Here is a 72089-nt window from a genome sequence, read left to right as displayed (position 1 = left end):
CTCCACTATTTGTAAGTCTATTTACTGACTATGGGTTAGCGTTTGGGATTTCTATAGTTCTTTCTACATTCTGGATGCTAATCTCCCATCTGATGTGTAGCTGACAAAGGCCTTCCCCCACTCTGTAGGATCTTCTTCACTCTGGTGCTTCTTTCCTCTGCCACGCAGAAATGCTTAATGTTCAGATAATCCCATCTGTCACATACTCCTTTAGTAAAGCTTTTGCATTAATTTACATATTTATGTTTGTTAGTGTGTGTGTTTATGTGTGCATGAGTGTGCAGGTGTGTGCATGAGTGTGCATGTGTGTGCATGTGCGTGCGTGCGTGTGTGTGTGTGTGTGCGTGTGTGTGTGTGTGTGTGTGTGCGTGTGTGTGCATTCAGACACACAGACCACACTGTTCGTAGGAGTCAGTTTTCCCTCTATGGTGTGCATTCCAGGGATGAAACTCAGACTCTCAGCCTTAGTGGCGGGCACCTTCACCCAGTGACCAATGTCACCAGCCCTCATTTGTCAGTTCTTGGGACGATTTCCCAGTAGTTTCAATTCTCCGTGGTAAGTAGGACAGTCAGTGAGTGGAGGAGCAGGGATAATTGGATGTGTTGTACTCTTTGATACAGAGACAATGAGATACTGTGGCTAATGTGTCAGCTCTGGAATTTGAATGTCAGCTCTCCAGCTTCCAGACCTTCAGACTTCAGGCAGATGGCCGCTTATTCTCTAGGATCCTTGTTTCCTCCGTCTAATGTGGTACTGAAGCAGAAACTCGGGCAACTTTGGCTTTACCTGTGCTAGAAGGCAGAATGGAAGAGTCTGACCAAGAGGAAGCATGAGAGTTAGGTCCTGCCAGAAGCTGCCCTGCCCTGGATGTTTAGTCAGGATATCTCTGTGCTTGTGTCCAGCCTTCCTCCCCTCTTCCTCTGATGACCTCATCCCGCTTCCTTGAGTTCAAACCCTCTGCCCTCTACGTATTCTCATTTGATCCTCAGAATCCCCCTCGCTTCGAAAATCAATCACTTTGCATTTGGACTTACCACTTCTAAGTTTAGTTCAAATCATTTCCTCACAGAAACACAAATTCTCTCTTGTCACTCAGTTATGGCCTAGCCTTGGATTGATTTGTCTTGCATCTTGTATTAATTTAGGCTTTCAAGATAAAATACAGAGCTAGTTAAATCTGGGTTTCAAGTAAACAAGGAAAATGTTTTTCGTCTAAGTATGAAAACAGAACTCGATTAATAAGAACACAAGCTCGTGCCTTGGCTGGGCAGCTCTACCACTGGAAGATCCCCAGCTGGAAGATCCCTTAGAACTTATGGTTGCTCCAGGCCACAGGCTTCAGCTCCATCTCTCTTCTCCCTCCTCTTCCTCCATCTCTCTCTCTCTATCATCTGACTCTCTCCCCTAAACTCTTCAGCTCCACTGTCCCTTCCCCTGCCGGATCACCAGCTCTCGACTTTATTTTACAAGTTAGAATGGGGAGCAGTTTACAATGAATTCACCTGAGTAGTGAGTGATTCACTCCTAGGCAGCCCCTTTTGGGGAAACATAATAAACATAAAAATACAAACAGCATCAGGGCAACCCACAGTGTGTAGTGTACAATATTTGTGTTATCTGTTAAGTTTGGCGGGTTTAGTTAACTAAGTGTGAGCTAAGAGGCATATCTTGACTTTGCCATCTCCCCAGCCCTCAAGGAAGATCATCTTCACTAAATTGTACATGTCTTGTAACTAGATTCTTTTTTTTAATCTTTATTAACTTGAGTATTTCTTATTTACATTTTGATTGTTATTCCCCTTCCCCTAACCCCTCCCCCTCCCCTTCTAGATGGGCTTCCCCTCCCTATCCTCCCCCCATTACCATCCTCCCCACAACAATCACGTTCACTGGGGGTTCAGTCTTGACAGGACCAAGGGCTTCCCCTTCCACTGGTGCTCTTACTAGGATATTCATTGCTACCTATGAGGTCAGAGTCCAGGGTCAGTCCATGTATAGTCTTTAGGTAGTGGCTTAGTCCCTGGAAGCTCTGGTTGCTTGGCATTGTTGTTCATGTGGGGTCTCAAGCCCCTTCAAGCTCTTTCAGTCCTTTCTAAGATTCCTTCAATGGGGGTCCAGTTCTCAGTTCAGTGATTTAATGATGGCATTCGCCTATGTATTTGCTGTATTCTGGCTGTGTCTCTCAGGAGAAATCTACATCCAGTTCCTGTCAGCCTGCACTTCTTTGCTTCATCCATCTTATCTAGTTTGGTGGCTGTATTTGTATGGACCACATGTAGGGCAGGCTCTGAATGGGTGTTCCTTCTGCCTCTGTTCTAAACTTTGCCTCCCCATTCCCTGCCAAGGGTATTCTTGTTCCCCTTTTAAAGAAGGAGTGAAGCATTCGCATTTTGGTCATCCTTCTTGAGTTTCATGTGTTCTGTGCATCTAGGGTAATTCAAGCATTTGGGCTTATAGCCTCTTATCAATGAGTGCATACCATGTGTTTTTTCTTTGTAACTAGATTCTTATAATGCAAAAAAAAATCACAATTTACTGAGTGTTCTCCTTTGCTTTTTAAAGGATTTCCTCCCTCCCTGTGTCATGGCTTTGGTTATATGCACATCTCACTGAAGGAGAGACACCAGGAGAAGCAAAATGTTGAGAAGGTTTGAAGGACACATGTTTCTGCTTCATGGCTCTCAGGACAGTGAGAGTTGTGTGCTGAGTCAGACACAGGTCCCGCCGGCTGAATTTCCAGGGTTCATTTCTCTTCTTCCCCCTTGTACTAGAACTGACATGCCAGGCTGCTGGTCACTGGGGTGGGGCCTGGGCACTGAGAAGTGGTTACAGCCGGAATCAGGGGCTTGTGGACTTGAGCATTAGAATTTAGGGGTCCTCTGGACCTGGGTGGGAACATTTGTTTCTTTGTATCCGTAGGTTCTTTCAAGAATGGCTGCAGACAGGGACAACAATCATTTTCAGATCTGTGGCCACCCAGAGAAACCAAAGATTCTCTGGCCACCAAAGTTCTGTGGCCGCCAAAGATTCAAGAATACAACTCATCAAGGTTACAATAAATAACCAAAATTCAGTCACTCATTGCTCCTACAAAAGCCACAGGACTTTGGTGGGTGTAGTAGTAGGCTCCCATTCGATCCCAGGGAGGCAGAGACATGTAGATCTCTGAGGAGTTCAAAACCAGTCTGGTCTACACAGTGAGAACCTGTTCAAAAAAACAAAACAACAACAACAACAAAAAAAACCCAAAACAAACAAACAAAAAAAAAAGCGAAATAAAGCAAAAATCATAGGAATTGCTGCACTCATCCAAAGATTCTGTTACTTAAATCAATAATAAGTTGTGGTAGCAGTAAGTAGCAAATATAATTTTTCTCTTTTTTTTTTTTGGAGCTGAGGACTGAACCCAGGGCCTTGCGCTTGCTAGGCAAGCGCTCTACCACTGAGCTAAATCCCCAACCCAGCAAATATAATTTTAAAAATAGTTTGCTAGCTTTATTTCAGTAGGACTGGTTTCTTTGAAATCCTAGCCATGTTATTTCTGCACAGGATACTATTCTGAAGACTAAGTGTGTGGCTCAGTGGTGGAACATGGGTATTAAATGTGTATAATATCCTGGTCTCAAGAACCAGGACCAGTGCTAGTACACATACTAATCTACTAATCTACTAATAATAAAATCTACTACTAATAAAGTGTACAGTGTTCATATTATGAGAGGATTCCAATGTTTGTATACCTACGTGTCTATGTGACTATGTGTGCATAGTGTGTGTGCACATTCACGCATACACAAAAAAAACTTGGACCAAAGAAGAGCTGATCTTGTGAACATTTAATTTACTTTCCAGAACAATTTCCAAACGAAATGGACATAAACTGGCTTCATTTTCTCTTCTAAATTAATTAAAAAAAAAAAACTACATGCTTTCCCGATTGTAAGTTGACCTTTACAAGTTAACCTAAATCTTACTTGCTTAGATTCTTCTTTTTCCAAAAGAAGAATTCTAGAGAAGTCTGAAACCTTTGGGAAGCCCCGTTGAAGTAAACATGGTTGGGTTGCAGAGAGGGCGGGGGTAGGGTAAGGCGTTACACCAAAACTCAAGGTAACTTTTCATTGTTCTGCTGTTTTTGAATCGTCGGCAGTCAGTACCATTATGAAATCCGACAGCACAAAAGCTGTGCAAAAGAAAATATTATTGATGTAAATTCGGGTAGCATAGCCAACCTATGCATTGGATGCAGTTTATGGGCTCAGAAAAAGATGGTCTCAGCACAGGGGTAACTGATGGAGGGGGAATTTTACTCCCCATGCCCCTTTGTCATGTGTGAGCTTCCAAGGGCTTTAGGAAGGAGAGGGAGGCAAGGGGCCTAGAGATGGGATTGAGTACTGGAAAATGGGTTGCTTGCTGGGTGGGAAGTGAAGGGGTGCCTGGTCTTGGCTTGGGAGGGTGAGTGGGGGGAGCTGAATGAATGCCTGGGGGTTGGACCTGGGGAATAAAGCCACGAAAGGACTGGTCTCATTAAAGAATCCATTTCCCATTTTCAGCAGTTTGCTACATTAACAGGCTGAGCTGTGAAAGGATTAGATCCGCTAAGTGAGCTCCTGTTCTGTGCACCATTGCAAAACACATTTCAGAAAGCCGCGGATTCGCCTTAAATGAGTATCTGCTGGAGGAGCAAAGCCCTAGGAAAACAAAGGGGCACGCAGGGGTAAGCTAATAATTCCCGCTGTGCTTTGAGGGCAATGAAATGACTGCAGCCCTGAGAACTTTTTCTCCCTCCCCTGCAGTTGGTATAAACACAAGGGCCATTTTGATGATCGTATGGACACCTTAGCAACAAGTGCTTCCCAGGTGCCAACAAAATGTCACTTTCCTAAGGGTTATCGGAGCCACAAGACCTCCTCCTCAAATATTACTTCTCTGCGCACATTTGGTATGCACGCCCATTAATCGAAACAATGCATGAAGATTCATATCCTGCCTACAAATACTCAAATGGTGTAAGAGCAAATCTACCGCCGGCAGCTTCATCCCACTCTGCTTTGACTGGGAGGGGAAAGCCAAGTTTGGAGCGGGGTCTGACTCAGGCCTTAACTTGCAGTCCTGCTATTCTAACCCCTTTTCTTGATCTGCTTTTCAGCACGTCTAGAAGCACACAGCTCAGAGCAGCAGGGAAGTTGCTTAGCAAAGGGCCACCCACTTGCCTATTATTTCCTTCCTCGCCTGCGACATGACACAAGAACAAAGTAGACATTAACCGCTACATTAAACCCAGAAAGAAAGTAATCAGTAACCTGTTATTCCCTTAATAAAGGGAAACGCATGCAGTGTGAAATCCAGAAGACTAATCAATAACCGAGGACAATGCAATGTGCCAAACAAATTGCAAATCAATTAGAATCCTTGTTTTCTTTCAAATGGTTCACTATATCTAAAGCAATTACTCCTTCATTAGACCTAATTTAACAGCATGACTGCCTTGGCTACAACTGGCAGCGTCTGGCTATCAAACGGAAGATTGGCAGCTTATTTCTGTCTGTCTGTGAGTCTAGCACGAATCAAAAAAAAATTGAATTCCTTTATAGGAGAGAAACTTTTAATGAATGGATGGATATTTGTTTTAATCAAAATAGCAATACCAGACTGATGGCTGTCTGCTCCCCTGCCTCAGAAATGGAAAGAATTGTTGAATGAAATTAATTTTAAATGTTTTTCTTCTTTGTCTGCCACCCTCAAATAGACAAAAAAAAATGGCATTTTAGTTTGTACAGTCCTTTCAGTTCTTCAGATCTTAATATATGTCACTTGACATAGTTCAGGATTTTTTTTATTTGAGGAAATAAAGTTTTTTTAAAAGTATTTTGGGGTATTCTAGATAATCATCAGCAACAAAAACTCCTAAGTTTTAGTTCGTTTTATTATAAATGTTATTTAAAATCATTTTACTAAGACAGGCTCATTAAAGCATGGACATTTCAGCCAAGAAGGGTGAGTTGTGAGGCTTGACAGACATGTAACCACATAGTTCTACCACCTAACACGTCCCTGGCCCCTTGAAACCCCCTCCCTCCCTTTGGCCCCAAGGGATCTGCTTTCTATCGGCCCTAATTCACTTTTGAAAACGCTTTCCCATTCTGTGGAGATATGGGACTGGGAACGTAATCGAAATAAAGCTTAAAAAAAGAAAAAGCTTAGATTGAGGAAAATCCTCCAATGGTTTTGTCCCGGTTGAAGGCATCAAGTAAAGGACTGAATTTAAAGATGATGAACTTCCGAAATCAGCTGTGCTTGAAGAGATTAAACCATTTCCAAAACTGGATACAACATTCCTAAGCTGACTGAGAACAATCCTGTTTGCCACAACTTGTTTCACATATAAATCTCATAGCTGGATACTCTTTGAGAAATAGTCACAGGGTCAAGAATTTCTTCCATTTAATTTTCCTATTTCTCTCTAACCGGAAAGGCAATGCAAGAGTTTGATTATATGAAATAACAGTATCACAAGATTATTTTAAGAAATAGTAAATTTTATGTGTCCACTCCCCCCGTCCCCCCAGTAATTCTCAAAGGTACTCAAAGCTGTCACCAACCCAAGGATGTTCTTTACAGCATTGTGGTCACAGCAAAGCCCTGGGAACCCTAGGCATTCCAGCCTTAAATTAAATCACACATGAGCTGGACTCCTTTCCTTCCTTTGCTTTCCCTTTAGCAGCTTTTCTCCCTCCCCTCCCCTCCCCCTAATCCTTCCTCTTCGCCTCACATCAAATGGCTTTTTATTCTCTGTATCCTTTCCCTTTCTTCCTTTTTTCTTTAGAGCTCGGTGCAGAAAAATTCTTGCATTGAGGGTACCCATATCTTTTGCAGGCCAATCAACCCGTTTCCCATCTCCTTCTCCTCACAAGATACTGTTTTTCCAAAGCCCCCACATTCTTCACATCAATCTAGGCTACCCCCGGCACCCTATTTTGCCCTCCTTAACCTCTCCCTGTTAACACTGTCACTCAGTCAAATTATATCTTGTTCCTATTGTTTCTGCTAACAGTCACGATTTAACGTAGTCTGCAAATCAATTAATCAATGAGCATTCTCGGAAGGCCTTCTCCCCGCCCCACCCCCCTCATTGGCTGGTTCCAAGTGTAGATTTGTAATGAAAAGCATTTGGATAATGGGAGGGGGGTTAGTGAGAGGAAGTTAGGATATTTAATTACTTTCTGAAGGTGGTTTAGTTTGGAGGTTGGATAAAGCAGAACCTGAGATGAGGGGGAAGGAGACAGGGCATCTCTCCTTCTCACTGCCTCTGTGTTGAGGGGGTGGGGGAAGAAAAGAAAACAACTTTGTCCCAGCACCCATGATGCTCCAGTTCCAGGGCTTAGTCAAAATAGGGCATGATCTTAGGGAGATACTGTGGCTATCTCAGGAGGTTTTGTTTTCTTTCTAAATCTTTCACTATTTGTGTTCTACTGACCTGTGTCTATAGAGAATGTTTGTACAAAGACACAGAGGTCTGGGCTATCTAGGTGTGCCCCCATGGGTGTTTGCCACATCTGCAAGACAATTCTGAGTGTGTTGGTAAGTGCACACTCAGGCTGGTCGCCAGGAACTCAGCCATCCTAGCTAAGAAGATAAGCATTGATCTCCTGCTGATATCATGGAGACCACTGCACAATACAATACTGCTAAATTCTCCTGAGCCCTTCTTCTGAGGATAGAGATGGCAAGCTCCAAACTATGAGGCCAAGAAGAAAATCTTTTTGTTTTCAGGCAGTTTCTTTCCTAAGGTTCCGGAGGATGAGAAATAAATCGGATTTTTAAAAGCTCCTATTTTTGCAGGTCAATCAATCCCTTTCCCATCTTCTCCACCTCACAAGATGCTGGTTGCTCATAATCTCATAAAGAAAAAAACTCTGTGCTCATAATTTTAGACCCTGCAATATACATTACTAGTTGAGCCAATGCTGACAGTTCAAATGCCTTTGCAAAGCTACGCCCTGTCCAGCCAAGATCTATCAGATGGCTACAGCTCCTATGTTTCATGTCACTATTGCACATGGTGTGGAGACCTGATTCTTGTTAATGCACAGATAAAAGCCATACCAGAATGGCCACAGTACAAATGGAGCCTGCCCTTCAAAGTAAGAGCTGCCCCTTTGTTGTTCTACTATAGAAAAAGTGAATGGCTGGGACTCTTGGAAACTTTCAGGGTACCAACTTTTCCTCCCCTACCCCCACTCCTGGGAATAATCATTTTGATTGTTGGCTATTTTTCCTTTCATCTCTTACTGACTAGTAATGTAAGTATTTTTATCTGCCATGACTGAATGCTTAACTAATACAGTTCTTCATACAAATGCAAACCTCCTGTTTACCAGACTCTAGTGACTGTGCGTCTCACATCAGAGTGGTATCATTCAGCTTCAGTTGCTATAGCATTTTCAAGAACCTCTCTGTTCTTGTCATAAATTATCTTTAAGTGAAAAAAGCTCAAAGGAGGTCCGCAGCAAACTGTATCAAATAATGAATTTGTAAGCAGTGGAGGAAAACACTTGTCTTACTTACACTCTTCTCCTATCGATTGTTCCGAGACCCTTCTTTGGGATACAGATGAGCATAACCCTGAAAAATGTTTGTGTTGTCTTTCTTTAACTGGCAGCCTGCAGGCTGCATGATCTAATAAATATTGGCAGGGCCAAATGAAATAATATAGAAGAGCTTCTCTTCTTTAAAGTCCACAGACCAAGAGACTCTTGTCACTTGTTAATATCTCCATCAAACACTGAAGTGTTAACATATGTGATACGACCACGCAATCAAGGAAGGACCGATTTGTTGACTAATTAAACCAACACAACAAGCTCTTTAGCACCTACAAGTGACAAGTTTAGAGCAGGCAAGTGGAAACTCTCAATTGAGCCCCCTTTTATGAGACTATCATGCCAAATTCAATTCTGACTGAGTAGTATTTGAACGCACTTGACTTCCACCATGTGCTGACATGCTTACAATAATTCATCATGGTTGACAATAGCCCAATATTACAGATTTATGATATGTACAAAACAGTTACAAATAAAATGTAGCCCTTGCGTGGGTCTGCTTCCCTCACCCACTGCCTATTGATATTATAATTAATGGTCAATTACTCATGGAAACGAAAACAGAAAATAGTCATTACTAGTTTGAGTCATCATTGGGATTTAAAAAAAATAACAATCTGGAAGTAAATAAAATAAAACCATTTTCACAGTGTTTAACTTTTTTTTCTCAACATAAAAAGACCAGCAAAGCAGCCTAGTATTCATAATTCATTTTAGTAATGAGCATAAGTTAGTAATGTCTTTAGAGAAACTGGGTATCAATTAAGTTTCCTCACAGTCTGAATGCATGTTTTATACTCTGTTTTCTTATTTAGAAAACAAAGCTACTCACTAGTCTATTTCAAACAATCTCCAAATCCTTGTCTTTTTAAGGCTCTTCATTTAACTCCAATTAAAGGGGAGTCGAACCCTTTCTAGATTGTTTTGGGCATGCAACTGGTCCCTTTCCTTTTCCTTTCTCTATACATTTACTTCTTTGTCTTCTATGCATGTACATATCCAAAATTTCAATTCAGCTCTCAACATCCTACTGACTTCCTTGAGAGCTGGACAATCCTCCTTGTGGTTCACCAAGGGTTGATCACACCCACGTGAGCATCACAGTCTCGTCTGTACGTATGCGGACCACATGTTTCCGTCCACACATGCCTAGCATCAAAGAAGACTCATCAGTGGGAGCAGTAAGTTATAGGAAAGTTACAGGTCTTGGCCACTTAACTAAACAGGGACCAGTGCTAAGAGCATATATATAATGTGTGTGTGTGTGTGTGTGTGTGTGTGTGAGTGTGTGTGAGTGTGTGTGTGAGTGTGTGTGTCTGTGTGTGTGTGAGTGTGTGTGTGTCTGTGTGTGTGTGAGTGTGTGTGTGTGAGTGTGTATGTCTGTGTGTGTGTGAGTGTGTGTGTGAGTGTGTGTGTCTGTGTGTGTATGAGTGTGTGTGTGAGTGTGTGTGTGTGTGTGTGTGTGTGTGTGTGTGTGAATTCCGGAGCTGTAGGTTGTTTTTAGCTTGTACCCTGGAGCTGATGTCTTCTGTAAGCCACTATACAGCCCATGGCCCAAATACCTGGCTAGATGTAAGGATCAGACTCTGTTAAGACACCAAATCAATTCACAGCCATTAGGTTCTAAGTGGGCAAGACCTGATCATCAAAATATCTCGCTGGCAGTTGCTTCACTATGTAATTAAAATACTCGCCTGCATTGTTGCACATTATTCTACCTCTTGTACCCAGTGGAGGTCACACATACACATGCACATCACACACACACACACACACACACATACACACACACATCACATCACACATATATACACACACATCACTCATAAGCATACAGGCATGCGCATGCGTGTACACACAGACACACACAGACTCACATGCACTCATGTCATCAGTAGCCTCAGAGAAATGCTTCCCTTAGTTTTCCTGTACTGCTTGGCAGAGTCTTTTAAAGACAGTTTCTTACTATATGTCTCAATCCCCGTAATCCTCCCCAGTACTGAAACAACAAATACAAGTCAGCATGCCTGGCTTTCGGAAGAATAATGCAGCCATGTGACTGGAAAACAAAAAGAGGTACAAAATGCATTAATTAAGAAGACTTTTAGTGCCGTGCATTAGGTGTATAACGTTTTCCCATAGGTCACTGTAATGTAACTTAATGACACTCACCTGGTTCACAGCTCATGGCTTTATCACGGTCTACTCTTTCCATCTCTCCTTTAAAAAGCATCCCTTTTATATTAACTTACTTACGAGTGGGAGCAGGATGAGTCCATGCCACAGTGTGCTGGTGTAGAGGTCAGAGGACAACCCGTGGCAATCGGTTCCCTTTTCTACCGTGTAGATTCTGAAGGTGAACTTCAAAGTGTTGTCAGACTTGGTGGCAGCACCTTTTCCTGATGAGCTACCTCACAGATTCCCACTTGCCCCCCGCCCTGCTGCTTCCTTATTTATTTGTGTGTGTGTGTGTGTGTGTGTGTGTGTGTGTGTGTGTGTGTATTCATGTTGTGTATGTATTTTGGTGTTTCAAGACAGAGTTTCTCTGAGTAGCCTTGGTCTTCTTGGAACTTACTTTATAGACCAGACTGGTCTTGAATTCAGAGATCCGCCTGCCTCTGCCTCCTGAATTCTGGATGCAGTACCACTTCCTGGAAGCCTATCTCCCTTTTTGACAAATACATTATTTCTTTTCTTCTGTTTTTTTCTTTCCTCTCTTACTTTATTCTAAAATTTTTCTTTATTCTTGAGACTTTAATAGATTTATTCTTAAATAGATTTTAGACACTCCCCCTCTTTCCTCCCCAACAGCCCCCAATCAAGCACATCCCCTTTCTAACTTCCCACTTATAACCCACTAAGTCCAGTTAATGGAGCCCATACGTGCATATATATGGTCACCCGCTAGAACATGGGAATCCCTTAGTTGGGGATTTGGCTCAGTGGTAGAGCACTTGCCTAGCAAGCGCAAGGCCCTGGGTTCAGTCCCCAGCTCCAGAAAAAAAAAAAAAAAAAAAAAAAGAACATGGGAATCCCATCAGTAGCTGCATCATTAAAAATGAATGATTTCCTCACCCTCATAGAAACTATTAACTGCCAATAGCTTCTCAGAGAGGACAGGACCTGGAGATCATCTACCCCACCTATGGTAGAACTTGGGTTGGCCTGGCATAGGCAACCACAGATGCTTTAAGTTCTGGAGTGTGATAGCCATGTCCAGAAAACAGCATTTCACAAGATCCCTCCATATCCTCCAGGTATTGTTGTTCGTCTTCCTTGGTCCTTGAGCTTGGGTGGGGTAGGAGGGACATTGATATAGAATTCTTGTTCAGAGCTGACACCCAGTCTCTTCCTCCCAGCACCTTGTCCAGTTATCTATCTTCCCATCCACTGCTGACACTGCTGAAGAAACTTACCTGGCCAAGGTTGAAATTGGCCCAGGTCTATGGCTATAACATAAATATTCAGACAGCATTTGACAGCATGACCACTTAACAAAATAACAACTGCGGGGTCCACCCTAAGACCCATGATTTCCCCAGCGACATATATTTGGCCAGGATTACACTGCCAAGCAGGAAATACTCCTCCCTGGAGCAGCTCTCAAATCCAATGAGAAAATAGTTACCCTGTATGTGTCATGCTGCGATTGCACTCATGGGTCCATCTTTGCTGTCAGGTTGGTATCCAGCACTGGGTGAAAGCATTTGTGTCTTTTATCTCCCAGGGCCTGCATAGCCTTTCCAGCTTTATAAAGGCAAGCTCTCAGGGAGGAAGCTTCCTTGTTGGTTTGAGACTGGTTCCTTTATGTCCTGCAGTTAAAGTGTGTAGGGTCTTAACATGGAGTTAGGGTGGGTAACCAAGGGCACTGGTAAGTCCATGATGTTTTGGAGAGTTCTGGGGGCCTCTCTGACCAATCATTTGTAGGGAGGTATCCCATACCTTGTACTGTGACTTTAATTTAATTACTTATATGATCTGGGAGTGACATTTGCCAACCATGCAGGTAATTCTTTTAAGAGAAAGAAACACTTTCTCTTAAAAAAAAGTTACATTTTGAAATTAGCTTTCTAACTAGTGGGTTTCCATAGGCCTTTCAAGACCCTGAGTTTTGGTTAGCATACTTCTCTTATCTCTTTGCAGAGACCTGAGATTGCAGGCATGGACTATCATGTGTATGTTTCCAAATGTCCTTTAAGCAAGTGTAAACATGTATGTATGTGTATACATGCATGCATGAATATATGTATGTGGTATTTTTGTTTTTCCCTCAATTCCTTAATCAAAATTAACGTGCTGCTTGCTATGGTCCTCAGTCTTCTTCCTTAACAGTGCACACAGAGGGACGAATCTGTACAGTACAGCACAGTGACAAATTTGTGTTCAAAGATAAGATGTTAACTCCTTATCAGGCTTCTTCCAGGAACCCTTTCCACCCCCAACTCCCATTTAAGGGAACATCATTTGGAATTTCAAGAGCAGGTGAATACATGAAGAAGAATATTAGTATCATAGTATCAAAAGGAGAAGTACTACCGATGTTTCTGTACATAGCAAGTAGCTTGTATGAGTAGGAATTGTATAAAACATACTGACATATGAAGGATGAGGCAACCCAGCGTGAGATAAATGTTTGTATGGAAACTTGATATGACATGTTTGTTTGATGTCTGTGGGAGGCCTGCCCTTTTCTGAATAGAAAATAGAAACAGTGAGAGTGGATGGGGGCACAAAAGAGAGGTTGGGGGGAGGAACTTGGTGGAGAGGGAAGAGGGAAAACTGTGGTCAGGATGTTAATAGTAATAATAATAAATTATATGTACTGTAGTATGTATTATAATTATAGCATATGAGTTATTATATAGCATACTGACAATTAGTGTCTATTTATCTATTTTAAGTTCACATAATATGCTCTAAGTAATTAGGACTATCATGGTTTACAGTAGCTTCTGGCTTAAAGACAAGTAAGAGGATGAGTTCAGAAAGTTCCTGGTTCTTCCATGGCCTTCCTGGTTTTACTTACTGCCTTGTGAATGATTTTTCAAATCCTGTAGCTTGCTTATAAAGGCATTGTTATCAAATTCCACATCGTATAAGCACAACTTTCAAACAATCTCACAGAGTTGAGACTGATTATGGTCAAATTGCTTATTTTTTTCACTATGCAATGCTATCATTATCCTTCTAAATCAATCTTTTCACAGATCTCTGATTACTTCCTAGAACAGAGTCTCAGAGGTGAAGCTGTTAGACCAGAAACCATGAGCTGCCCACGCCAGCCCCTTTTAGCCTTTGATGCATCCTCAAGTTGGTTGGCTCTACTTGGAAAGATACACACGATGGAGAAATCTGGAAAACTCACCAACTTCAGGCTTTTTCCCTCCTTTTTTTTTCTTTTCTCACAGTGTCTTCGGTAGTCCAGGCCGGCATTGGATTGCCCGTGCAGCTGAGGATGTCTCTACCTTCAAAGTGCAATGATTGCAGGCAGGCACCACAATGCCTAGTTTTATGAATTGCTGGGGATCCGACCTAGGACTTGGCGAATGACAGGCAAGCACTAACAGCTGAGCTACATGGGCAGCCAGCCTTACAATTCAAGGTTGTTGGAGTTCGGTTTGTGTTTGTTTTGTTACTGTTTTACTAATTTACCTTTATTTTAGGTCCAAAGCTACTCTAAGAAAACAGGCCACTCATCCAAGTGGTTGGGAAATCCCTAATCTCAACAGTGGGAAGCTGTAGGAGGAGAGAGCCTGGTGGTATACAGATCCCGTTAGGGGGCTGCTAGGGACTGTGATCTTAATACCAATATCTCAGAGTGTGGGTTTTTACTGTAAAATCTGCAGACACAGGACAACTCTTCATATAACAGTGGAAGGAGTGGGATGAGCTTAAGCTAGGAGACTCACATGGCCCTTAGAAAAAGGCAAGAGCATATAGAAATACCATGGTAATACCACCATTTCCCAAAGAGCTCTGTGTCACTTGATTTGAGATTATATACATGAAAATATTTATATCAGTGCTTATAACATTATCATATTTTGAACCAGAAATAAGACATCACAATACTTTAGGGTGCATAATTCAACAAAAATAACTTAGAATTTTTTTTTTTACAGAAATTCATACCATTCAAAGTGAAAACCTGAAACACGGGTATAGCAAAACCGTGGTATACAGCATGTCTGGGAAGTGATACTACAAGTAAATACAGGAATTTTGAAAAAGTACAAAAAGTTTCAAGTTTTAACTTGAATTATTTTTTTTAAAGAAGGTACCTAATTTAAAAAAAAACATTGACAATTCTTTTTTGGAATTGTAACCATCACCATAATGTAATTATTCTTTGTAGCAAACAAGTTTCATAGATTGGCTTCAGGTCTTTCGTGGAAAGGATATATGTTTCACAGGTTAGAGTGTAGTGACCTGAAGAGCTGTCTATGAGTTTCTGTACATTATAAGCGTATACACTATAACTCCTTTATTTTTTTAAAGTATGCTCTTCACTTTAAATAAAAACACATGTAGGAAGAGAACCCTCAGTATATAGGCTGGTGAATTGTCTCAAAGATAATTTCAGTGCATTGGAAAATACAGTCATTTCCTTTATAAACAGAGAAATAAAAAAGTTTAGTCCAAGAGGGAAGCATCAGGATTTTGTATGTACAGACACGCACATTTTCAGTTTTGTTTTTAGATGCAAATTACTGAGAAAAGGGATGTCTTCAATCTTGAAAAATTGAGAGCTTAGTTTTTTTTTTTTTTTAAAAAGCCATTAATTTTAGTTTCCTTCGAGGTCCAGAAGATTTTTCTTTCAGACTGCTGTTGAGATCAGATGGTCTCTAAAGAAATCAATCTAATTTCAATAGAAGAGCTATGCTGTGCTGGGATTTTTCATATAATCCAGTTGCTAAATGACACCAGGGCTACTTTGATTTAAAAGAAGGAACACAGACGCCATTGTTCTTCAACCTTTCCGTTCGCACCAGATCAGCTGACCCAAAAAAATCTTTCCCCAAAGAGAAAGGCTGCATTTTCCATGATCAAAGAAAATCAACATTAATAAAATAATACGGCACCGACCTCGAATGTTATTTATTTGATGGCATAAACATAGAGCTAATGCCCTAAGTGAAAGCCACGGGAGAAGGGACGAGGTGTGGGAAGCTCACTCAGTTGCTCACGCCACAGGTGCTTTTGGACACTTGGCTCAGAGGGGCCTATGAGTGCAGATTTGGCAAAGAAGGTCATGAATCAAGAGGTCCATCGTTAAGTCTAAATTTGAAAATAATCTTTCCACAGCAAAAGGCGAGAAACCTCCATTCTTATTATTACAACGCGTCCCCCCTCCCCCAGTAAAAGTTTTCAGCAGTTCTATCTAGCAGATGCAACAAAATCTCTCTTATTAACACATGGCTGCACATGCTTGTACGAGACAAGAACAAAATGGAAACGAGATCCTATTTCTCGGGTTGTTGGGTTACAATTCCCAGTTAGAAGTCCTATGCTTGGGGTTGGGGATTTAGCTCAGTGGTAGAGCGCTTGCCTAGGAAGCGCAAGGCCCTGGGTTCGGTCCCCAGCTCCGAAAAAAAAAGAACAAAAAAAAAAAAGAAAAGTAAAGGGCTGGAGAGATGGCTCAGTGGTTAAGAGCACTGACTGCTCTTCCAGAGGGCCTGAGTTCAAATCCCAGCAACCACATGGTGGCTCATAACCATCTATAATAAAGTCTTTAAAAAAAAAAATGTTTAGAAGTCCTATGCTTCCTTCACCTCTGTTACTTCTGGCCTTTCCTACAGTGGTGACTTTAATCAGGCACATGAGAAGGCGCTTTACAGGAGTCGCTTGATGGCTATAACTTGTAACTTTGAAATGTCTTCATCGGGCTTTACAAATTGTATTTTTTTGAACCCCAGTTACTAATGTTAAGATGTGCTCACTGAAAAAGGTTCAATGCCAGCCCCAAGATAGCCACAAGGCACACCCCAGTACCAGTTGGGCACAGTAGTTAGAGAATCCATCTGAGAGAATATCAGGCTGTCTTTTGCTAAAACCTGTGCTGTCTGAAGTTCAGTCATGATCCTGTTAATGCGGAAAAAAATCAAAGGAAATAAGAGAGAATTTATTCTGGAGCCAAATATGAGTGACCAAGGATTGAACATGGAGTTAGGCTGCCCCAGGTTTTATTCTCCAACGAGGAAGCAGTTTCATAGAAGCAGAACGAAGAGGATGGAAATCTAGGCATTGAAAAGATCCATCCAGAAAAACAGCAGAGGGGCAGTAACTGCAAGATGGGGGAATCTCTCCCTAGAGTCTCCGATGGGATCTGAGGACAGCCCTAGCTTTTGGGTTGGCAGATGCTGGTTGTCTGATAAGTTATTGAAATTCCAAAAGTTTTTTTAACCTTTGAGTCACAGGATGCTAAAACTGACAGAGGTGGGCAAGAAATGGCTATTGGGAGCTAAAGTTAGCCCCAGAGAAAGTGTAATTAAACTCTGAGCTTGGGACTTCTGCCTCTGCACATCATTGCTCTTCTGACATATCAGTCTTTGCAGACACAGCTCTCTCCAGGAATTCCTGTCACAGAGGAGTAACTGTACTGTGTTACAACAGGTTCATATTGAACAAAATAGAGACACTTTTAAGAAGAGAGCCACTGCATTTCATCACCTTGAAATAACCACTATTAAAGTGTTTATGTTCTGCTTTTTTTCTGAGCACGTGTGTGCATACTCATGCACATCACTAAGATATAGTCCCACGATGTCTCTGCATATGCATACTGAAATCAATGTTTAATAAACAGATAGCATACTACCTGTACTCTATTACATAGCCATATTGCCATCCTGTGTGGACATATATTTATGCATGGGAGAGTTTCAGTGGCTTGAAAACAGAATAAGGCAAGTGACTCAAGAAGGAGTGGATGGCAAAGCTCAATATTCTTTGTCGGCTTGATTTTCACTCTCCTGCAGTGTTTTCTAAACCAGATGAATTACAGTGCTGAGTTCCTCCATCGATACGTGTCCCTCCGAGTCACCAGCGAGCACTACTGTATCCATGTTGTGATCCACGAGCTTCTTCATCTGGAACGACTTTCCGATTCGAGAATATAGTACTTTGCGTAAGTTTGAGGAGGGAGAAACCCTCAGTAGATGAAACTGCTCTCAAATCTCTTTATTCCTGTTAGATTAACTGGCTCAGAATCTCTCCCTAAGAAGAAAGAACGTACTTCCTGTGATCAAAGAAAGCAACATTAGCAAAATAACATTAGTGCTGTGAAGTATGTTATTTATTTGATATTGCAAGTGTCGTGTAATTTGACATAAAGATTAGTACCTAGTCAGAGATGTTCTGGGAGTGTTTTTAATAATAATTAATATTATGTGCTAATGCCTGGAATTGAGTACTTCACAAATTATTTTGGAAAACAACTAGTTTGTCATATCCCTAACTGATGTAATGTACAGCACAATCTTGATACTTTTCTTTCCTATTGTATCATAATCAGGCATCCTTCCCCAGTGTTCCCTATGCTTGCTTCTATTATGACTGCAGTAATTTCATACCATATCACCACTGAATGTGACCTCTTCAGACGAAGAACTCTGGTTTACTTATATCTCTCTAGTGCTTATCAAGACTTCAACACTGAAAAGGCATCTCCAAACTACGGTCATATTGCTAAAAATCCCCACCACATGCCTTAATTTCTTTCATACGATGCTTTGCTTAGCTTCCCCTGATAGAGCTAGGCCTAAAATAGATGAGCAAGAAGGATTTTAAAGAAAAGAATATCACTTGATAATAAAGTGTGGTAATGATAAAACTGCAACCTTTTTTCCCCTCATTGTGAATGATTAGCAAGTTTTTAAACACTGCATAGGATAGAGGTAATGAAGGCAGACATCTGTGGTAGCCAGATGTGCCAGAAACAAACTTCACTGAGTTCATAGGCATAAAACAAAAAACCAATTACCTTTGCAGTAACTTTATGACTGGCCATTCCCTATTCAACATCATAACACACGTAGCTATCGGACATCTCACAAGCAACATGCCCAGAACAAAGTCTCCCCACTCAAATCCAAACATCACTACCTGTGAGTAGTACAATTTCATCCCTGCTGTGATTGACAGTCCTACCCTCTTAACTGCTTAGACTACAAAGCTGAGATTCATTATCAGCTTTTCTCTTTGCCACACCACACCAGCAAATTCTATGAATTCTGTGTTTGAGATAAATCCGCAATCAAACTGTAACCTTATCAAGGCCAGAAATGCCAGTTAGACTGTGTCACCGCCTTCTCTTCCTTTTCATTTCCTGTTTTAACCATTCCCTCACCAATCTGTGTGCTCATGACCCACTTTCATCTATTCAAGCAGCACTTAGTGATCTTTTTCCAGGACATAAGTCAAATTATGGAATTTCTTATCCACTCCCTTTAAAGCCCTTAGGTTGAGATTCCACATATTGAGACGATGTCTTCCTTTCTCCACCTTTCTTACCCAAGCAGCCATATTGGTCTCCTTCTTCTGCTTCCTGTAGTTCTTCCTGCATCTGCCTTAGGGTCTTTATACTTACTTCTTTGGCTTAGAATATTGACCCAGATATATGCATGGGTCCAGAATTCATGTAAATAGTGTTATTTTGATGATGACTTATTTGGCAGCTCTTAGCTTAGATTGGAAAACATGACCCTAACCTTTCTACAGCATAGACTGTGAGCTGGACTATGACTGACAGAATGTGGTGCTATGATGCCTTGGCTTCAGACTCTTCATGGCATCTGTCTTTGCTCTCTTGAGATGATCTAGGGCCCATGTAAAGTCTGTTCCAGACTCTGAAGGGTGGCAACTCACACCAAGGGAGAGGGACACTACACTGTAGACCTCTGCTGTCACAGAATTAACTTATCTGGGATTTGTAAAAGAGCCTTCCAGCTGATCATAGTGCTAAACATTGACACATTGGATTGTGAGAAATAACTTTAGCAGCCACATTCGATAGATATGTGATAATAGGTAATAAAAACAACAACAACAACAACAACAACGACGACGACAACCTGTTCTAACCTTCCCTGGTATGTTATCTCACTTGTTGAGTTAATAAATGGATAAACAAATGACTAAATAGATGTGGGAAGGACCTTACACATCTGTCAGCCTAGTTTTTCATTTTTAAAATGGCATATCTGGTACCTACAAAGAATGTGTAGTAGTGTCAGAACTGGGCTGTTGGAACTTCTTGCTTCTACCACAAAAAGTTTGATTTTTTTATGTTTACACAGTTTTTGTGCATTGAGGGCCTTTGTATATAAATTTGAATTTTTATGATTTCTTATGACGAGATAACAATTCAAACCAGCTTAGTGAAAAAGCCGAGGTGATGGGATCGATGGGTTCATTTACCAGGGGAGGCTGGGAAGCTGGACTTTATGCTATGGGTCAGTGGTTCAAATGCCATTATTGAGGCTATGTGACATTCTCTCAACTTCTTGGACAGACTTGAGCACTAGTAGATTCCTAGCTCTAAAGGACAGAGCTAAGTCTTTCCTGACAGAATTCTAGACAACACCCAGTGTCCTGTGCAGTGCTCATTCATGAGCCCATCAGTGGGAGTAGGGCCATGGCTACTCTCTTACTAGTAGGGCCTCAGTTATGGGCCTATTGCTTCAGGTGGAGTTGAGGAGAAGCAGCCTCTTCTTTGTGCAGAACAGGTTCCCTTGGGAAAGAAGGGTTCTGTTACCAAAAGAGTGAACATTCTGGACATGCCCAAACTCCAGATGTCCACTTACACTAGTCAGCTAACTGTAGATTCACTGACAGAAAATAAGTTCTCATTTTCCCTCAGGAAAAGGACTGGTAATAACACAGGGAACATTTTGTGTTGGATAGAAAAGTGAGCTGAAGTAATGACCAAATGACCAATAAGTGAAGAATGTGGAGGGGAAAGGGGAGATGGGAGAAAGGTAAGGAGTGAGAGAGGAGGAAGAGAAGGAAAGAGGGGGTTGGAGATAGGGAGAGGTAAGGAGGAACAGGAAGAGGAGGAAGAGGAAAGAAAGTCAGGGAGAGGGGAATTATCAAGTTTGCTTGAAGTCTCTTACCTGACTGTAACCAGTAATCTACATCACAGGCTTAGAATTTACAGATGGGCTGGGGAGGAGTCTCTATTCTTGAGAATCCATCAAATAAGTAGCCAAGGGCTGCATCCACATCCGGAGTAAAAGTTGAAGTGTTTCAGGAAAGCCTGCCACGCACAAGAAGACAGTTGGAGTGAGAAGGGAAGGGACTATGTTTTATTGGGGAAAAAAATCACCATGTTTAACCAGGATTCTGAGAACAGGCTAAAATGGGAATCTACATTGTCCATTATAGGGCAGAGCTAGTCTGGGAGAAGAGAATCAATATGCCTCGGCGATGCTTAAGAGATGCTTTTCATCTGGGAAGCGGTCTTAGGACCACTTTTGCTATTTTGAAATCCGGCCCAAGCACTTGTGAGAAGATGACTTTTATATATTGCATTTTGCAGAGAACTATATAGAGTTGGATACAATATCTTGACCTAAAGGGGAAAAATGAAATAGGAAGAAAAATGGTGTTTGCAGGTTTTCAACCAAAACGCAGTTCACGACAGAAGGGAGATGCGCAGAGGCTACAGACTTGGCCCAGTAGAGCAAGCTGGCTGAAATATCATTATCTGAAGGATTCTAGACATCTGTCTCATTTTGCATGAGCCACCATCAGCAAGTGACTTGGGGCAGGGACTTGCAGTTCTTGAAAGCAACTTGTCGATGACTCTTGGCTTCCTCAGCTTGGCTTTGGGTGGGAGGGGCTGCTCAAGAGAAAAGGTTACTGATTCCCGAAAGGTTAGAGGTTCTTTCTTTTTTTCTTTCCCTTTAAAGAATAACATTTCGGCTTGATATTATTTTAGTATTTACCACTCTCTATTGTCTTAGACCTCATCTTGGCAAAGGGCTCCTAAACAACTGCCATTTTTAGCACTGCTGCCAAAAGGCGCCTTTCACAATAAAGCACGCTGAGCTTTGGCAGGAAATCAATAAAGTGAAAATCTGTTCTCATCATCCATACATTTACCATCACAATCAACAATCAAAGGCGAGACCTGGCTTCTTTATCCACAGGCCCCAGCCTCCCAATTTTCTGCTATGAAAGGCAGCATAAATTAGAACCCTTGGTTCCTGTTAGCTGGGCTTAATGGGTATGATTTATGAACCATTAAATGAGGTTATGTAAATTGATCCTTAGCAGAATGCTAGCGCCCAGGTGACAGGTGCAGCGTGCTCGTCCACAAGGGTTCTGTACAAATCAGATTTCAGTGACATTCAGTTTGAGGAAAGAGAAATATGTTGTCAACAAGGAAGTGATTTAAATAGTGCCCTGGGTTCGTCAGCAATTATGCCTTTCTTCTTAATTGCTGCAAACTATATAAATTCTAATAGGAAATAAATTAGTAATTTACCAGTTAATGACAAGGGTATAAAGGAGAAGGACTTAAATATTTTAAAAGCCATATTACCAGCGAGGCCATACTCTGCGGTGGTTTCACTGATGCTGTTAAAGTTGAGGAGATGCTTTAAGACAGGAGTGTAAACTTTGACACATGACAACTAAAACTGCAAACCCTGCAGCAGAAAGCAACCGGATGCGTGCGTGGAAAGGAGCTTAGAGAACTGGCCCATGTGTCCCCGGGAATGGAGATGCCATGGGGGCTTTATTTAATCATCACTCATCATTTGAGGCTAAAACCAAATGGTCTTTAAAAAATAATAAAACAACCTTGGGATAGATAAGTTGATTTATATTTAAAACCATTTTAGCAGCCTGGCCTCTGATTGGCCAAGTACTAAACATGTAGCTACATGAGGAGAGAGAGAGAGAGAGAGAGAGAGAGAGAGAGAGAGAGAGAGAGTAATGTGGCTGGCGCTGAACAGCTTTCTCTGGCCCCTGTGCTTCAAAAACAGACAATGACTTATTTCCTGCTTTGTGCTTGATGATTAACCCTTTAGTTTCAATATCCAAAGTAAAAGCCTAGCTGGTGGAAAAATGAGTCCCAAGAGAGCATCAACAAATTAATCGTTTCTGAAAAGCAAAGGGGCAAAACCCTTCAAATCTATTCCTCTCTCTGTACCTGTTACTCCCAGCAAGAAGGTGACAGCCCTGTAAGAAAGGCCTCACTTTAAAGTCAATATCGCCCCAGCTTTTGTCTGAAGTTATTATTGTGCCTGTTTCCACGAGGCTGACCCCTGTAAGAGAACACATATGGATGTGATAGCCATGCCCTGGAGTCCCTAGCAGAGCCTATTAGAGCTCCCCGACAGGGGGTCTCTAACGCTATTTTAATAGGCATTTTGCTGCGCAAGTGGAGTTGTTTATGGACAGGGGAGATGATTTGACCCACTGCGGTGCTGTCGGAAAGAGCCATGAAGGGCCAAAGGTCAGATGTTTAAAGAGGCTTGTGACTGTAGCCTATTGGAGAGGCTCTCCCCGGCAAAGGGAAATGCTGAGATGTCATTTGTGAGCTAGGGAAGTGGCCCAAGAGGCCACAATTGAAAAAGTATAAAACAACTGACATCTATGGATGAGCTCAGTGCTGGTGGGTAAAGACAACCTGGAGGTGAAGAAGTGTTATGAGAAGGAGACTAGTGAGAGAAGGGATACCCGAGAATGCATGGCTCAGTAAGAAGGCCCACTACTACTTCAAATATTAACACAGCTACTAAGTGTGTGAATGCGGACAAGTTAACTTACCTCCTAAGGTTCTGAGTGACAGAACTGTCATGAAGATTAAAGTAAGCAGGAAGGAATGGACACATAGCAAACACTCATTGTATGATTGGGTACAGACACACATATACACACATATGCTTATGTACACTATTTGTGGTATGAAATTGCATATATATATATATATATATACATATATACATTTACTCAGAGTCTTTCCTTTCAAAACTGAAATTTAAAAGCATGGGTTGCTCTGAAGATTAAGTCAGTTGTGTATAGGAAATGCCAAAAGAGAAACTGGTACATTATTATGTACATAGCATCCTTATGATGACTCTATAGCATCCTTATGATGACAGGGACTCTACATTGCTTGTCTCTGCATGCAAGTATTCAGCAGCCTGCCTGGAACAAGGTACTAACTTATGGTAAGCTCCTAACCACGCATGAGGTATTTTTCCACACTGTCTAGGTCTACAATGTGAAGATTCTGCCCACTCGGTCTATGTAGTGGCTTGGTGAGATTAAATAATTCATCAAAGTTGGAAGGACTCTGCTATGCAAGATGAGCAAATTCTAGCATTGTTATGTGTTGTGAACAGAAAGGAATTATGAAGATTTAGATACATTAAATGAATAGATTATATTTCAAATATTCTTAACCACCACCACAACAATACCATCACCCATGTACATGAACACCAGAACATTTTTGAAAATGGTGGGTGGGCTGGTACTTTGGTTGGTTGTGGAGGAAGGATCGTGGTTATTTGCATACATCAAAGCTCATTGAGGTGTATACATCCAATTCGCGCGACCATTTGCATTATTAAATCCAGTATAAAATAAAACCACCTAGTGTATTCAGTTTAGAATGACCCCTGGTGTGACTGTGACGCCTCACAAGGCCAGGACAAAACCAGCCCCGGCCTGGAGGAAAGTGGACAGGAGCCATGGCAGCTGCATCTCACCTCCAAATCACCCAAGTGCTGGACTTGATCCGGGCACTCTTTAAATTTTAGTCTCCATGCCTATAAGGAAACAGATTCTTATCTAACCCACACTTCCCTAAGACCTCGCGTTTCCTTAAGATTGCTCGGGAACCACCACAGGAGGAAGGCCAGCAGGGCCCAGCCTCTCTCCAGATGCTTATCTGTCTCCAGGGTGAGCTCCAGGACTTCGACAATGTTTTCAGCCATGTATTCTGAGTCTCTTTACAAAATTATAGAGTGACATTATGGCCCCAGGCTGTACTGAAATAAATTTCCATTCAGGCAACATCTCTCTTTGTAAGATGCTAAGTTGGCTGTTGAATAAACAACCTCTCCCTCCTGAAAACACCATCTCAGAAGAGCTGGCTGCTCCTCCCTGGCTACTCTCTCAAGACCCATTTCTTTCAGGAACTGTGCTTTCAGCTCACTTAAAGGCTAGAATGTGAAATGTTCTCTGAAGGCTCTTAACCTTTACCCAGCAGTCCGCCATTTCCTTGAAGAATATTTTTATCCCTACCCTATCTCTGAATCTTATCTGTGTACTTTATCTTGTGAACACAGCTCTGTGCCCTAAGTAGCCTAATGCATTGGCAAATGTTCAATGAATAATCCAAAAAGTGAACCGCCATTGCCCCTTAGGTGGCAGACTCCAAATATTCTCGATATTTTGTGCTTGTAGTGTGGGCCTCAGCTTGGCTACCTGCAACCCTGACTAACTAGTCCAAGAAACGTATTCTACAAGAAAGCCTCACTAATTGAATCAGCCTTCTTAACTGTGCTTTGATTCTAGGACGATCACCTCTGGGAATCCAGCAGATCCCCCACCACTGCTTCTTGGTAGAAGCTTCCTTTCCTCATTTCTAGAAAGAGAAAACAATGAAAATATGGATTCCAGAGTATGTTGCTGGTGGAGGATAGAGTGCAAATGAGGCTTTGTCTTCAAAGGAGAACAAGACAAAAAATGAAGGCTCATCAATATTTAGAATCCTTCCCTTAGAATGGCTTGGTAGCAGGGGCAGGAAGACGACCTAGTAAAGTAATGGTGCCCGCCAGCAAGCCTGATAACCTGAGTTCAAGGCTCACACAAGAGAATCACAGAAAACTGATTCCTATGAGATTGTCCTCTGACTCCCACACATGCACACAGACACACACAAAATAAATTAAAATATAATAATGAGGAAAAAGGATGCCATGGTATTTGAAAGATATAATATTGAAGGGATGCTAAAGTTTAAAAGACCATGAAGATGAATCTTATTACATCTTGAAAACCTTAGAGATTCTGAAAGCTCAATATTCCCAGAAGATTTGTAGATACTTGTATTTGGCAGAAGGCGGAGGAGGAGGAGGAGGAGGAGGAGGAGGAGGAGGAGGAAGAGGAAGAGGAAGAGGAAGAGGGAGAGGAAGAGGAAGAGGAAGAAAAATAGGTACCCTTGACTGGCTATTCTAGAAGCATGCATGTGTCACACCTTTTTGTGTGGGACTATCTCAGCTTCACCATCAGAACCAATGACTCACAACTCTAGCTGCGTGCCAGTGTCATTATGAGCTCTAAAAGGATGACATAAACATAGACAAATACAGACTTTGTCTTTAGAGATTCAGAGCGTTTTTGCAAGGATCTGACATCCTTATTTTTTAAAAGCATCCCCCACCAAGATGAACATTTTTAGCTTTGCTAAGGGTGTTAGGACCTTCCTCCCAGCAGTGTAGTGAAAAGATGATACGCTCCTGGCACGTGTGGAGTAAGTTGTCCATTTCTTAGGTTGATAAATTCACTTCATGGGCCTATTCCAAAACAATGTTATGTTTGACCAAAATACATTGAGCGTAAGCAAAAATAGAACTTCACTGACACAACTGCCATCTTCATAAAGTCATTGTATCTCTTCCAGATAAATGTCCTGCTTTAGTACAGCTGCGGTGTACCACAGTTACCTTTAGCAAAGCCGAGGCCCTGCATAAACATATATTTGATATAATAGATAAAACAGGCCTCCTAAGTCAAAGGCTAGATAGGGTGCCTCGTTTTTTCAATTGAAAAGTTAATGCCTTCTGTAACAGACTAACATGCTTAGTCCTGTGGTTTGCTCCCAAATCATCATAATCATGCTTTGGGCCCAAGCACACAGTCAATAACTCTGGAAAACAGACACTCTTAGAACTGGCTTTCCCTTCTACCCCAATGCATATACAGTCTCCCTCCTCTTCAGTCCATTAACCATCCATTATAGCGGGCATTTTTAAATCCCCTCTTGTGTTATTTCTTTCCAACAACGTCCTAGTGTCAATCATTTTAGCATACCTAGTCAGGTCAGCTTTCTGACCCTAAGTAATTATGATTTTTATTATTTCTTAGCCTAAACCTTTCTCCCAACAAGGTAAGCAATATTTATGGTTATTGTTGGGCCACACTTGTCCTGCCTAGATCCCAATGGCTTCCCCACTTCTGTCTTGAAACTTTGGCAATTGTGACCTGAAATAGTTGTTTGATGGCATAACAGATGAGCAGCCACTCTGGTCTTCCTTCTACTCTTGTCAATGTTCTTGTTGCCCCCAAAGAAATCCCCTACTCCCATCTGAATCCTACACCAAACCATGACACAAAGTCTCTACCTTCAAGGAAACTATGCTGTGCTCGGTCTCATTCCACACAAAGGGATGGACTAGCCAGCCTGCACTGTTCTCATCAGTTTGCAGGGTCCTAGATGGTTATCTGTGCCACATCGTGTATCATTGTCTACACTATAACTTCTCTGGAGTAACTACTTAGCGTTCCTTTCAATTTTAGGGAAAAAATATGCCAAAGGGCTGATACTCTTGTGAGGGGAACGACCTACATTCCTCTGCTGGGATGAGAACCAGTCAGCTTTTAGAGGCTACCAGGAACTGTGAGAATGTAAGAGCAAACCACTCCACTGTGCAGTGAGGCAAAGATAGTGAAGCTGAACACACCAACCACAAGTGGTGACTGGAAAGCCTTCAACAGCGTAGCTCTGCCTCTCCGGCTCTCTGAGCCTCACTTCACAGAAGGTTTGAATTCGGCTCCATTCCCCTGACCCTTGTAGTTTCCTCCTGTTACATGGCCAAATGCTCATGTTTGGATGAAGAGAGTGAGAGCGAGGGAGGGAGGGAGGGAGGGAGGGAGGGAGGGAGGGAGGGAGAGAGAGAGAGAGAGAGAGAGAGAGAGAGAGAGAGAGAGAGAGAGAGAGAGAGAAGTGGTTTCTTTTATTTCTGCCATAGGATCCTCTAACAAAGTGGCCTCAGACCTGGCTTGAACTTCCTTGGCACTGCTACACTTCTGAATTTGAGAAGAAAGATTCAAGCTTTACTGATGTTAGCAAGGGATTTCAACAGTTTTTTGTACTTTCAGACTTGTTCATGGCCCCAAACTTTCCCTGAGTGATTTCAATATCCTATTCACAGCAGTTTTTAATCTCAGTCCATCAGCTATAAATGGTAAATTTTTAAGAAAAACATCAACAGCTTAAAAACATGTTGCAAACAATTTTGACTGATCACTTCTCAAATTCCATTGACTTTCTATTAACTTTCCCTCCTCATTAACTTTGTAAATATGTAAGATGTCTGCTATTAACATAAAAGTAAGGCTATTGTGATGGTTAAGTTTTATATTCTTGGTTCAACCTAGAATTGCCTGAGGAGGGAGCCTCAATAAGCAATTGTCTTGTTGGGTTGCATTGTGGGAGATCATCTTTATTACCTTGTGGTAGGAAGATATGCCCACTCTGGGTGGCACCATTCCCTAGGCAAGAGATTCAGAGTTGTGAAGAAAATAAGCTGAGCACTAGCTTTTCTTTATTGTTCTCTGCTCTTGGCTGTGGATGTAATATGACTATGCTTCGAGTTCCTGCAGTTTTGACTTACCTAGAATAATGCACTGTAATCTGGTGTTGTGAATCAAACTTTTTTCTTCTTTAATCTCCTTAAGTTGCTTTTGTCAGAGTATTTTGTCACAGAAACAGAAAGCAAAACTAAGACAAGGGTGTACATATTGTGGAAATAACAGATTTCTTTAGCATACATAAAATCTGTAATCTGCCAAACAACACTGATACAGGAATCAATATGATACCACAACTCCTGTTGTATATTACTTTTCTGCCTATTGCTTTCCTTTCTTCTACTTCTTTATTTATTTTACTTTGATCTTGTTTTACTTGATATACATATACCATATAAAAATTTTAGAGCATATAAAGTATCCATAAAATAGGCAAGACTCATGCAGTTGATATCGTTAAGAACAGTGTAAGAAGTTTGACATTCAGTTGAAAGATTTCTAATAAGTGACTTCTGATAATTTAACATCAGAATAGCTTCCTGTCAAAGTAAAGTGAGGTAGGCTTCTCAGATCATGTTCACAACATAAGACAGCTTCAGCATAATACTTTTAATTGTCTTTTTGCCTGGTATATTCTTCTTAAGGAATAAACCTCTAACGTGCATATACGTAATTTCATGGCATTATTAGTTCCAGGTTTTTTCCTAAGCAATCTATAGCCATGTTGTTTAAATTAAAAGATTCAGAAATAAAAATATGCTATCATGTATCTGGGAAACCAATTTCTATAAAGTGTGTCTGGTTACATATAAGATCTAGTGAAAGATAATAGAGGACTTTATTTAACTCAAGCAGAGTTTTATTTATTACAGTATGTATGTGTGCATGGAACATGTGCATGCGTTTGCGTGTGTGTGTGCGTGTGTGTGTGTGTGTGTGTGTGTGTGTGTGTGTGTGTGTGTGTGTGTGTGTGTGTTGTGTTCGTGAATATAGGCACATGCACATATCTGAAGGACAACTTTCAGGATTCAGTTCTCTTTCTTCCAGCTCCAGGGATCCAACTCAAGTCATTCACTGAACTATTTTACCTGCCTGCCAGAAGGATTATAAATATCATGAATCCATTTCCCCATCCTTCAGACTCTAACTGTAGAAGATTGCTGTCCAGGGTGAAAGCCAAGAGCTGGGGATGTCACTTAGTGGTAGAGTGTACGCTCAGAATGCACATAGGTGTAAGCTTAACTGCCAGCATCCACACAGCATAAACCATGAATGTCAAAACTCTCTTTTCATTTTTAGATTAGTAATATGATTCCAGGAAATTAATCTCTCATCCTCGTATTGATTAAAAATTTCAACAAACCTTGACTAACATTAGCACTCTAGGCATGTTATATTAGTCTTTCTTGGGGTCTATTTGACAAGGCTATTCCACGAGTGTGTACTGTACCTCGGATTAAGAGCCTAGATACAGATTCCATTCTAACTATTGTAATGCCAAAAAACAATGTACCCCATTCAAATTAAGACCTTTTCTCATTTATTCCAGACAATAGGGCATCATGAAGGCCTTTAAGTGATTTAATTACACTTATGTTATAAAAAGACACCCATCCGTAGGGATAGGGTGCTTTCTCCTTATTTCCTACATGTTATGTGTGCTCTGTGGTGCGAGTGGGTGATGACCCTATTCTCAAGCATGGAGAACACTGCAGTTCTGCTGGTTTCCTCTTAGAAATATGCTGCTCTAGGAAGAGAAAGATATGCTTAACCCCAGAGAGAGTGCACTGTTGGGTCCCAGTCAAAGACTTTGATCCCAATATTTCTGCTTTTCCTCCAATTGTACTCATGTCATGCCTTTGGGAAGTGCACGGCCACATGGACATAGTAAAATGCACAGAACAGTAATTCAAAAAGAGTGAAGCTCACTTTATGCTGTACATAACTGCATATTTTATATGAACATATATAATTTATCATATGAATAAATGAAAACAATTATAAAAGAAACACACCCATTCCCCTGACCCCATGGATCTTGTGGATTTATCAGGATTTCTCTTTTTAATCTGACTCATTCTCTTAATGGAGAAAGTCTTAGTTATGTTCTCAGAGAGGTCTGCCCCCGTCACACTGAACCTCAGTTTGCCGGCTTCTGTCTATCTGCTCCTCTGTTGCTCCCCTTCTCCTGTTTCCTTGTAACAGTCTGATTTGGAGCTAGAACTTTCTGGAGGGATTTAAACAATCATTACCCCACTTGTTTTAAAAAGCACAGACATTGCCTATGCTGAGATGTGTTCACACCGCCTTCAGGACCTGGGCTGGGGAGATGTGAGGATTTGCTCACACTCACATGGGTCTCTGGGGGTTCGGGCTAGGGTAACAGCTGTGGAGTAATCCTAAAATCATTTATGAAATATCAGTGAGATCAGATGGTAGGAAAGGGAAAATCCTCGAATCTCCAGAGTTCAGGGACTTTCAGAGCCTTCAAAAGAATCGGAAAGGACTATTAATGGCTGCTAATGGGAGCCATGCAGTAAACAATCTCGGAGAAATTGCTCCATGGCCACATAAAGGTTTTAAAGCTATTATTAGTAGTTAAGCTGCAACAGTGCAATAAGCAGGAAAAGAATACTGATTTATAGCCCGGGAAAGGATTTCAAAATGTTGCAATCAAAAGCAAATGATCGGTGGGTTTCAGAAGTGGAGCAATTCCTTGTTTGATGGTGATCACTCAACTTACATAATTCTTCAGTTTCAAAATAGTGCAAAAGCAGGTTTAAGGCTTGAGTGACACCGAATTGTCAGAGTCGAATAAGATTTTAGGATAGTGCTAATAAGTATGTTATACCTAGGTGTGGGACACATATATCGAAAATATCTTACATGACCCTTAAGCCTAGAAAAATAAAACAATAGCCTTTAAATGCAAACGGCAATGGTCAGTTTATGCGTTCTTGTCTACATGGAGCATCCATCTTGATTATCAGTCCCTCTTTATGAAGTGTTGCTATGGACTAGGTGGGATCATGGCAGAAGGAGTCCACAGCTTGTTACCAGGGTGACTTGGTTGATCTCCTCGTCTGTCATGATCTGTATAGACTCTGAGGCAAGAGATGTCCTCAGCCTATGGTCATTTAGCAGTAGCTACTTCTGACAAATTCTGTTTGTGCCTCAGAGAGAAGGGGGAGGAGAGATGTTCACACCACCATATCCAGGTACCTCTCCTGGTCCATCAGTTGTGATGTTATCTCAGGACTTTTAACTGTCTTGTGTGATTTCTGGTTGTCATGATGAGCAGATCTTTGCCAGAACTTAGTGACTGAGATATGAAATAAAAAGAACAATCCTGCATAGGCAAAACATGGAGACTCGCTGCCCAGCTGAGACAGAATGTAAAGTTCAATGTCATCTCAAAGAATTTGGATTTTAGTCTCTAGAGAGTCTAGAGTAGTATTTTTTCCTTTCTTTGTTTTTTTTTCAAATTTATTCACTTTACATCCAGATCATTTCCCCCTCCTACAGCCCCGCCCCGAGTCCCCATTCACCTCTGAGAGAGTGGAAGCCCTCTGGGTATTCCCCCTACACTGGCACATCGGGTCTTTGCAAGCTAGGTGCTTCTCCCACTGAGGTCAAACAAGACAGCCGAGTTAGGGGACTGGGTTCCACAGGCAGGCAACAGCTTTAGAGACAGCCCTTGCTCCAGTTGTTCAGGACCCACATGAAGACAGAACTGCACATCTGCTACATATGTGTGGGGGCCGAGGTCCAGCCCCTTTATGATCCCCGGTTGGTGGTCTCTGAGAGCCCCCAAAAGTTTAGTTTTCCTGTAGAGTTTCTATCCCCTTCGGGGTCCTCAATCCTTCCCCCAACTCTTTCATAACAGTCCCCAAGCTCCATCCACTGCTTGGCTGTGGGTGTCAGCATCTGTCTGAGGCAGTTGCTTGATGGAGCCTCTCAGTAAAAAGCCATGCTAGGATCCTGTCTGCAAGCATAACAGAGTATCGTTAGTAGTGTCAGAGATTGCCTATGGGATGGGTCTCTAGTTGGGCTGGTTACTGGTTGGCCATTCCCCCAGTTTCTGTTCCACTGTGGTTCCTCCCTGGTGACAAGAGGTGGCCTCTTCAGTTCTATATCTTCACTATTGTGAATCTCAGCTAAGGTCATCCCATTGGTTCTTGAGAGCCTCCCTTATCCCAGGTCTCTGGCCTGTCCTTATCTCCTCTCTCATCCAGTTCCCACCCTTCATCTGCCTCCTATGACTATTTTGTTCCCCCTTCTGAGTAAGAGTCAAGCATCCTTGCTTGGGCCTTCCTTCTTATTTAGCTTCTTTGGGTCTGTGGAGTATAGTGTGGGTATCCTGTACTTTATGGCTAATATCTAGTTATAAGTGAGTACATACCACGCATGTCCTTTTGGGTCTGGGTTACCTCACTCAGGATGATATTCTCCCATTCCATCCATTTCCCTGAAAAATTCATGATGTCTTTGTTTTTAATAGCTGACTAGTATTCCATTGTGTAGATGTACCACATTATCTTTATCTGTTCTTTAGTTGAGAAATATCTAGGTTGCTTCCAGCTTCTGGCTAGTACGAATAAAGCTGCTATGAACATAGCTGAGCAAGTGTCTCTGTGGTATAGTGAGGCATCTTTTGGGTATGTGCCTAAGGGAGTAGTATAGTTGGATCTTGAGGTAAGACTATTCTCAGTTTTCTGAGAAAGTCCCAAATGATTTCCAAAGTAGTTGTACAAGTTTGCACTCCCACCAGCAATGGAGAAATGTTCTCCTTGTAGAGCATGACCTGTGGGTCATGACCCCTTTATAGACCACATATCAGATTTCCTGCATATCAGATATTTACATTCTGACTCATAACAGTAGCAAAATTACAGTTATGCAGTAATAACAAAAATTAAAAAAAGATTTGGAGGTCCTCACAACATGCGGAACTGTATTAAAGTGTTGCAGCATTAGGAAAGTTGAAAACCACTGGGCTAGAGTGACTTCCAGATTTTTGGCTTGGTCAGTTGTCTGGGAAGTAGATCTAATTACTAAGTCTAGGTACATGGGCCGAGGAAGCAGGGAGCAAATGGCTAAAAAGCTGATGAGTTCACAGCTCAGACACCAGCATATAGGTGTGTTTCCAAGGGAGGGTTGGGATGCACTGACCAGGTCCACAGAGGGGCCTGAGAAGAGATTTTAATTTGGACCTTAGAGAGCATCAGAGATAAGCTACATCATGGACACGCACAGAGAATTTTGGATTATTCAAGGTCAATTTTTAATCTAAGGCGGGTTTTCCCGCTTCCTACTCAGTGTGTTCACAGGAAACACCAATTAAGATTAATTTCAACATAAGTAAAACATAATTAGCAAGATAAATTTGCTGCCAAAAATATAATGAACTCCAAGATGAAATGTAAAATGCTTTAAGCTCACTTCTCTGATATTTTTATCCTTTTTTTTTTTGTAATTCGTCTGGATATGCCTATTTGCTTGTGTGTGCAAGTTGTGTGTGTGTGTGTGTGTGTGTGTGTGTGTGTGTGTGTGTGTGTGTGTAGGTCAGAGGTCATCTTCAAGTTCCTTAGGTGATAGCTTTTTTATTTTCTTGAGACAGCATCTCTCACGGCTGTGAGCTTGATGATCAAGTTGACTGGATGGCCACTGGGCCCCAGAGCTCTGCCTGTTTCTGTCTCTCCAGGGCCAAGTGAATGCCACCTCACAGGGCAGGCCTTTACCAACAGTAAAGCATCTCTCTAACCCCAGGACACTCTATCTTTGTTGATCCTAAGGTCACACTAAACTGAAGTAGTAAACATTTTAGAGATTTCAAACTGTTTAGCAACAGAAACGTTTTCTTAAAGGTTTCAGTTGTCAATCTGAATTATCCAGATATTACATGTTTTTCTGCTTTTTTGTTTTGTTTTGTTTTGCTTTGTTTTGCATTGACTGGTCAAGAATCCAGAGTGAAATTTTCAACCCACCTCTAACAACAGCATCTCTGTAGAGATTTCATTTTGGTTTATATGGAGTTTGTTGTTTTTGAGACAAGCTCTGGTAGATCTGGAACTTACTGTATAAACCACAGTGAGTTGAACTTGCAGTGATCCCCCTGCTTCTGGCTCCTGAGTCCTGGGATCACAGGTATGGACATCGTATATGGCAAAGACATAGTTGAAGACAGAACAACGTCTTTGTAATTACTGGAAGTTGAACTATGGTCTTATGTATCTTGGGTAAGAGCCCTATCACTGAGCTCCATGCTGGTATCTTTTTCCCATACTTTACATTTTTCCAATTTTCAAATTTTAAGTCATATTTATTCACTCTTTTGATGAACATTTACTTGGCACCTTCTATGAGCCAAATACTTATATAGATATTGGGAGAATAATCAATCATAAAAAAGGCACAAGTTCTTCACTGTCCAGGGAGCAGTAGATATAATTTTATGAATATGCAGTTGTATCTAGTATGATCAGATCTTCATGGAAAAGGAAATGAGAAATATCTATTTCCTGTGCTAAGACTGGGACACACTGTGAAGGCTGCTATGTACTACCAGGAACAGGCTTCTTCAAGCAAACCCACATTCTGACTATGTTAGATTTCTTCTTATTCCACAGTACTGGTGCCCACCCTATGCTATGATAGATCCATGCATCCTGTGCTGTATCTAGCATCATGCCCTGGTGCTGCATTGATGCAGTTTCTCCTCTTTGGGGGTTTGACTCAATGCCCACTCTTATTTTCTGACTGAAAATTCTGCAAAGTCTTGTGGATAAATAGATCTTGTCTTGGATATGATCTTGGATATTCTGTGTTTTCAACAGCTCTCTGTCTGGGATCCGGTTATGCTGTTCAATAAACTATAGAGAGAAGGAGAGAAAGAGATGGAGAGAAAAACAGAGGCAGAGACAGAAATGAGACAAAGAGATGTTACAGATAGAGAAGGGAGAGGAGAGACAGCAGTGCCAGCAAGAAAAGCATGAGGGCATATTTATATGAACTGGCATTTAGTAAGAAGAGAAAAATAGCGAAATCAGGACCCAGGGGAAGAACTGTCAAAATACAGGAAGCCTACACTGGTTCAGGGTCACTTGGGAAGGAGAGCATTTTGTAGGCATTCAATGTTACAGAGAAGATTAAATATTGTATGTAGCCAGTATATTTGGAGATGCCATGAGCTATTCAAACTCCCAAGAGCAATGTTAACTGTATGGGGGTACAGTGTGCTAAGGTTTCTATAGTCTGGCAATTGTAAGAACTGAGGCAATGGGAACAGCAAACATGAACTAGCTTCTTCCCATTTGGAACAGGGTGCTAGGGTGGCACCTTGGAAAGAGTGAGGCAGGGTGGCACCTTAAGGGACGGGCAGGATCAGGGAAGGGTTGGTGCTTTTCTTAATGACCAAATGCTTCACCTGCGTGCATCTCTCATCGTAACAGAGTGATGTAGCTATGCTGTGGTTGCTTGGCACTGGGACAACGCGTACAGTCAACATTCTGAAATGTTTCTTTAAAGGGCACTTGAGTCATAGCCTAAATTTTTAGGAGGGGCAGCGACTTCTTATCTGTCATATCTTGATCAAACTTTAGATAGCCTTAACCTAATATTTGAAAGGTGAATAGTTTAAGCTCATTTCTTGAGTTGTTCCTTTACCCTGAGGTAATAGCCAAACAGTTACAACCAAACAGAGAGTTTTGCAAGCAGAGTATCTACCTTGGCAGCAACTGCCACACTGGCAGCTATTCTGGGTGAAAGCCACAGGCTTGGCTTTGAGTAGAGAGAAAGCTCAAAGGTGGAAGATTTTCCTAAAGTCTTCCAGAACCTACATACAGAATATTGAATGGTACTGTAGGTAACGAGGCAATGGGACAAAGAATCTTGTGGTAGCATCTGCATATCACACACACACACACATACACACACACACACACACACACATGCACGCACACTCTCACACACACACTCACACACGTACACACACACTCACACACTCACACACACTCACACACTCACACACTCACACACACATGCACATACACACACTCACACACACTCACACACACACTCACACACACTCACACACACTCACACACACTCACACACTCACACACACTCACACACACATGCACATACACACACTCTCACACACTCACACACACACTCACACACTCACACACATACACACACACTCACACACATACACACACTCACACACACTCACACACACACACTATTGGTAGTTGCTGAGACTCAAGCTTGATTCGGGGATTTGGGTTATGGTGTTTTCAGGGGGGAGGCATTCAAGAAGACCTGGATGGTTCCCTGGATTGTTGGCTTGGCTACCTGAGTCTGGTGCCTCTGTGGGCTGTGATCCCACCCTCGATCCACTCTGCTATTGCTGAGTGCTGAGGTCTGGTTCGCTTTCATCCTTTTTGTAGATGTGTGTCCTGCACTGCGGTACTCTTCTAGCTGCTTCGCATGAATTATTTTTTTTTCATTTTTATCATTGAAAGTATTTGAGGTATTGAATTTGCAGAGGAAGGATTGTGTCACTTTCCCACTGTCACATAGGAAGTTTGAGAACTGAGAGTCTAGCAATAGAGCACAGGTCTTAATTTTGAGTTGTGCTGTCTCTTGTGTAAATTTAGACAAAAAGTAGCAGGACCAAAGCAATTTCTCTACGCCCCCTGGAGTCACAATCCCAGGAAAACACTTAGCATTGGGAGAATCGGGATCCGGACAGACATAGAATCTGGCAAATGGCCCTAAGTCTCAGTATGAACAAGAATGCTTCCCTCTACCTAAGGGACTAAGGTCCTGATCCTAACTCCAAAGAAAGCTGTTTCTTAAGATGGCTGGACAGGTCTAGAAGATGGGAGATACCAGGTGGGAGAGGAAGGAGTGGAGATGAAGACTCTTGCTGCCAGTCCAATAGCCCTTGTTGCCTTCACTGGACAGGATATTTATAAGATAAGCTTCCCAATTTTTTTTTGTGTTTACTTTTATTCATTTTTGAGGTGGGGTCTTGTTTACCCAGGCTTGTTATTGTGTTGCTGTATTACTTTAATACTGTATTAGTGTATTACTCTATTACTGTATTGCTGTATAACTAATATTACATTGATCTGTTACTGTATTTAGGTATTACTCTATTACTGTGTTACTCTATTACTGTAGTATTGAATTAGTCTTACTGTATTACTGTGTTACTCTTATTATTGTATTACTCTTATACTATATTACTCTATTACTGTATCACTGTATTAATCTATTATTGTATTACTCTATTAATGTATCACTGTGTTACTCTATTACTGTGTAACTCTATTACTGTATTACCCTTATACTGTATTACTCTATTACTATGTTATTCTATTATTGTATCACTGTGTTACTCTATTGATGTATTACTGTATTAATCTAATACTGTATTACTCTATTACTGTATTGCTGTGTTACTCTATTACTTTGTTACTCTGTTACTGTATTACTCTAATTTTGTATTACTCTATTACTATGTTACTCTATTACTGTATCGCTGTGTTACTCTATTGATGTATTACTGTATTAATCTAATACTGTATTACTCTATTACTGTATTGCTGTGTTACTCTATTACTTTGTTACTCTGTTACTGTATTACTCTAATTTTGTATTACTCTATTACTATGTTACTCTATTATTGTATCACTGTGTTACTCTATTACTGTATTAATCTAATACTGTTTTACTCTATTACTGTATTGTGTTACTCTGTTACTTTTTACTCTGTTACTGTATTACTCTAAGTTTGTACTACTCTATCACTGTGTTACTCTATTACTGTATTACTGTGTCAATCTAATACTGTATTATTCTATTACTGTATTGCTGTATTACTCTAATACTGCATTGCTCTGTTACTGTATTACTGTATTTTTCCTAGGTCCAAGTGATACTCTCACCTCAGCTTTCCCAGGAGCTAGTAGTGCAAGCATGGGCCCAGTTCCCATTTTGAAGATGTAGCACTCTGAGTGTTGTTAAGACCTTCAAATAATCACCAAACTTAAGACCTTCTTCAAAGGTAGAAGCCTGATATGTATGGCTTGAAAGAGTCCCTTCAGAAGATGTTGAAACTCTCACCTTAATACCTTGGAGTGTGACCTTATTTGTAAATGGAGTTTTAGCATATGATCAAGCACAAATGAAATATTAACGAAGGGGGCTGATCACATATCACTCTGTTATTATGAAAAGGGGCATCTGAGACAGACGCTCGCAGGTGGAGAATGCGTGTGAACATAAGCATAGAACTTGAGTGGTGCATCTACAGGCCAAGGCAAGCAAACTCCAGAAGCTCGGTGAGAAGCAGCTTTCAGGTACAGCCAAGCTTCTGGACACCTTGCTTTTGAATTTCTAATCCCAGAACTGTGAGAAATCCATTTCTGTTTTTAAAGTCTTCTCATTCATTTTTTTCTTTTAATTTATTTTGTTTGTTTGCTTGTTTGTCTGTTTTCTCCAGCCCTGCTAAGAAACTGACGTACACTCTGACACCAAGATCCTATATCTATACCTAGTTTGGTATGGCTGAAAGAGTCCAGGCTAGAGTGTTTGCAGGTCAAAAGGCCGTCTCAGGAACCCTGAAGCAAGCAAAATGGGAAGGGAGATTCAAAACAGAACATAGCAAAATGTTCAATGCTAATGAGAGCAGACAGAGACCACCCGTAGCCCATGACCACATGCATTTGCTAAGCTGGATTTCGTTTTGTGTGTGGTGCTGTGAACCAAGCCCATGGTCTCACACTCACTAGGCACATGATCTGCTGCTGGATTGGTACTTATTTGAAGGTCTTAATGACACTAAGAATGCTACATTTTCAAAATGGGAACTGGACCCATGCCTGCACTACTAGCTCCTGGGAAAGCTGAGGTGAACAGATCTCTTGAGCCTAGGGGTAACACTAAGTAACACAGTAACAAGCCCATGTAATACAAAACCCTTTCTCAAAATGAATAAAAGCAAATACCTACAGAAGACTTCCATTCTCACCACTCTCTGGTGGCCATGTCTACTGAGGGAGGATATTGGGATTTGTAAAGCCAAAAATAAAAAAAAAAAGTATTCTATAGTCTTTGTAGAAATACGTATCAGTATCGTCAATTTGTCAATAGCTGCCATTATTTAAGAATAAGAACCAAAGGGGATAGGAGAATCCACAGATATGTTGGTACCAACTAGAAGTCTCATCAGTTATACTGCTATGACTCCTCAAAGGTCTGAGAATGCTCTAAGAATGAGGATGAGAGCCCTGAGAATGAGGATAAGGACCCTGAGAATGAGGATGAGGGCTCTGAGAATCGGGATGAGGGCTCTGAGAACAGGGATGAGGGCTCTGAGAGCAGGGATGAGGGCTCTGAGAATGAGGATGAGGGCTCTGAGAACAGGGATGTGAAATGCTGGAAACTGTGGAACTGCCAGGCTATGTGACCACACATCAACAAGCCTCCTCAGATTCAAGGTTCACCCAGCACCTGTACTCAAAGTTCAAATCAAGTGGGGATCCACACTATCTTAAATCAGGTTTTCTCTTGGACAGAAAAACAGTATCAAACCTGATAAGGTCAAAAAGTCTACTAAGGATTCCCTTTCTTTTTACCCAAAAAAGATTTGACATGTTTCTGTTGTGGATAAAGACTGCCAGAGGGAGCAGATAGTTTACCTGAATGCAAGACTACTGACAATTCAACCTTTCTCTTCTCCACTGCACAGGATGGGCTTCCCCGGGAATCCCAAGGCAACTTCTGATTCTACGGTGTCACAATTCTGTTTTTCATCTCCCAACAGTCTTCTGGTTGTACAAAGAACACACAATTGTCAGCATGTTATCAAACAATCATTTTAGAAACCAGAAAAAGTGAATTACTGTTCACAGTGGAAACACACCCCGTGAAAATTTAGCATCCCACCATTAAATAAAATGCTAATAATACTAATATAATTATGCAACATTATTCAATAATTAGGTAAACACTGGCTAGGCAGTTACCAGTGGCTTTGAAATGGGAAGGAGGTGAGGGGAGACATAATTACCCTAGTCGAGGCCTTTTCGCTGTTTTGATGATTTTTGTAGCTTCAGAGGGGTTTTTTGCAACCTTCCTGTCCAGAACTTTTGTGCCACTCACTTGGGTACTGTCAGAAGAGATACCTTACTGCAGAACTCAAAAGAACATGTCTCCCCAGAGATCAAAACCTGTTTCTATCCACTAGGTCCACACAGAGAAGCATTTTTCTTTATCGTTATATTATTGAAATTTAAAGGTATTAAACATTTTCAGCGATGGCCGCTATAGAAATTTTGCCTTTTACAAAGAGGGGCCACATAATAGGACTCTACCTGCCAATGGCAGGGGACAGCCGAGGCTTTCAGTGAATGGACTTTGTGCTGACAGGCTCTTAAAAGATTGTGTGTGTGGCCTTTAGCCCTTGAACATGGCAAGCACTTTCCATGGGTAGTAGCCTTGAAAACCCTAAGGCCCATAACAAAAGGAGAATTTCCCTCCTTTTATGGGGTCAAACATATGTCTCATACTTCTCTGCCAGCCCTGACCACAGACAAGATCCTTTCATAGTCAGCATACATAAAGCCTGTAATTATCAGCCACAGGTAGTGGCCACCTGCTCATGGAATAGACAGAAATGGAAAAGTGGGGAGGGGGGAAGCTGTAACAAGAATGCTCCTTTTGAATCAGCCCCGAGAGAGGCCCTGCCTCTGAGGGCTGTAGAATAGATGGGGCTTTAAATCAGCCTCCTTTTGCTTACTGACCTGGCAATTGCAGCAGCAGAAGGTAATCACACATAGACAATTGTGGCTCTGAGAACTTCCCAAAGATATCTGTGGAGGCCGTGGATCCACTGACTCCCACACTACCGTATTCTCTGGACTAACTGCATGCTGCTTCCGGGCCCTGGTTCATTTGTGTGCTATTCGTGCTGGCGTTTAATTATGCCTCTGTGAATTGCCTGATCTCCTCTAGGACCTGTGACTCATTCTCTCAGCTCTCAGGGGTGTCGCCCGCTGATGAGCCATAACTGAGCTTCTCTCTAGGGATCGTCCTCTTCCCAAAGTGTGGCTGGACACAGGCATCCTCCTCTGTGGTAGCCCATGTCTGTGTTCATTCTATTCGGAAGTAAGGGCTCACCTCTTATCTGAATTCTGGAAAATGCTGAAGTGGAAGTCTAGGTTCAAAGCTCCCACGGGGATCTATGATGTTAACTGAGCTGGAATTCAATTTCTTTTCTTGCCCCATTGCCTCTCTCACTCCCTAACTGTTACCGACAGCATTCTCCAAATAAACGATCTGCATATAACCCAATATAGATTTAGAAAATTTATTTCATATTTCAAGTCTTACATAGTAAAACAGACATTAAAAATCAGACTGATGATCAGACCTTTCAGTGTCTCAAATTTAGACTCCTGGAATGAAAGAATCCAGCCACGTCATTCTGGCCTCCCATGTGACCTTCATCTAGATCGACTTGAGACTTGCCTGATCCTGTAGACTTTGTAACTCTTAGGATTAGCTTTCTGTATTCCTTACTTCCACAGTTCTTAGTCACTTTCAGATATTTAAAATAAGGTTTAAAATACAATCTGTTTGATACTTCCCTTTGATGTTGGGCAAGGATATAAATTTCAGTTAGACTGGAGGAATGAGTTCAAGAGAATACATATACAACACGATGTACAACACGATATACAACATGGAGAACAGCATTGTGCAATATTCCTGGAAATCACTGAGAGTTACATTCTAAAAGATCCCATCACACAAAGGCTGTGAGGTAACACCTATGTTAATTCTGCTGGATTTAGCCTTCTTACAATATATGCAGACTTCAAAACATGTGTGGTTATCATACGCAACTTCTACTTGCCAAATCAAACAGTTTTCAAATGAGGACAGCTGGAGTCCCTTCGCCTTGTGAGCTGGTTGGGATGAGGTTCTATATGAGTTAAACAACTGGAAGGATACTGCTGAGTTCCTCTTTCTAACCTGTGAAATGGAAACAATAATAATGATCAATATGGTTGTCCTTGTAATTAAGTGGGGTAATTTGTAAAAAGTTGTCAGCGAAGGCACATAGTAAGAAGTGAGTAAGCTTTTGGTTGGCCTATAATTATTAGATTAATAAGAGATATCTCCTAGAAGGAAGGAGACATACACAGGAAGTTATACACACACAAACACACACACACACACACACACACACACACACATCTGCCCATTACTAAAGGCATGTGCATGTGTGTGTGTGTTAGATAGATAGGTGATAAATAGATAATAGATGATAGATAGATGATTGAGAGATAAATAGATAGATGATAAACACATAGATACATAGATAGAATAAGTGCTTCTTTCTCAGCTAAAATGATGCTCCACTGACCTGGACAGGTTTTATCACCAACTTGATGCAGCCTACAGTCACCTGAGAAAAGGGAACCTCGAATGAATTCCCTCAATCAGATTAGCCTCTGGGTGTGTGTTTTAAAAATTGTTTTGACTGCTGACTCCTATGTGTGGGTCCAGTCCACTGTTGGTAGCATTATCCCTAAGCCTAGGTCCGAGGCTGCATAAGAAGGTAGATAACTATGACAGGTGAGACTGTTTCCTGGACACGTAAATTGAAAGAAGCTCCTTTCTTCCCTAGATTGTTTTTTTTTACTTTTTTTCTGGCCAGTGGTTTATCACACCAACAGGAAGTAACTAGAACTCACTAACAAGGGATGACAGCAAAAGCTGAATGGAAAGGAGACTGCTTACTTGAGCCGTTGAGATGACCATCACTAGTGAGAAATGACTGACTCCTCCTTGGACTCGAGAGGGAGAGGGTGGCTTTAAAATGTTATGTCCTTAAGAGGCATGGCTTCTGCTTACATTACAATACTGGAAGGTGTTTGGAAAAAAATCTATTGCAAGGACTAACAACTGCCAATGATGTAATAGAAAAAGTATGTTGTTTTAACATAATCTACCCATTGCTAAAGGCATATGCCTATTGTGAGCTCTGCTTGGTGTGGGGATGCAAGTTTGGAGAAAAAGGCTTGGGAGAGGTGTAATAGGTCTACTAGGGAGAAGAAACATGTGAGGGGAAGCTCATAGACACTGGGAGACAGAGTCCAATCAGATCTTTAAACATCTGGCCCTCCCATGACACCCTACAGAATCTTAATGAAGTCATAATTGTCCATAATGTTTGCTGTGTAAACAAAAATTTTTATAGACACGTGAAGACTGTTGAGCTCTCTGTTAATGTTGGGAAAAGCTGGCCTACCTCTGAAGGACGTTCCATAAAACCCCCTGAAGTTCATTTCTTGTGGTATGGCTGCACATTCACTGGATTGCCTCAGGAGGTGTTTGTTTGATGCTTTTTCTCTATGAAAGTGCACTAAGTAGGAAATAATGTTCCTAAGTTAAACAACAAATAAAACGAGCAAGGAATGTGTGGCTAGACGCTGGGATGCGAACCCAGGAGGTGACACAGAGGCTGAGTCTACTCTTAGCTATTGGTTTAGTGAGAAAGACAGACGAGGGAGATTGTGGCAAGTATATGATGGGGATTTACAGACAATGCTACAGGAGCGCATAGGAAGATACATACAAGGAGGCCCACAGGCCCACAGGGAAACCATACTGACAGACACATCCCACGTAGTCAAACAGTTCACTGAAAACATCAGTTTCACAACCAACACTGAAGCAATTGAGGTGCAACATTTTTAAAAGTAGAAGTCTTTGAATATTATGTTTCCTTAGTTCACCATCTTTCTTTCTTTCTCTCTTCTTGTTCTTGCACCCATTTCACCTCATGGTATCTGTACAACTTATTTACAGAGAATTCTGCTCCCCAGAGAGAAGTCTTGGGAAAAAATACTCTACAACTAGCACATTTTTCAGAGAAGGACTAAGAGGGAAAAGAGTTAATTAGTAAGAAAGGGAGAGAGTCTTGGATGAGATTAGTTCCCCACAAGTAAAATGATGCATGCAGCCAAATTGATTCCTAATGAGCTTGCTTTGGTACTGTGCAATTAACAGAATCACTGGAAACCCAAAGCAGAAAGAAAATTTTAGAATAAACAAACGTATGTTTTGGGGCATAGCATTTTAACATAGCACTGCTGTTCAGTGTGAACGAGACACTGGAACAACTAAAGCAAGGAGTCATTAAAGCAGAGAGGTTTATAGATTTCAGATAAAAATCTATCCTTGATAATAAGCTCAAAAAATTACATATTTATTCCAGCATTGCTTAAAGGCATGAAAGTATCTTCAAGTTTTCCTTAGAGATAGTAGAGATAGTTGGAGGATCTTTTGTGTGGGTTTTGGGGCAATGGAGATAGAACCTGGAGATTTTCCGCATACCAGGCATGCCCTCTCCAACCGAGCTCTAGCCTTAGCTCCAGATTTACTTTTTACATTGAAACAGGACCTCAGTAAGTTGCTGAGACTGGAATGAATTTCTGACAACCTTTGGGGGCCAGTCCCCTTAGGACTCAGCTTCTTCCAGAAGGTGCTATGTCACTCCTCAAGGTCAGGCACAAAGAAGGCTCGTAGCAAAGTATAAATTGCACAAAGAAATATTGCATGAAGACAAGACCTCTTGCTCCTACTCCAACTGTTGAGAAGTTAAATTGTGGAAACGTAAAGGCATTTTGTAAACTATGGGCCACTCTTCAATTGCACACTATTATCACCAGAATGCAAATCGATTGTTTTTCAGAGGATTTCTAGGAGGGAGGCTTTGAGGATAGACATATGCTGGCCTGAATCCTCTATCTGATAAGGGCAACGCTCTCTGACCTATCTAGAAGTTGCTTGCATCCAAAGGATTCCAACTTCTTGCAGAAAGGACTGTTATATTAAAAAAAAAAAAACTAGTGAGAAATGTTTCACTTTTGTTAAAGAAAACACAGTGGTGAATGAATGGGGAAGATTATATAGGAGTAAAGAATAAGCAAACTCAGAGTATGCCCTAAAGCCTCAAATAGAATCTTCCAGCTATTCCATAATCATTGGTCTATGGCACAGTTCTTTGGCACAAGGCCTTTTGTCCTTGTGAAAGACATGGCTTCACTGTCTAGGTTGCAAAGAAAATGTTTTAAAACTGGACTAATAGTCATTAGTTTCCCAGGAGACCATTTGGTTCTGATGCTAATTTGGGTGCCTGACTTGTTTTCAGTGCAAGTAGGGCCTGCTATTCCAAAGGAGAAAGAACATGGCTGTCTGCCTTGGGACAGTGCCCACCAAGAGGGTGCCAGGCTTGGCCTGCCAAGTTGACTCGCGGTTCTATCTTATGATCAGTGCCAGTTGGCACTAGGCTTCTCAGTTGCAGTCACCATAATTTGGGGTTGAGAGATGGAGAATTGTTTTCAGTTCTGACCCCGGCAGAGTAAAGGTTGGGCCCAGCAAACACTCACTGCAGTCTGATTAGATGGAGCCGACAGGTTTGCGCAAGATAAACACCTTAGATCTTGGAATGGTTTCCTGCTTAAGAAATTTCTTTTTCTCTCCTCCCTCAGACGGAATGGCGTCCCTGGAGGGTGTGGGGATCCAGAGCTACCTCTGCCCTGGCATCTGCAAATGAACTTATTTACATTTCTGTGGCTTTCTCTTTGGGTGAGTAGAACTTCAGTGATGACGGCATTGGAAGGTGTGGCTTTGCACACCAAAGAATGTAGCTCTTACTTAATGCCTTTTATGTTCCCTAGAGAGGCAGCTTGTTTGTGTATCTCAGCTACGTGGGTCTGGTTGAGAAGTTGGTTTATTAGCTGTTCACAATCCCACTGCTTTTGGCTGGCTGTTCACAGGTCTCATGCAGCCTCTCCTACTCAAGACCTGCCCTTACAGCTTTGTGCTATAGACCAAGGTGAGAACCCACTGAAGTGCCATGTAACTACAAAGTCCAGGCCCTGCGCTTAGTGACTGATTTCTTATTCAAAGGTGTTTGCCTGTACCATAACCACATCCCCTCAAACCTACAATGCATTGCCCAGTAGGGCTACTGATCACTTGAAATGTGACTAGTCTGTTTTGAGAAGTACTATTCAGTATAAAATACACAGCGTGATTCTGAAGACTCATCATGAAAGACAGTGTAAACTATATTAATGCTTACTTGTGTGATCATTTATTAAGGTGATCATATTTTTAGTGGATTTGGTTAAATATATAAGAAAGCAATTCCATTTAATGCTTTTCACTCTTTTGAATGTAGCTACTAGACAATTTAAAAATGAGTGTCACATATTATTTCTTGATTAGACAGAGATGGCCTAGAGTGAATAGCATATAGTCATCAACTCTCTTAGCCCCTGGTTTATTGAGGGCCCAATGGGCTGAAATGGATCCCAACCTGAGATTTTAGTCCCTGAGAGTTCCCAGTCTAGTAAATAAACACATTTCCCCATCAGGAGCCCGGATCAGTATATAGAACACCAGGGAGAATGTTATGGGAGCCCTTGGAAAGACACGGGTAGATATATGATTATGCTAACTTCAAGGAATGAATTTTACAGCAGAGTAATTTCAGCAGAGAAAGATGGCACAGGTGCAGGATCAAGCCTGTTATGTGATCAGGGTGCAAACAGCTCAGCTAGGTGCAGGTAAAGTCAGGAAGATAGGTCAGTTTTCAAGAATGTAAAAGACTAGAATGCTACAAGGAGTTTACCTTTAGACTGTGATCCGGATGTTGCTTAACCCTAGTAGGCAGAAGAATAAGTAAGGATTGAAACATGCCATCATGGTTCAGTGGTTAAGAGTGCACACTGCTGTTCCCAGCACCTATGTCAGGCAGTTCACAACATCCATAACTCTAACTCTGAAAGATCTAATGCTCTCTTCCAGCCCCCTAGGGCTACTTATTCTTCACATTACTAAAGGCTGAGAAGTTCGATATTAGCATATCAGCTAATTTGGATATATGTGGAGACCCTCCCTCCTATTTTTACTTGAAAAACATCCTTTGTACCCTCACATAGGAGAAAGACAGAGAAAAATAGAGAGTCAGTTTCAGGACTATCTGAGACTTTTGAGTTGTTCGCTTCATGTGGCTTAATGAGCTTGTCTCTAAGATGAAATGTTTGTATCTCAGAGGAAACTACATGCATACATACATACATCCCAGTCCTCCTTCCACTTCTCGACCCTTTCATTTCTAGGGCTTTTATGTAATGTAGTAAGGGTTGCTGAGAGACAATCTCAGATAAGCAGAACAGCCTAGAAGAGACCCAGACCTACTGATCTGTCTGGAAGAGACGTTCTGCAGCCTGTTGAACTGCCAGGAAATTGTATACTGAGCTCCAGATTTCCAGGTTTCATAAGTCATCATCCATGCTAAGGTGAACATTTTTGAGGTCTTTGAGTCATTTCTAACCTTGTAAATAACCCCACACCCCTATTCCTGTCAGTAACTTCAGTAAGTCCCATTGGTTCACTAAGTTGAACTTTAGTGCTTTTCTTACTTTGCTCTGTTGTTGGTTCTCTATATGAAGTGAATAGACATTTGCTCCTGTCTTCTAAAGAACAATGTCACAAAAAGTATTCAACATCCAGTCAATAGCAGTCTAAGGCAATGAAATACCTCTGGAAGCTGGTCAGGTCCAGACACTCAGTGTAGAGAAATAAATGCCCTGTGAGCCTTCAAAGCTGAATGGGAAGTTAAAAGACAGACTGAGAAGTATATTAAAAACCATGATATATTATGAGATGTCATATTAGCAAGGAAATGATACACTACTCAATTAAAAGCATTAAAGTGTCATTTTTAAGTAATGAAACTAAGAGGACACCTTATCTCATAACACACCCCAAATAAATTTTAAGTGAATTAAAAATTTAAACATTAAAACATAAAGCAGCATATTGGAACCAGCTATGATATTTCATTTTCTTTTTCCTATCCCACCTCCCTTTACCTCTCATAAAACATATAAGAGATACTGTGGTTCACTGCCTAGTCCCTCCTTCAGGAACCAGGCTCTGCTGATCCAGCTTCCGGAGGTATTAGTTATTGTAGAGAAAGAGAGAGGGATATTCCTGGACTGACAGATACTACTGTACCTTGGAGGTTGGAGTGTAATCTGAAAGCTTTTCAATCTCTCTAAGGAAGATGATGCTCACCAACATGCTGTCAGAAGTGGTTAAACAAAGAACGTAAGAAGACCAAGACCAAGCGTAAGAAGTGCTCAACCAAGAAAACTGAGAAGGAGACTGCAGAGCATACTAATCTTCTGGCCAAGACAATGAAAGAAGCCAAAGTAAAACCCCGAAAGAGGCTGCCAAGAGACATGGACTGTCCTCCCTGAGAGCTTCTACTTCTAAGTCTGATGTAGTCAGAAATAAGAGTCTTTAAGAGTCACGAATAAACAACCAGACTTTGAACCTCAAAACATCAAGGACAAAATCCTGTCCCTCATCTCTTCACCTTTGAGAGTGGCTTTCAGCACCAGCATCTCCCAGGGTATTGGCTGGGCTTTATTTTATGCCGCAGTCACCTTCTATCTATAAATTTTTCCAAGGTAGATCCATCTATCTATCTATCTATCTATCTATCTATCTATCTATCTATCTATCACCTATCATCTATCATCTATCTACCTATCATCTATCTTTCTATACATTTCCCAGGGAAACAGGCAGCTTTCCATCACACAGTCTATTTTCCAGAAATCTTCTCTAAGACAGTAGTCACCAAGAATGAAGCAAGGCATCTCAGGCATTTGAGAGGCACAAGAAGAAGGCTACATACAAAGACTATGGAAACAGTTTGACTACTTGTTGGGTGTTATTACTTTATTTAAAAGAGAATGGAAAGTACAAGGATAGTTCATCACTAACTAAAGAGAGAGGGTTATGAAAGTCAATGGGCTCCTTTGGCCATGTTATTCTGCTTTCCTACAGCTAGAGGTCTGAAAAATGCTGGGGCCCATGATCTGGACTGAGTTTTAGAGGTGGAAGAGTGCCATGGAAAGAGAACTTTTGAACATGTCCTATGCCAATAGCAAGAGCCTTATTGGGAGTAGGATTCTGAAACTTGACATAGGGATATATGGGTTGCTGCTTTTAAGAACACAGAAAATAGACCAGACTGAAATGTCAAGGCCTGCTGAAAGGGGATAGCTCTACTTTTTTGCTGATGGCCAGCATCTCTTACTCGTCACTGAAGAGGCTGAAGGCTCTGTTTTCTAGATCACACAAGTCCTGCTGAGAATCCACCTATATCTTCCTTTCTAGCAACTAGTCTAAAATCGAGGCTCAAGCTCCCACATGGCCCAGGCAGGGAAGCTGAGCCTGTAAGGAAGTGGAATATATACTAAGCACTTTTGGGACACAGTCAAATGGCTAGAAGCCAAGCCAATACCCAGGACCCAGAGTCAAGACAAAGGGACAGAATGTAAAGCTGCATAAAGAAGAGTTTTAAAATACAGGAGCATTCTCCCGAGACATAAAATTCAATTCCCAGCAAGGACCCCAGGAGACAACGCCAGCAGGATTTGGGGAAGTTGGAAAAAGTAAGGGTCCAGATGAAAAGCGAAGTGCTTGGCAAAGAGTGAAGGGGCATATCATCCCAGATACATGGAAAAACATAAAAAAAAGGTCTCCATAAGTGATATGTATCGGGGAGATCCGCACAGAACTCTGTTCACCAGAGCAGTAAAGCATGCACAGGGGCCGATGGTGACTGATGAGCAGCTCGGTGCCGGCTGCCTTCTGTGATCTGTGATTCAGGCAGGATTTTTATGACAGAACTGCCGGTCATAGGACAGTGGTGATGATGTAGAAACTTTGCTGTCAAAAGCAAAGTAATGCTGGGTATGGTGCACCCGCCTATAATCCTAGCATTTGAGACGCTAAGGAGGGAGAATGGAGGACCCGAGGCCAACAAGAGCCACAGGAGAGACTCAGTTTCTCCCAAAGGGCCAGTTATAACAATGAGCAATCCTGCAGGCGTAGCATTCAGACGGGCTGACTGACACTGAAAGAGCTGTGGAAACAATTAGTAAGACACGATGTTCCCAGGGGCAGGGTAGATGAGCCACTGGCAAGGACATTGCTTAATTTGCACACCAAGAATGAATGGTGGAGATGCTGAGGGCGGCCAACTCAACAGGGGGAAAAGTGTTCTTTTCTAGTTTCTGAGTCTGAACCAATCCTCAGACACTTGAGCCCACTTGTAAAACGAGAGGCTTTGGCAGAGCAGCGTCATGGTTAGAGTATAATACAACGATGACCCAGGCCTCCCCCAAAGCCTCCTATGCTAAAATACCTGCGGACTAGATAATAGAGACTATGCAGAGCTTTCTTTCGATGGTGACTGGACATGGGATTTAAGTTGACAATGCTACCTGGAGATCTCTAGGTTTGAATAACCCTCTTGCTAGTGGGGAATGTTGGAGACATATAAGGTATGAGGCTCCAAACCTTCTAGCCATTAACACGGAGACCCAGTCAGTGACTGTTCTGATGACTCATGAATTGTTTGTAGTGAATGTATTTGTATTTGGCGGTTGGAAGAACCCTCACCTTGGCTCATTCTATAAAGTGAGTTATCAAACATGGGAGTTCCAAGTGGAATCCTTTGACCCCGTTTCCCCACTCACCGTGTTATCAGTTAACAGCCTGATCATACCTGGAGGAGAATCACAGAACACCGTCACCTTGAAGACGAAGGACGCAGGGAGGGGTGTTTGGATGTGTGGTGCACTATTGTACTCCCTGCCTAATTTTTTTTTTACTGCAAAGTAACGCAGGCAGCAGTCGTGGCCTAAGAGAAGTGTGGGGATGGTGCTCTGGGCGTCCATAGCTGTCAGAGACAAGAATGCCAGTTTAGGTACCAAGATGGGCAGAGCTTCTAGCGAAGGTGAAAGGAATCCAGAATGGGTGATAAAATAGGAAAATTACTCTCAGCTTGTGGCCCTCGAGAATGAATACAGCAGCAGGAGCTACACATGCTCCAATTTCTTTTCCTTTCATGATTATATACAAAAAGGAACGCTAACAGGAATCCTGGAGCTCCTGCTTCTGCGTGGGAGGAAGCGGCTGTGAGAAGCAGGCGGTTCCCAAAGGGGCACAAGTTGTGCGTGGTGGACTCTTCTGCACCGCCCTGAACATTCCTTCAGGGCTTCTGCACTCTTCTCCCTTAGGGTCTTATGAATCTTGAAGGTTAAATTTCTTCTCTGGAAATTTCCCTAACGGAAGTAGACAATCTCACTTGAGGTTATGACCCTTCTATTACACAGACCCCATTCAATGATCACTTAAAAGTCAGGCATCCTTAACTACATTTGGGACAATTATGAGAGGCCGTTCTAGCCCTGGGGTTCTCCATTATATTGGAATGAGAGTTTCAGTACCAGTACATCACAACGTAATGCCCTCTGTTGAGCCTTGCAACGATAGGAGCACCCTCTCCTTCCGCAAAGCTCACATCCTAGAGAATTCCTGCATGCAATGTCCAATCACGAGTCCATTGCCAAAGACACTGACGTTAGACAGTATGCTGCGCCTTTGTATAACAATTGCAAAGGGTGTGTGTGTTTTCCAGTGGAAAGGCTCTAGGAAGACATCTTGCCCAGGCCTTGTTTATGTCTCCTATGACCTACTTGAACAGATTGCATTGAAGGGACCTGCATCACAGTGAGATAAGCAGTTTCACATGGTTCTCAATAGGAATTCTCAGTTTAGCATTGCCCTGGTGTTTCTGTTTTTGTTGTTGGTGTTCCAAAAGCTTCAACTCTCTAGAAGACTTAAAAGTCAAGCAAAAAGCATTGCTAACCTGGAGAGAGGGAGAAACCTTTTTTTTGTCTTTTGCCACTAGTATTTAGTAAGGTTCAGGCAAATAGGGAGTTTCAGAGCTGACAAGACAGTCCTGAAGCACAGCCACCAAACCCAGACAATATTGCTGAGGCCAAGAAGTGCATGCTGACAGGAGCCTGATATAGCTGTCTTCTGAGAGGCTCTGCCAAAGCCTTACAAATATGGAGGCGAATGCTTGCAGCCAACCATTGAACTGATAACGGGGTCCCCATTGGAGGAGTTAGAGAAAGGATTGAGGGAGCTGAGGGGGCTTGCCACCCCATGAGAACAATACCAACCAACAGAGCTCCCAGGGACTAAACCACTATCCAAAGAGAACACATGAACAGACCCATGGCTCCAACTGCATATGTAGCAGAGAATGGCCTTGTTGGGCACCAATGGGAGGAGAAGCCCTTGGGCCTGCCAACGCTGGATACTCCAGTGTAAGGGATTGTCAGGGGGATTGTAAGGGGGGCAGATGTGGAGGGGAACACCCTTATAGAGGAAGAGGAGAGGGATGGTACAGGGGGCTTATGGATGGGAAACCAGGAAAGCGGATAACATTTGAAATGTAAATTAAAAATATCCAATTAAAAAAAGAAGAAGAAAAAGCACATCTATGTGACCTGGGACAAAGCCAGACAGAGACAGGGGACATTGTTTACAGCTTATAATCTTTCTTGCTGTCTCATTAAAGCACGAGCGTTATTGGGATTTTCTCGATTTTCTCAGACACATCCCTCCAAAACGTGTTTTGATGCATAAGTGAGACTGGCTAAGGTGCCCTCATTGGCATGGGCTGGTATTGTAATGAACAAATTGAAAACTGAGAGTAAAATGCAATCAGTGGAAAGACCAGCTCTTCCCTATTTCCTCACTAGCTCAGCCTCCAGGTTACTGTCCAGACTATTCTTAGCCCTGTCAAGCATCAGCAGCTGGCCCCACAGCCACCCTCACTGAAGTCCACGAGTAAGTGGCAGGTGATCGTCACAGGCTTTTAACAGGCTATCAGGTCACACACAGTACTTTTCTGAGAAAAACTCACTTACGTATCTCATCACTGATCAAATTCAAGTACTTTATATTTACAGTTTAAAAGCCCGAAATGGGTTAGTTTATCATAGCCCAGGTTCATGACACTGATGCATGTCCTCGTCCCGAGTGGCTATGAGCTTGGTGCTCTTCGATGTAAGTGCAGGAAGCTTTTATTTTTGAATTTCTACCTACTCATGGCAATACATCAAACAATCCGTTTTAATATCTTTAGGGTTAAGTGCACTCATGTAATTTAGAATTAAATGATTTTTATTAAGCACTTTTTACAGACTATCTACATGCTATACAACTCCACTGATTAAGGATGGTGGTGACTGGTAAAAACAGCAGCCCCCATGAATTAGGGAAACATTAGTGAAATGCATTTTCTGAATACATCACAGAATGCATTCAGTATTAAGTAACTCAAATGTCACAAGAGTTCAAATGAAATTTTTCCTCTACAAAGCAAATACACTGGAACCCTGTGGGCTATATTGGATTTTAATAGTGGCACTTCCCTGGTTTGTGGCCTTTCTGCTTCTTCAGTCCTATATTCCCCTAAAATCCACCCTCACCATCTGAGAGGAGTGATTTCTCTTTGATGCTGCTGGGAAGGGAAACAGGAAGTAGTCAATTTACCCAAGTACACCCTTGGGAAAAACGGCAGTCAAGCTGCTGGCCAGCAGAGGGCAGCACAAATCTGTGGCCTTGCACATGCTCAGATAGCCGTTGGGTATTCCCTTTGAAAGTCAACTCAAAGAAGAGTAGGGTATTGTAGCAGACGTCACCAGAACACCATGAGGTTCAGCATGCTCTTCGACCAGATCGTATCTCCAGTTTATGGCTACTTGAACAACACGAAGAAAAGCTCCTCTACCCTTGAATTCAGCTGAATATGGTTCGTTGTAAAGATCATTTAGAGACACACCTAGGCTTTCTCTAAGATTTTTTTGACTGAGTCCTCTTATTGGTTGGCCAATGCGGTGTCGTCAATCTTGAAGCCACATTCTACACACAAAACAACAAAACCGGAACCAGAAGATTGTATTTATGTATATTTGTGCAAACACATATGCATATATGACATATACTCAAAGAAGAAGCAGGGGGTGGGGTGGGAGAGGGGGTTTCCGGAGGGGAAATGGGGAAAGGAAATAACATTTGAAATGTAAGTAAAGAAAATATCCAATTTAAAAATAAAAGAAACGTAAAAAAGCATTAAAAAATTCTTCAGAAAAATAATCACAGAAATTTGTTTTTTTGCTCAGAAGGGTTCTGTGTTTTATTATGGGGTCCTGGGGCTTATAGGGAGATTCTCTTCCACAACCCTTCCCCAAGGACAAATCATATATATAGTTAAAAGAAATTTCTCAATTTGTGTCTACATGAACAAGAAAACCATTCGTTACGTGTGGAAAGGTATCTACAACTTAAAAGATCTTAAGAGAAGCCACCTACCACCATGTGAGCTAACACCCACTTCAACTAACTCAAATGGTTGCTTTTGGAAGGGCATCTGATCTCAGCTATAAGAGAAAACCATTTTCAGAATATTGAGCAGGGGTTGATGCTAGTGGGGTCCTTACATTCTAAGGCAAATCCAGGTCAATTGATACATTGTCTCCTTTATGGAGCATTAGTTTTGTTAAGTTGAATGATCATTTTAACAATTGTATTTGCTGCAAGGACGACACATTTCTCAGCAAGGAGGAGATGATAAGCATTTCTTCAGGAAATGAAGTGGTCTTCTGGGTACTTCTGAGTGACACACATCAGCACATCATCAGGTCACCATGATGTTACTTGAGTTTGCAAGTGAAAACTCCCAAAGGAGTCACAAGATGCCTCCTCCAGAGGGTGGGGGCAATGATGGTTGATCACAGGAGGGCCACTGGGAGAGTTGAAGAGAGATCTAGAATAGATACTGAGGTGACAACACAAGGGTGAGGGTGAGGAATCAGGGAATTCAAAACAGAAACAGAAATAATACATTATCATGGTTTGAATAGTTAACATTACAAATACATACACAAACTTCCTCATTAGTACCTTTTCTGTAGTACATATTTTCACCTGCTATGCTGGATTATCCTAAAATATTACTATTGATAGTTCCTGTGTGATCTAACTTTTATGTAGTCAAATTTACTAGGGTTTTTGTTTGTTTATTTTTTTTTGTTTTTTTTTTTTTGGTTTTTATTTTTATTTTTTTGCCAGTATTTGGATGAGATTGAGATCTCCTTCCCTTTCCCTCTTTCCCTCTCCCTCCCTCTCCCTCTCCCCATTTCCCCTCCCATCCCCCCACCAACACACACACTAAACCTTGGGTACTGTTCTAAAGATGAGGAAAATGAGCTGTAGAGCCCACCGTGGCGCAGTTTATAGAGAAGATAGATCAAACCTTGCCAATCTGAGTCAGGGGCTTCTCCTGACCCATGCACCATGACCCTGCCTAGTGAGCCTTCCGCTCATGATCACACTCATGTTCATGCTTGGCCGCCAGACGGGGACATCACTCCATTCCAGGGTGGCTGCTTTACAAGCCTTTGAAGGCAGTGTGCCAAGGAAGGGAGGCTATCCACAGATTCCCTGGAGGATATCAAGAAAGCTCCTGGACCCTGTGGGAAGGCAGTCCTCACATTTGAACACACAGACACATACACACATAGGTGTGAACATTCACACACACAATCACACAGCAGATGTCTAACGAGCATCTGGAGACGTTTGCTCCTTCTTATGTCACCCCAGCATGCGTCAGTAAATACATTTCAGTTACCTGGAACCTGGATTGGATATTCACCGGTTGTTTTTTTTGTTTTGTTTTGTTTATTCATTTGTTTGTTTTGTTTTTTCTGTTTGGTTTTGCAGAGAACAGTATACGCTGATTATATTTGTATTTGCAGGCAGGTGACAATGACCTGTCCAATCAATACATCTGAAGGCTGAGGGGTAAGCTGTTACTCAGGTTCTTCCTCAAAGCTTATGCTAATTTAACTGACATGTAGCATTTCGGGTTAACGCGACTTGGATCACACGTATCATTTTGTAGAAATTGGTGTTTTTGTTGCTGGTTTCTCCTGACATTTCTGAACTCTAATGTGGAATGTGATACTTCTTCAACAAAGAAGGTAATTCTCACTCGGGAGGGCAATTAATGGCTATTTGATCATCTTACACCATAGAAACGATGTTTTTGCCACACAATAGGTTTACTAATTGGTGAACCAAGGATGACCATATTCATTTTCCGCCCATAGAGATTTCCTACTGTGCACGGCATTATCTCTTAATACTGTGGCTCACAGCGAATGATGGCCAGAGCTAGTACGAAAATTAATTTCCGTGCTTCAACGATCATTATAAAAGACCTAATAATGCTAATTTAGGTTTAGGATGAATCATCTAATTAGTTAATTATGTAGGACCTTGCCGTCAGCCTCCCACAATGGAGTGTACTGTTGTAGGTGTTTGATAAAGATGAGCGATACCAAGGGAAGGGAAAGGGATGTACGCTGACCCCTGTGAGCGCATGTGATGTTTATAGTTCTAAAGGCTCAAGCAGAAGCAATTGCTTTGCTCAGAATCAGAACCAAACAACCCCCCTATCACCAATGCAGGTATTTCTTCTCTACTTTATTAAGAAAAAAATTAATGATCTATTTCTCAGCCGTATAATCCTTTAGAAATGTATTTAACCATTTGGTTTCTGAAGTTCAAAATACTACTACAAATATATTACCATTTGGGTTTTCTTAAAGAAAAAAAATCTATCATGGAGATGAAAATTACCACCCCCCTATTTAATTTTTCTTAGCTGCAGCAGCACATCTAACCTATAAAATGTATATGTGGGCCATGAAGAAAAGATGTGAGTTTCTGATTTTAATTAGCTTGTCTTGCTGGTGGTCCCACATAGCCAGGGACCCGGAGAGGCTGGTTATTTCTCCCCTTTCAGCTTTTGTTAGTGCACACTAAGAGGTTTTTGTATTTTCCTTCTGTCTTCATGTGAGAAGTACTCTGTCCCCTCAGTGGGTTTAGCTGCTTTTTCTAGGTCTTACCAGACATCCTGATTCTTTCCAGGGGGTTGGAGAGAACAGGGCAAGTACCACAACAACCAGGATATCACATGTTTCTTATCTGAATACAACATAATTGCCGAGAAAGAATAGAACATCTACCTTACCAATGGGGTGAACTGTGCCTTTTCTAACTGCCAGCTTGGAATTACTAATTTAAAATGTTTTTGTGCTACAAAAAGAGAAAGTATTGAACATGATTACAATAAAAACTATCTAGTGGTTGAATGGAAGTTCAATACTGTCTTAGAGTGTGCAAAACCACAATAGATTTTCTGTCTGTCAATTCAAATATTCATAGGTCATCCAGTCTGGCCTTCTACCACAGTGAACCTATAATTCCTTATTTTAAAATATTAATTAACTTTTAAGCACAAGTCCTTTAGCTCTGGATCCAGTGGTGCCTATATGAAGGAAATAACATGACTGGAGTGAAGAATGGTGTGTCTTGGAATAGCTATTGTTTGCCAAGCTGTAGCCAAGAGCCCTACAGAAAGCAGAAAAAGACATTATAGAAGAGTGAGCAGACATTTTTACAAGGTCACTTTATTCAGACTGGAAAGTGGCCAGCACAATGTCATTATTTACAACAGGATCTGGGAACACTTGAGGAAATTACAGACCATTTAGTTTTGATTCCATTGTGGGGGGCAAAGTCTTAGGAAGTATTTTAGGAGATTAAATGGGGAACCCTGAGAAAAGCACAGCTTGATTAAGGATAGCCACTGCGGCCTCTGAAATGAAAGTCATGCTTCGATAATTTTTTGACTTCTTTAAGGAAGTGAATGCCAAGAAAAGCAAATGAATGCTTTAAAACTCTCTACTCTAGATTTCCAGGAGATGTTTGTTAAAGTTTTGCTTGACAAGTTCACACACACAAAGAAGTGGTTTTTAAAATTGGAGAAATGCTGAGGACGAAGGTTAATTGTGGGTTATATTAATTTTACAATAAGAAGGAATCAAGGAGATACGTCACAGGACCAGAATTTTTGCTGAGACAAAGACCCCCCCCCCATTGTATCCACCAGCAGCATCAGCTCAAGAGTTCTGTGCATTTATGATGTGAACTTTTCCCTATACGTCAATGAAAAAAAGAAATCTGTGATATTTCAAAGATATACTAGTTAATAAAATAATACTGATGTAGATTCATCTAAGTACACAGAAAACTAGACAAAAATATAATAAGATGGACTGCTAGGTTTCTAGTAAGGAGGAAAACACATTGGGCTTAAAATCTCAGAGCTAGCATTCACAGAGCTCCTCTTTGGACAGGGAGGTGAGATTCTCATGGCATGTTGGCTTGATGGGCAAGCCCTGTGGTCTCATGAAGGGAAAGGGAGGCCCGAGCATCTTCTGGGCCCAAGAGGGATCTGCAACGGATGTCATCCAGTGTCCCAGTTCAGGTATAGGAGGGAGGTGGTTGGGCAATCTGGAATACACACACACACACACACACACACACACACACACACACACACACACACACACACAGAGTGTTAGCCAGAAACGGGGAGAAAACTGATCAAAAAGGAGCATATGGCATCAGAGTACATTTTTGTTTCTAAAACATTATGATCTTAGGGAGTCCTCCAAGAATCTTTCCTAATTAGACAGAAAACTTGTGCTGGGTAAACCATGAGGGTTACCCAACGTGGTCTATAAGACATGACAAAACAACTGAAGGACATGTTCACAGCTGTCATTTATTGCATATTTATGAGACTAGGGAACTACATCTATTTCTTAACACCCATGTTTCTTTATCTTAGCATTCCCCCAAGCCGGGAAAGTGGGTAGTTATTATAATTATATCCCTTGGCACTTGAGGAAACTGGATTAGAAAGAGGATACAACTTGCCTAAGATTCACACAGCATGTAAATGAAAGCTAATGGAGCCAGTCATTTTAAGCCACTGTACGAAAGCTCCAATTCACCTGGTTATGATTTATCTGAGACAGTGACAATATAAGAACATTTATAAGAACTTTTGGAAGTATATTCTAGGATAAGTCTCAAGAGAAGAAAAATTACAAGCATCCAACGCAGGCCTTTATAAGCATTCTGTGAGAAATGGTGACCTAATACCATGCTGCCTCCCAGGAAACCAGTTCTGTCTATCAAATTTTGGCAGCTCCGAGTCTGTGAGATGAGGAGGAAGTATCTTTGCCCCCTAGCAGAGGACTGTGAGCCTGGAGTCTCATGGTGGCATTTCTGCAGGAGGCTACAGCTATCTTCTTACTCTAGAAATAATTCTTGGGTTAAAATGTGCCCTTTCAATAAGCCAGTTCAGAGGAGCAGCAAAGATTTGCAGTAAGAGCAATAGAAAAAGAAAAAAGAAAGAACCATGTAGAATTATCAAGGAAGGAATTCCTTCTGCCCACCCACCATAAAAGGGTGGGAGGGAGAATACAACATAGAAGAGAGAGTATCTGTAAACATCAATTCTAGTGTGGCTAGAATTGGTTAACACTGTGGGCCACCCTGTTATTTCTCATCTTGGATGGCTTTGTTAACTGGATTCTTAAACAGATGCATAGGTCTTTTGTTGACTGAACAATGAATACATTTTAATATGTAATCTGCTGTTTGGTATAGGAACTCTAAAAAGATAACACATTTAATTAAATGCATCAGAACTTCAGAGGTATCAACTTGCTCTTCAGGATCCAGGGGAAACTAAGCAATTGCACATCCAAATGCACATGCCCATAGTAGACTGGAGGTTATTAGTTGTAAACACCTCAATCAACACAGTGGATGTTCTTTTGAGCCTCCTACTACTCCATGATGCATTGGAACTATCTCTGTGACGAATACAAAAATGAGTCCAACAAGCCTCTGCTGTTAAAGAAGCATCATTTATTAAAGGAGTTTTTAAAAGTACAGGAATGGCCACAATCCAAGTTCTACCACCATGAAAGAGTATCACAGGGTCTTTGGGAAGTTCAGATGGCCTCCAGACTCTCAAAATCTCCTTACGGAAATGATATTTGAGGTGAGGCTGGAAATGCAAAGTGTTTTCAAGGCTTAGAAAATTCTCATTTTGAGTCTTTGTCTTCTCGGCGAAATAAGGATAATAATAGCACTCACAATAATGTTTACAGTGTCAACCCAGTGTTGTGGACAGTTAAACAATGGCTGCTTTTCAAAAGCTGCGCTCTTGCTGCTACCTATTATTGACTCATTTGCTAACATTGTTAGTGTTGCCTTCAAAGACTCTAAAGTGAAAAAGCATCAGTCTTATAGGGAGCCTCACGAAGGTAGACCAGAAGTACGAATGTTCTGTGTGCTTGTGTTCAGTCCCTGGATATTTGCATATTGGTGCTATGGGTGGAGATGGACCACAGGGGCTACCTCTTGTCTACGAATAGAGGGTAAGAAGTGTAGCATCCTCTTAACTTGTCCTATAAAACTCACCAGCTAGTTTTACACATCGTTTGGTACTACTCCTGGATAAGTTCACAGGTACATTTTTCAGGATAAGTAACATTAGCTGCTTACAATTTAATCTAACTTGATATAATATTACTTCATGCATTGACCTTTGCTTATTTTAGGCATTTAATAACTTGTATAATTATATATAATGTTTGATAATAGTAATACCATTTATTAACTACTTTGTATCTTCTGCTATTTAAATCTTTGTATGTATTATCTTATTTTATCTCTCAAAAATCCTCTGGAATAAATGTTAAGATTGGGCCCATGGTTTATGCAGTGAGTTGAAGGAAAATGACTCCCATAGGTTCATAAATCTGAATGCTTGGTTCTGAGTTAGTGGACTATGTTGGGAAGGCTTAGGATGTGTGGTCCTGTTGGAGGAGGCCAGCCACTGGGAATAGATTTTGAGGTTTCAGGACCACACACCAAGCTCAATCTCTCTGTCTCTCTTTCTCTGTCTCTATCTGTCTGTCTGTCTGTCTGTCTGTCTATCCCTCTCTTTCCATCTAGCTTGCAAATAAGATGCAGCATACTCTCAGCTACTGTTCAGTGCCGTGCCTGCTTCCCTGCTGGTACTCCCCCATGCAATGGTCATGGACTCACCCTCTGAACTATACGCAATCCCCCAATTAAGTGTTTTCTTTTATAAGTTGTCTTGGTCATAGTGTCTTTTCATATCAGTAGGAAAATAACTAAGACAGCATAAGCAAACTCAGACACAAAGAGTAGTTTGTTCAGTTACAGAACTAATAAGTTGAACTCAAATGATTTTACTCTTGATGTTCTCAGTGAATATAGTACACACAACACTTGCTCAAATATTATCAAAGATATTTTTACAATCTATAACCTCTTTTACTCACTAAATGACTTTTATTTTAGGCTCTTCCTTTCAAAAAGTGAAAGACAAGGTTCAATGATAAGCCCACATTATTTAGTGAATCTTGAGAGCAGTTTTGAGAATAACAGGTCATTCCTCCTTATCAATGTAAAAGTTTCAGAAACACAGTCTTTTAGTGAAAATAAGGGTAAGCAACTGGAAACATAGTCTGGGTATTTTTCAGTATGTGACACTGGCGAATTCCAAATGTCAATGGACTGACCACATGGCAACACAAGTAACAAAACACTGATCTTTTTTTCTTTTTCTTTTTTGTTTTGTTTAGATTTTTGCTTTGCTTTGTTTGTTTTTTGCTACTCCATGCCAGGGTCAAACACATACTGGTTTGGAGGAGTTCTCTGCTTCAGTGATTTAGACCGAAACTTCTATCCTGCCAACATTCTTACTGACTTTCTTCAATAGACATATTCTCTTCCCAGCTTCTAGGAAATGTTTTGGTCTTAGTTTTTGTCCAACCCCCAGAGAAGAATTTGGACGCACACAGTTTACCTGGGAGATGACTTTAGGAGTTAGGAATAACAGAGTGTGGAGAAGACAATCGAAGTCTATTGTCAAGTGATTATTGGACATAAGTGGCTGTGCCTCAGGGGATCTTTGGGAAGCATACAGACTCACCTCACCCCAGAGCTGCTCACCAAAAGGCAGAAGACTAGAGTGCTTGTCTGCTATTCTGACACCCCACTGTTGGAGAATGTGGCGGAGACATCAACCCTTGAGAGCAGGCACAGTAAGCTCCTATAAACAGGATAAACGGAGTCTTTAAGAATGCTCTGGGGGAAAAACAACAGCAACAACAACATTTGTTTGAAATGTAAAATGTGTGCCAGTCTGAGTCTGAACTAGCTTGAAGACTCATTATATATTGAAGACTCATGGCTGTAATCAGTAGCAGGTGAAGATCTAATATGAGCCCCCAATTTTTTCTCTTATATCATCTGGAGTTAATAATAAAAAGAAGTTTAAATGCCCACAAAGCACCTATGAATCTAATGCTTTGAATTATGTATAAAGAAACCCATAGCAATATCATCTTGAATAATTCCATTACAGTGCTCAAACTGACTCTTTCCTTTTTTAAACATTTTGGTAATATAGACCAAGATACTCTATTCCTAAAATAACATGCCTGACTATTATCTAGCTTATTGGATTTTAAAATAAATGCGAGGGTACTATTAAAGATGCTGGTTAAAAGTAAGCTGAGCAAGCTGACACCTGCCTTTGATCTCAGCAAAGGTAGATTAGAGGCCAGCCTGGCCCATATAGGGAGCTCCAGTCTAGTGAGGCCTAGAGAGTAAGACCCTCCTCCATCCCCAACCTTGCAAATATGAATATGCAAGGTTGTAATACCTTTACAAGGAACTTAATAAATACAGAAGACGGCAGTTGGTACCAGTGTTCACTTTTCCATGACTGAATTGAATCTTAGTCCTGCAGCCTCAGGACTTCTCAGTTTGCTTCCCCTACATGGAACCATTCTACCTCAGGAAAGAAGAAAAGCTTCCAGGGTTCCACGCCAAGGAAGAGCTGATTCACACTTCCATAAATGGAGCTGAGAGAAGACGCCCCACATCTCAACGCACTGATCCAGGACTTTAGCCTATGACAGGTACTAAGTAGAGGCTGGGAATGGAAAAGTCTTGCTCCCTTCTAAGGAGGGATCTCCATCAGGGTCTCAGGAAAGGGAGAGCTCTGAGTTTTTGTCTGGAATGGAGTCTCTGCCCTAGTGATTTAGACGGAAGGTTCCATCCTGCATACCTTACCCTCATTCCTGATTTTCTTCAGTAGACGTTTCTTCGTTTGGCCACTTTCATTTAGGACCAGTTCCTGAGATCTCGAATGTTTGTTTGGATGACTTTTTTCCCTCATTTTTCTTTTAAACTCTTGGCTGTTTTTCCAGAGTTCTTCAAAACTCTTTGTACTATCACGACAGAGATTAGCTGAATACTTTGAGAAAGTTCTCTCTATGTAGCCTTAGAAAGCTTGGAACTCCTTATATAAACCAGATTTGTCCCAAATTTGTGAGTTATCCTCCTGCCTCAGCGCTAGCAACCTGAGTTAGGACTAGAGACATGGGCCAGTTTGCACAGTTTCAGAAGTCAAACACACAGTTGAATAAATACAGTCAGGTCTGAACATGCAGTTAGGTTTCTAGGTGTCAAGACTCCTACACTATTCATAAGTTCGATCTTTCCTAAGTTCCCACCATGTATTTTCTTAGCCTGGAACCTCTCTGCCCTTAACATTAGCATGGCTCACACCCCTGACCCTTAGGACTGACATGGCTTACACTTACATCTTCAGCAATACTGGCATGGTTTGCTTCTTCTTTACATAGTTATTCAATGATCCTTTTTCTTTTTGAATAAGGTTATCCCTTTGCCATCCTAAAAAACAAATAGCAACTCTCTCCTCCTACATATTCTTCCCCTCCAACATTCACGATTGCTGATTTTCACATTGCAGTCTAGATTGATCAGAAAGTCTCCATAGTAGCCTAGTATTTAATACCTATGAGCACACGTATGTGTCCATTTGTATGTGTATGTACATGTATATGTATACGTGTGTGTATATGTGTGTGTGTGTATGTGGAAAGGAAGGCCATGAATTTGAGAAAGACAAGGTGGATCTATGAGAGGGTTTGAGATGAGGAGAGGGAATGGGAAATTAAAAATTATACTGTAATCTTAAATATGTCTTGCACTTACTATTGAATCCTTATTATCTTAAAGAATCAATACATAGTAGAATCAATACAATGAAATACACAAATATTCATTGTGACAATAATTTCCTGTCTCTGACTTATTAGATCATCAAGTAATGTTCTATTATTATTAATAGTAACAATTAACAAATTAATTAATGTTCTATTATTATTAATAGTAACAATTAACAAATTAATTAAGAATACTTTCTTCTGCTTCCACATGTGAAAAGCGAGATTTGGAAATGGTAAATTCAGACATTGGAGAGGCACAACCTGCACCACCACTTGACTAAGCTTCCGTTTGTTCTCCTTCCTCTTGCTCTGAATTGTTTTCAGACAATCAATCCAACAAACTCCAGTTAATGTGATAAAAAGACACTGATGAGTGTTAGTCAGAGTTAAGATTCCAAAATACTTATATTTTAATAGAGTGATCTTAAAAAAATCAAACATCTTCAAGAGTCAGGCAACTTCTCAGATATGAGAATCAATTTTTAAAGAATCGTTTATTGTATGTATATGAGCACACTGTAGCCATCTTCAGACACACCAGAAGAGGGCATCGGATCCCACTGCAGATGGTTGTGAGCCACCATGTCATTGGTGGGAATTGATTTCAGGGCCTCTGGAAGAGCAGGCAGTGTTCCTAACTGCTGAGCCATCTCCCTAGCCCTGAGAATCTTTTTTAAAAAGAGATATTTGATTTCTATGTGCTTACTGGCTCTGCTCATGGCTATTCAGTGGTGTGCACTGGGGTAAATGAGGCAGAATGGCCTACAGTGCACAGAGATGTGCATTTCTTAGCTTATAGGAATTGAAGTAGAACAAACAAGTGGGCCAGCAACCAATCTCAATGTAAGTTACCAGAAACTAGTCACATCCTGAAAAGCACACTTTTAACTCTAAACTGAAACAGACCATCTACTAAAGTTGACATTCTCATATCCTGTCTGTGGAATACTTTTCTACCTAATACAAAAATATGTTCATACCACCAACTGAATGATGAGTATTATCAATGGATACAAGCAGATGGTAGGATACTTTTGGTCCTGCTATATATTTTTTAAAGATGTGTTCTTTAGAGAGTCAGAAAAATGTGGTTAGGTGTTAGAAAGCAGTCAGAAAGATTCTGCTTATGGGAAGCTGTGTGGAACACGTGAACAAAGTTACGTATGTCCACCATGTGGATGTTTGTCCATATACAAACGACAACTGCAGATTGGCTCTATGCAAAGACCTGATGTTATGACACAAAGAATGTAGCATGAATGGTGACTACCTTTGAGAATGTCTCTGTTAGAGAGTTAGGGACTTCAGCCCTAGCAGAGGCACTGGGCAGAGGGTCAGGGTGTGGACTGTGTGATTGCACAACTCAGCTCCTAATCCCAGAGCCATCCCTGCCCTCAGCTCTGGAACAGTGGAAAGGTAGACGACAGAGACAAAGGAGTTGATGTATAAAGCGTCTAGAACAATATCCTCCTGAATATTGTTTGCTATGCGATGATACCAAGTCATGAGTCTCGTGAGGGTGAAAGAAGCCATCTTCTTTACTCCTTAACTGTACTTACTACTGTCCTTTGTCTATAGGAAAACACCAGCAAAATGGTTACAAATGAAAATGGGATCAACTTATGTGAGAACTAAGAAGTAATTACAGGTCTGGCAAGAAGGCTTGGCAGGAAAAGGAGCTTGCTGCCAAGCCTGAGGACCTGAGTTCAATCCCTGGAACGCACATGATGGAAGGAGAAACAGTCTCATGCAAGCTGTCCCTTTACCTGCACATATATGTAGTAGCATGCACATACAGCCCCTACATAAGTGTTATAAAAACTGCTTTAAAAGTATGAGTAATACAGTTACAAAAGTAAAACTAAGTGTTTTATAGGCTCTCCTGTGTGAACTCTGTTAGTATTTCCTTTTGGTTCCCAGCCAAGATCTCTGGGAAGAGGTTCCCATTACTAATTACTCACTGCAAACTCTCGTGTTTTTACTGAGGACAGACAATTAAAACTGAGACTGTTTATTAGCCCAGAGTTTGGGCGGAAGTTATGGAGTCCTAATTCTATATTACTCACAAGAAAGGAGTGTGATTAGCTTACTTAGTCATGACACAAGAAACTGGCCTTTCCTGAAAACCGGGGAGGCAGGTAGCACAGACAGGCAGCTGTAGAAATGTCAGATCCAGGCAACATCTCAATTTGTGTCTATTATATCAAGGAACAAGTGATTTAATAAGTCTGTGTTAAACAATGGAATGCAAAATTCCAATAGGACAAGATACTTAATGAGAAGCATTCTGACATAGGAGAGTCTCCATCTCTTTTGAGACTACCAGCTAATTCTCCCTGCCTGGAAAAGAGGTAAAACCCAGCACAGCCTCAGCACCACCCACTGTCCCTAACTTTCTATTAAAGCAAAATATTTCTGTTTTTCAATAAAAAACATGTAAAGATTAGTGTGCTCTGTCCCTTTCTACTTCTTAAGAGTCTTCTTGTACTGGCTTGCGGGAGAAGAAAGGAGTCTTGGATTGTGGGAACCATGGTGAGAGTGATGTAGCAGAGGTTTTTGAACGAAATGTTTGGAAAAGATAGCTTGGAATAAGAGCTACTAGCAGCTTTGATGATGAGAGACAGATACAGGTGGGGGACTCACGAAGCACTGTCCCCTAACAGTATACTATTTCCTGAGGTCCATCCTATATGCCTTGACCCTTACAGAAACTCTACAAGATTATATGCCAGATCCTACGAATGCTTCAACGTGGAGATCCTCCTACTTGCCAAGTTGTTGGCCCAGTCAGATTAGTGGAGCTTCTTGGTTTGGTATTGTAGTTTCTGAGAGACCTTGGTGCTTAAGGCAAATCCCAATATACAAATTTGATGTTTAAAGAGATTCAGTCTCAGAGAAGGAATGATTAAAGTTTAAAAGGACTTCCCCCAGGAGTTATTTTACAGCCTTTGTTTGCACAGAGCTACTTGATTAGAGGCAAAGAAGTATACGGTATGCGCTGGCAATCCCTGGCCATGAAGGGAGAAGTGAAAGAGAAGACAGTCTGTTTCTTACTGCTCTCCATCCTTTCTACATCACCACAGCCGGGGAGGCAGAGACGGGGCTGCGTCCTGGACAGAAGCAGACTTCTTTGATGAGCAGTATAATGAAGATGAAGAACTAAGTAAGATCCAATGCTGGGTTCAGGTTTGCCCTTAGCATCTAAAATGCAGGAGTTCCCTACTGTGGAGCACGCCTGTTGTGTGTCCTGTGCACTCACCTGGCACCATCGCCTCTGAACCCGCCTTGGCTCACCACGATGCCAGGCATTGCATATCTAAATTCCACATGGCTGTAAACCCCACCCAGTTAAAAACTGGCAGTTTCACAGTCAGACTAAGATGGTGGGCTTATGCGTCACAGTTTAGCATTTAAAATGAAATCTAACTTCCAAATAAAACAACGAAGAATTGCACACTAAAGATATTTTTCTTCTTTCTGAAAAAAAAAAATGCCTTGAAAGCCTTAGCTGAGGGCTGTGAGATGGCTGGTGGGTAAAGTTTTTTCCGGCACTGTAAGTGATAACCAAGGTTCAGCCCTTGGAGCCCACATGGTGGAAGAGAGAGCCCACTTCTACAACGTCCTCTGACTTCCATGAGGATGTGTGTGCATACCTCCCTCAATAAAAGCAATTTTAAAATATGTGGCTCTAATAAAATGGCACTGGTCTTTGGTTGCAGCATCTTCCTACCAGGAATGGTAATACAAGGCTACGTAGAATAAGAAACATACATGTTCTAAGTTGCAACATGTTACATGTTAAGACATGGTTTACAGTAGCAAAATTGAAAACATGATAAGTGGACAAGAATAGGAAGTTATAAATATGGCATAAAATATCACATACATTTCCTTGTAATAGAATATTATATATAATCACTGAAAATTATGTTAGGAAGGAATATGTTTTTAAAAATATTTTAAATACCTCATAAGGTTTTCTTCAAAAGATGATTATAAATAGTAATTCTCAATATTTAAAACACATGCATACATTCTAACAGAGAAGGAATTAACATGATCTACACCAAAGTATTAAGGAGCCTACATAGCAAAAACTAGATTGTTTTGTTTTTCTTATATTTGATGTTTCCTAAATTTTCTGTTAAAGATATTACACTTATGAAAGAACAGATAAATAAAACTCACTAAGTCACAACAGAAGCTTCTCAAATACTTCAGTATGTCGCTAGGAGAATACACTAGATAAATTTTCCCTCTCTCCCTAAGATTTCATAATTCAGTCTTGTGGTTTATAAAAACCCACAGTCATATCTAACCCAAACAGAAATGGCCAGAAGTGTCCAGCAAAGCTTTCTTTCATGACTACAGAGTCCATTCTGACTAGATCATCAGCCTGCTGGGGACAGGCAGGACGACCTTAGGTTCCCCTGCTGGGTTTAACAGGGCCTGGCTTCTCCCAGTTCTCAGTGAATCCAAGTTAAGTGGATTTTAAACTCCTCCATGTTGGGCCTAATTGCTATCGGTATCCTGCAGAGTCTGCCATGAGATGTACATAAATTATAATCTGCCAAAATGAGACCCAACACTGTTTCCGAGGATCAAAATTAAGGACACAGCGCTATCATTTTGCTAACTGGGAATTAGATTTAAAAAGCAAAACCCGAACCCCAGTGCCGATCTCACAGCGGATGTATGCAAGGAACGCCTTTATTGTGTCTGTGGTGCTAGCGTATAAGGCATTTTATCAATATATTCTTCACTCTGATCTCGTCTGCTATGATCCAATACAACTACAATGGATTGGATAAACCACCGTTGTCCTAGAAGAATGTAGCAGTGTGGGACAATTGTCGCGATTTAAAGTGACATCCACTTGCCTACCCCTTCATCCAGTTGTATTTCAACAGAGGCATATTTTCCAAGTTAAATTATTATTTTTTTTAATAAGATAAGAAGCCCTTATCTCCGGGCATGCTTCTGCGCTCACTATCATTTCCGTCGTTTGAATCACCCACACGAGTTCAAGGAAATCGCTGTGAATATAACAAGTCCTTGTCCCTGTCCCGGGTATTCTGTTCACCTAGTTTATTGCCTTACCATCTGCCCTTCACTTCTGGAGGACTTTCAATAAAGCAGGAGCCGGAGTAAATGCAGATACCCCACTGCTATCTATTTAGCTTTCATTAAGTGAGTTGCTGCAGCGCTCGGTCGCTGTCTCAAAACCAGCCCGTCGTCTGAGAGTATTTACATAAGGCTCTCTGCATTATACTCCAACCTCTGCAGCACTAGTATTAACTACTGACATCTGCCAAGTCTGACTGGTAAGTGCTTTACCGTATCATTCATCCCAAGCAAAAAGCATTTCTGAGTGCCGCAGTGCTCTTGTTAATGCCAAGAAGAAGTATCAAGGCACATATGACACCTAGCAGAAATTAGTACCCACATTCAAAGAAAAGTCTTTGTTATTTCCCGGAGTATTATGTGGACTTTATTGAGATGACTGCATCTGACACCTGCTGTAATATAAAATGCAGCTATAATTAGACAACTGATGCTCACTGCAGTTTAGGTCGAATCCCTTCTGTGGGAATTATGCTTTAAAATATTCAGAGCTCCAAGTGGCTCTCATTACATTTAATTTTAACTTAGAATTAGGTGGTCTAGGAAAAAAATTTAGGATTGTAATAGCCCCCTGCTGAATGCCACACAGCACCGTGAAAACCCATAGGGTTTTTTTTCCCCCTCTAAAAAAAAAAAAAATGAGAACAGCAGACTACACTACAGCCTTCAATGGAGTCTGGCTTTGCTTAATTGTACTTTTGCACTCATCAGTCTCTCCTCTTCAGAGCAAGCTACAAAAATTGCCTGAATAGCCAAAGAAAAGTTTCCCACAGTCACTGGCCACAAAAAAACACCATTGTCCTTCCTCACAGTTTGATGGACAACATTTCTATAAATGGGTAGCCAGGCCATCAATGGTACCCTTGCTGAAAAGGCAAAAGAAGAGAACGGATCCTGCCAATATCTGACAAAGCATGTTAACACATAATCAGGCATTCACTAGTCAGGCAGCTGCCCCGGGGACCTTCATCACACAGGTGCCTTTAAGCCATTTCCTATTCACAGATAAAGGAGAAAGCAGGAGATACCTGGGAAAGGAGCAGTCTATTATGACTCGCCACATGTCCATCTTCTGAGCTGTGTGTCTGAAAAAGGCCAGTGTAGCCGCAGCCAGAAATCACAGAGCAGCAGCACAAAAAAAAAAAAAAAAAAAAAAAAAAAAAACACAAACTAAGCTGTGGGTCTTTGCCCTGCTCCCTCTCTCCTTAGTTTCTCACGAGGTGAATTTGTCATGTGTGTGGCATGGCTGTGGTCTCGTTTAATCACCAAGCTCATATTTTCCTCCGTGGCCGGATGAGCACATTTCCCAAAGGCCATCCTGCATTTGGGCTTCAACAAACACCCAGTAGAATCGATTCACAGTGAGCACCTTATCATTTTCCCCGTTGGTTTCAGTATATACGTACGCAGAACCTGGACCCCTCCCAGCATGCACGCACACGCACATATATTTCCATTCCAAGACCTATGCTCAGTAATGTGAAAGTGGTAATGTCTGCACCAATCTTCTGAGACAACCTGTGGGGAACCCCCAAATAAACATCAGGGCAGTGATGATCACTTTTCATTTCTTCGTTACAGCTCAGTCTACACATTTTCCCCATGCGATAGATACATATGCAGTGACAAAAGTGCTTCAACGCTCACTATTCTAAAGTCTCACTACCCACATATATTAATATTGCACACAGACATGTGCACGAGCACGCCCTTATGCACACACACACACACACACACACACACACACCACCACCACCACCACCACCACCATTAAGATAACTTCCCTGATAATTGTTCTTATGAAACTCTCAAATTAAAATTTAACACTGTCACTCTGAAGCTATGTAATATAATTGTTTATCTTTTTTTCCACTTTTATCTACCTGCCATATGTCAGAGAACCCACATGTACGGTGTTGAGTAAATTTGAAGAAACAACCTTGGGAATATGAATCGGACCCTGGGAAGTGAGGACATCTTTAAGGGACTTAGATAAGGCTCACACACTCAGAACCATAACTTTAAATGTAAAAGGATAGGCTCTAGAAGGATAGGCTGATGGCAAAATCCAAACAGCAGGCTTAACATCCCAGAGCCCGACTAACTTTGTGCACAAGTGAGGTCCATTGTAGACATTGCTTTGCTACCTGCAGGGTAGGAGTGCAGTGCTCACTGCAAACAGTTTTAAAAAGTAGGCAACACTGGAACCTTTGCCCTTAGAGAAAGAGAAAGCATGCACCAAATAAAATGAAATCTATAAGTGTTCATGAATACTTTAGAAATGGCATGCTAGATTTACCAATTTGAATTTTATTTTTTATTAGCTTTTTAACAAAATAAAGTTATGGGGTTAACTTTAGGATCTACTAATTTTATAAACATTAAAATATGAATATATTAAACCTTTTCATACCATCTAAATTGAGGCTTTCAGTAACTGTATAGGGCATGGCTGTTGCTTCTAGTACACCTATGTGCTAAGTACTTGGGTTTATCCCTTTCTGTGTGTTAAAACACTCAGGAAAAGCAACTTGTTATTTTTTAAATTATATGGCTGTGTGTAAGTGATCTTAGGTGCCTGAGGTGGCCCTGGGCTTCAAATCCCCTGGAGCTAGAGTTTTAAACAGTTGCAAGCTTCCTGACACGGGGTCAGGAATTGAACTGGGGCCTTCTGTAGGAGCAGTTCAGTGCTGTTACCTGGGCTGTCTGTCTCTCTTGCACCAACAGTGTAGCCAGAGGAAAGACCTATTTTGGCTCAGAGTT

The 72089-nt window shown here is 41.3% G+C and overlaps 2 long non-coding RNA genes across 2 annotated transcripts; one reads left to right on the top strand and one right to left on the bottom strand.

The window, feature by feature from the left end:
• Window positions 1–13450: 13450 nt before the first annotated feature.
• Window positions 13451–41223, bottom strand: LOC102551688 (uncharacterized). The gene is made up of 4 exons (XR_005505944.2): window positions 40974–41223; window positions 39870–39998; window positions 20718–20860; window positions 13451–17842 (listed from the first exon to the last, which is right to left on the bottom strand). It is a non-coding gene; the product is annotated as an uncharacterized LOC102551688 (long non-coding RNA).
• A 21318-nt stretch (window positions 41224–62541) lies between these two features.
• LOC134479388 (uncharacterized) lies at window positions 62542–66644 on the top strand. The gene is made up of 2 exons (XR_010052686.1): window positions 62542–63086; window positions 65781–66644. It is a non-coding gene; the product is annotated as an uncharacterized LOC134479388 (long non-coding RNA).
• The last annotated feature ends 5445 nt before the right edge of the window (window positions 66645–72089 follow it).

Source organism: Rattus norvegicus, chromosome 6 (genome assembly GCF_036323735.1).
Source record: "Rattus norvegicus strain BN/NHsdMcwi chromosome 6, GRCr8, whole genome shotgun sequence".
Classification (NCBI taxonomy): Eukaryota; Metazoa; Chordata; class Mammalia; order Rodentia; family Muridae; genus Rattus; species Rattus norvegicus.
This window is presented reverse-complemented; position numbering and strand designations above follow the sequence as displayed.